General features: G+C 36.1%; 2 protein-coding genes and 1 non-coding gene across 5 annotated transcripts; all 3 read right to left on the reverse strand.

Annotated features, from left to right (window-relative positions):
* Positions 1 to 7580: 7580 nt before the first annotated feature.
* On the reverse strand, positions 7581 to 15599 carry LOC121252489 (3-oxoacyl-[acyl-carrier-protein] synthase II, chloroplastic-like). 3 transcript variants are annotated; one of them, XM_041152166.1, is made up of 14 exons: positions 14881 to 15599; positions 13000 to 13205; positions 12724 to 12927; positions 12453 to 12563; positions 12260 to 12355; positions 12044 to 12089; positions 11866 to 11945; positions 11503 to 11571; positions 11027 to 11111; positions 9735 to 9889; positions 9542 to 9622; positions 8328 to 8387; positions 8026 to 8187; positions 7581 to 7833 (listed from the first exon to the last, which is right to left on the reverse strand). In XM_041152166.1, the coding sequence occupies exons 1-13, from the start codon at positions 15245 to 15247 to the stop codon at positions 8071 to 8073; spliced, it is 1677 nt and encodes a 558-aa protein (XP_041008100.1). In that variant the 5' UTR covers positions 15248 to 15599; the 3' UTR covers positions 7581 to 7833; positions 8026 to 8070. The 3 variants fall into 3 exon arrangements, with proteins under 3 accessions (XP_041008100.1, XP_041008101.1, XP_041008099.1); XM_041152167.1 differs by having other exon boundaries at positions 7581 to 7761; positions 14881 to 15577; XM_041152165.1 differs by having other exon boundaries at positions 7581 to 8187; positions 14881 to 15577.
* A 22327-nt stretch (positions 15600 to 37926) lies between these two features.
* Positions 37927 to 38033, reverse strand: LOC121253748. Its single transcript, XR_005938469.1, has one exon. It is a non-coding gene; the product is annotated as a small nucleolar RNA R71 (small nucleolar RNA).
* A 25391-nt stretch (positions 38034 to 63424) lies between these two features.
* On the reverse strand, positions 63425 to 64681 carry LOC121253474. The gene is made up of 2 exons (XM_041153485.1): positions 64507 to 64681; positions 63425 to 64206 (listed from the first exon to the last, which is right to left on the reverse strand). Exons 1-2 carry the CDS (start codon positions 64679 to 64681, stop codon positions 63425 to 63427), a joined length of 957 nt encoding a protein of 318 aa, XP_041009419.1.
* Positions 64682 to 72089: the final 7408 nt, after the last annotated feature.

A 72089-nucleotide genomic window follows, 5' to 3' on the forward strand; every position in this document is an offset into this window, starting at 1 on the left:
ATGTCCAACCACTCATGAGTTGTCTCGCATACACCACGGATTACACGACCCATGTACGTCTGCAAACTGCATGCATGCGTGGAATGAGTGCTTCATATATCGAAGGGTGTCAAAACTTCATACGCAATGGTCTAATTAATTTTGAGCCAACACGTTTGGACATATTTAGCCTGCTTTGGTTTGATAAATGATATCATATCATGTCTCTGCCAAGGGTGCAATCGTGCTCAAGTGCGTCAAGGTCTGGAGGGAGGTCACAGGGGTCAAGGGCTCTTAAATGTGCCTTGAGGGCTCTTGAGTCTGCCTGAGGGTTTTCCAGAATGTGGTCAAGCATCCTCTTAAGGCCTTCGATGTATCCGTACAACCTAGATTGGTCGCAAAAGAACAAAGCTGAGCTCAATTGCCCCTCTAATCGGGGAACAACCTCCTGAACTTAAGACAAGTCACTCCGCAAATCTTCAATGACTACCCTCTGGGTGGCTAATCTTTTCTAACCTCCTTTTAACTCTTCAGATGTTTGGTCAGCCCTCCTCTTCTCTTGGTCGGCAGCAGCCTGGACAACCGCCAAATAATCTTCCCATCCTTTCAAAGCCTCATAAAGGGACTGACAATCTTTGTCCAACTGCTCGAGCCGCAAAGCCTTAGAGTCTCGATGGCCCCTCAAGTCAACATTCTCCCCTTGCAAATGGCTCAGTGACTCCTTAAGAGCTGCCACCTTTGTAGTCAATGTATCAACTGACCCCTCAGCCAAGCTCCTCGCCGCCAACTCAATCAAGGCATCATTGCGAGCCAACTCAGCCTGCACTTTCGCAGTGTCAAGCTCTGCTTTTAATGTCTTCGGCCGACAACGAAGCTACTTAACTTACTCCCGGCTCTTTTTGTGAGCAAGCTGGGCTTTAACTAGCACCACTTTTAGACGCTCCTCCTCCCTCTCCATCTCTCTCTCCCCTTCAACTGCTTCCTGGCCATCCACAATGAAAGCAGCCAGCAAAGATGCATCATGTCGCCAACAAAAACAAACATAGAAACAGTCAATATGGGATTCATTATCGATAAGATAGTAGAAAAGAATAAACCAGTGCGAGAGACCTCAGAGAAGAATTCCATCAAAGACTTGGTCACCCGTTTGAGAGACTCTGCTCGAGCTCCTCCAACCTCTGATCGAGCGGAGAGAGGAATGGTCTCCACTGGGCTCTCTTCGAGGGATGGTCAGGTAGCGGTCTCCACATCTTCAACTATACCCGCGACCCTTGCTACAGGGCTGATGGAGGCTCATCGATGGCCCTCGGTGGTAGAAGAAAGTTCATCGCCCAGACTTTGAGGCTCCTCTCTCTCACTGGGGCTCCTCGGACTCTCACCCTCGGTCCTCACCTCCACGGCCATCTCAATTTCAACAGCAGACGACCTTGCGACAAGCATGGGAGAGAGAGTAGTGGTCGTCTTCTCAGCAGCGAGGTCAGGAACCAAGGCCAACTTTGGCTCCACTCCTTGCCCTCTAGAAGTTCTCTCGACAGGCTTCTCAGCCGGGGCCACAGTGAGCTCGACAGCGACGATGACGATGGCAGAAGCAGGGCTCTCTTATGATGGCTAGGCGCCAAGGGATTTGGGAGAAGACATCCACTCCACACCTGGGTTGGACCCTCCTGTGCAATCCTCAGCAACACCCTCGAAGACTTGACCTTCAATGGCAGATTGCATTGTGGAAGGAGATGAGGGGATCATCTCCACGTTCAACTCAGGAGGAGGCTCTACCAGAGTTGACCGACGAGGAGCCAATTCTAGGAGGGCCCAATAGAAATGCATTGAGAGCATATTGGCCCCTGGGAAAATCTGCGTAGGCTGAAGACGCTGCGGGCACAGTAGGGACCGCGACCTTAACGAGCTCCGCAGTCAAAACTATTGTAGAAGAAGGAGCAGCCAGTGCCTCTAGGATGGCAGGACCATTTCCCCTGACTCCTTGGTGGATTCAACGGATGGATAGATGGGGCTAGTAGTGGGGCAGGCACAAATGGTGGAGGATGACGTATCTCAATCAGCGTCAAGAACTACCCCCAAAGGAAATCGAGGAGAGGACACTAGGTTGCTGTCAACCCTAGCAACCTCTGTGCGGAGTTTCTTCCCCTTGCCTGTGGGAGGAGGACTCGGGGAACTCTTCCAAGCTAATGTGGCTTTGGGCTGCATAGGAATGGCGTGGTCGTCAAAAACGGTGTGACTAAAAGGAGGTAAAAATGCCCTTATATTTTCCTCCCCAAAGAGAGCCTCCGAGAGGACATCAAATGGGTGATTCTTTACCCATTCTTTGACTAAAGCAATACGACATAACTCCTTAGGAAAGGACATTGACACAATCGCTTTGTCGTCAAGAACTACCCCCCATATGGCCCGAACAGGGAATTCACGACGATTCACCTGTCCGACCGAAAATCCCCACCCTCGACCAGACAAGAAGAAAAATTTAGAGGTCCAGTTTTTGACCTTGCGATAACGTTGGTCCAAATAGACGAGGGAGTGCATCGTCTTGAAACTACAAATGTTCCCCTCACGTTTTATAAGGTTGTGGGTCAGGAGAAACTCACAGCTAGTAAGGTCAGCATGCTCCATGTCTGATTTCAACAAAGCTCATTGCTAGAGAATGTAGAGAATGCAACAACACATCAAGATTCTCCAAGCAGTTGGGTGGAGTTGAGAGGGGGCCAATCCGAGACGATCTAGTAGGTCACAAACAAGACGAGGGAAGGGTAACCTCAGCTCATGTTAGGGAAGAGGGCAACCTTCGAGGCATAACCCTCATCGTCCAGGAGCCTCAAAAACCACCTTTTCCATGACATGAAAGGTGGAAACCAGTGACGACTAGAACTCAAGAGTAATGTTTGAACACTAGTTGTGACCAATATAGAATTGCTCCACAGTGAGAACCTCAGGCTGATCTAGTTCTCCGGAAATCTTAGGTTGAACAGCCTTGTTGGGAGCTATTAAGATTGAAGTTGAGAAAAGCGACGGAAAGAAAAATGAGTCGAGCAAAGAGAATGAGAAGATTAGAACAAAAAGAGACAAGGATGTGGTAAAGAGGGGAAAAGAGGGCAGAGTCATGTTTATATAAAGGGAAAGTGACAGTTGGCCTTCTATACCCATATGTCAGACAAGGGATGTGAAAAGTTTTGAATCTCGTGATACGCATGACATGACGCGACGTGGGGAACCAAATGGCGCATCAAGACAAGTCTGGGGAGTGTAGTCGTTAGGCTGAGAAGAGTAAAAACGCAAAAAAGGTAGGAGAATGGCAAAAAGAAGGGCTCCAAAGACGAAAGGGGGATTTTAAATAGACCCAAGCGACGGTCAGCATCCCAAAGGCATGGGAATGCACGCACCCCATGAAGCTATCAAGGAGTGCACGAATCCTGCAGCATGTACTGTACGATGTGACATGGAGAGAATGAGCTGCCTGATACCATCAAAGTTGAGGGAACTGGAAGGACACAATCAAGTGTAAAATCCAACCATCAGAAAACGTGTCAATAAAGTCAAGAGAAGAACCATCGCTTGTCATCATTAAAATGAAGAAAAAACCATATGGGCATAATCTAGAACCCATAACTTGACAAGTAGAAGAGACGGGAGAGTAATAACTGCTCATTTCTAGAGAAGAGGATCTCAACGGCAATGACTGTGGGAAACTTTATAGCATGAAGACGAAGGCAAAAAGGAATTCCCATCGAACTAGTCCGATAAGAATTGGCGGGAAAACTGTAAGGGGGTTTTCCCTCCGATCGGCTTGTATAGCAAACCCACGAGGGACCACTGGGGAAGTAAGTCAGAGAGCCCGACCAAGCAAGCCCAACTACCCTCCTCTGAAAGGATTCTATGGGCCTCTACAGAGTACTTGACCCATGAGCAAACCCACCCATGAAGCAACCCACGCAAGCCCAACGACCCTCCTCTGAAAGGATTCTATGGTGCTCACTGCCCTGACACCTCCCTAATAACACCCTACTCTCAGGAACCTAAGCAGGCAGGTGGGCAGGAAACATGGAGAACCCTTAATCTCCTGATAGCAGGCATGGAGGGGCTTAACAAGGAACATCCACAGGATAAAGTGAATCAGGGAGCCAAATGGCACTACTCCTGGACTCTACGTCGCATTAATGATGCCACCCCAAAAGCCACGCCGCATTAAAGAATTCTGACTAAGCAAACAATTGAAGTGACATGGTGATGTGAGAATTTATTTCACACATTTTCTTAGTCCTAATTGTTTTGATTTAGAGTGTTTTGTATGTTTTTTAGCTCGTTTGTCTAGAATTTTAGGTGTCTTTTAAATTTATTTAATTCTTGGAAATTCTTGATATTTCGTAGGTGTTTAATTATTGAATTATGTTGAAATTCCACTGATGTGAAGTGGTAGAATTTGGGCTAGGCCTAAAGAGCAAATCCTAGTTGGGCTGGTCTAGTCAACTAGACCTACAAACCTCAGTTTCAGGTGTTGTTTGGCTTGCTGGAAAACTAAGACTTAGGCCTAAAACTATCATGAAGAGTCCAAAACCCAATTCTGCAATTTTGAAGTTCAAAATTTAGAAGAAACGGAGAAGTCCGAATCTGTCCAGAAGTTTACTGCAACCTAGACCCTGTTTCGATTTTCAACCTGTATCTGGAGTTCTAGACGTCAGAATAAAGCAAGCCTAAGTGCGTTGGAAAGTAGAGAATGAGATCTAAAACTTTTGGGAAAGGCTCAACTCCAAAATATATTGTTTTGATGCTCTAAATCCAGCTAGAGGGCAAGTAATAAAATCAGCCAAGAATTTTGGATTTCAGTGGCAGATATGGGGAAAATATATATTTTTTTTTTAATTTGAAAGGATAATCAATTTTGAATTGATTGGATCGCCTGCAATTATTACTAGTCAAAGATAAGATGCTGAAATTGAAGAAAAAAAAAGAGACAAGTTGGCATTAAAAACCAAAGGAATTAATGAAAAAAAAAGGAAGGATTGAAGGAGGAGCTATAATTCAAAGAGGAAGATCGAAACTCATGATTTATGCAATTACAGATGTTTTTTTTTTCTTTCTTTAATTTTTAGTTGCTGAATTATTATTAAGGATGTTGAATTCAAATTTATGTTTGAGAAATAATTGAATTGTTATATTAGTTATGATTTGCTAGTTTTCTTATTTTAGGACTAGGATGTAGTCATTGAATTTTAGATATGATTTGAATATGGTTGTATTGGATACCCTTTGTTAATTGCAATGGGATGATTTTGGTTTTCATTCTTGCAATTTATTGACTGTGAATTGCATGCTTAAGATGTTGAATGAAGTAACGAAAGTTGAAGTTCAATATTAGTTCATGAATTCATCAAACCTTGGCAGTGTAGTTTAGAAATAAATACACACTCTTGTGAACTACATTCAAGAGTTCCACATACCATAATGAATTTATATTAATTTATATGATCAAGACAATAGAGATAGGATTAATATAGGTATAGGTGTTGTACCTAGAAAGAGGATATCACCAAAAAAAAAAAATCGGTTATTGTAATTAGCAAAATATTAATATAAGCAACCAATTTTAACCTCATTGAAGGAATTCAATTGATGAAATGAACCTTTCATATTCGATTTTTCAGGCTAAGAATTTGCAATCAATCACATCAATTTTGGGATTGCCTAAATAATATAGGAAATTTAATAGATTGATACTTGAATCTCCTCCTTGTGAAAACGATATTCTTTTTGTCATGTTCTACTTGTTACGACCCATGCACTTGTGGTAGAGTCTAGGGACCATCGCATGGATTCCCCAAAGCCAGGTGTGAGTTGTCCCCACCCAAAAACTTAGTATAAAAGCCAACCTTCAAGTACGAAGAACTATCTTTGATTCTTCTAAGCACACACAAGAACTACTAAGGAGATATGCTGATTTTAATATCGGAGACTCTCCGGCCTCTACCAAGACCCCCCCCCCCCCCCCCACTCTCCGTGTTTTCTCAAGTGTGCAGGTGAAAGACTCAAGACCTAAGTTGCTAAAACTCAACCCAAAGGCATATACAACAAGACGTTAACAATAATGTTACTAGATTCAGTTTTGAAATGTGCTTTAAAAAAACATGACGTTCACCGTTAAAAAATAAATTTTTCATATAAATACGGAAGGGTACAAGACTCAACAAAGTTTCTTGGGTGCCATAGTTTACCTGCCATGACTATTAAGATGCAGAAAATGAACAGAAGTTAGAGCGTGGGGAATCTTCAGCTGCGAACAGTAATCAAGAAGAAACTGTAATGAAATTGGTGGGAGGATGCAATACCAAGTACGAGTCAAAGTTCTACTTTTTATGCTGTAAACACGGGTTGCGGTTGGATAGCAGAATTTGAGATTTTAGTTTGAAATCTAATCCAAATTTAAATTGTAACATATGATCCAAGCATATCCTCTTCAGATGCAGCCATCCAAAAACAACACGTTTTTTATGCAAATTTAATCATTGTTTTCTTATGACAATACTTTACCTCAACATCGCTAGACCAAGTACAACTAGGTCCTATGAGTGTTTGGGTCGAGCTTCGGCTAGGTGTTAAATAGCCCCAATCTAGCTTGAGCCCCTAGTGCTACTGTTTGAAGATATTCTCATTGAGAAGAGCTACAGCTCGTCTATGGGAATGAGCTTTGTGTTTCAACTCGTTTAGAGATTGCCACGCAAAACAATTTGGCTCGATCTAACCCTTGAGGTGATTCACCATCCCCAAAAGAACTAACTTTTCTTTTAGTATGTTTAAATAATTTTGTTATAAATTATTTTTAGTTTTAGGTCAATGTGAGCATAAAAGCATATCAATAAAATGTGAGATTTCTCTTATCCATTTTTTTGGAGCCAGTCCTAAATATTTCTAAAGAGAGAAGCTTCTCTCTCAAGGGAGGGAGCTTCGGCTCCTCCCTCCCTCCTCCCAGATGTAGTTTTCTCTAGGTATTTAATTTTCCAGTCGGTGTTTTTGCTTTGTTTTTTCTTCCAATCAAAGCATGAAAAAGCGGCATTTGGTATTTTCCAGTGGCCAGCGACCACCACGCACCCCACCATAGAGTTCCTAAGCCGCTGATCTTTTAGACTACTAAAGGTTTCGCCAAAAGGAGTGGCGCATGATCCACACGCGCGGGTCAAAGTGTGCGTGTTGCCTCCACACGCTACCACACAAAGGGCACACTCCTAGCATGGCGAGTGTGCTTCACGCGCCATTACAACCTCCTTGCTCAGTGTTTTTTTGATTTTTAGTGTATTTCAAGTTTATGTTTTGTCGTATTTCTATTTTTTAGGTTTTTCCTATACTTTTATGTTGCTTGTGTTAAGTAAAAACAAAAAGAAATGGACTATTAGACTTGTTGTCCATAACAGGAGAACCCTCTCCTCTGGGAGGATGGGGGACGGTTTTTCCCACTCTTCCATGCAGGGTGGTTTTCCCTCTCCTTTGAGGATGTTGTCCATAGCAACAGCCAACTCAAAACTTCATTACAAATAATATATATATATATATATATATATATATATATATAGAGAGAGAGAGAGAGAGAGAGAGAGTTCACTTGAATTGCAATGGAAAGTTCATTCAAAGGCGTGATCAAACCCTACTTTGGGTATGTTTATGATAATAAAAGAAAAGCTTCTAACAACACGGAAGCAAGACCATTGCATGATAACACCGTGCGCCAACTGGATGTTCTCTCTATCTCCAACCTATTCATTTCTTGTGAGCCGCTGTCCAACCAGCCTGATTGCATGACGCCATGCAACCAATCAAATAGAAGATCAGATACAAGGGAGACTTCCTCGAATACTTGAACTGCACGTAAATTAAGAAAAAAGACAGGCATTTTTGTTCGATATCCTGATAGTTTTTATTGTTTTTGAACCTTTTGGTTTTTCAAGTTATCCTTTCCCAGTGGACTCAATCTGATTCTGGCTGTCTCTCTCACACACATCGAAATTTCCTTTGCTTACAGATACGAGATAACTTGGAACCAACAAAACATACCTTCAGCATTATACTGCAAGGTTGGAGTAGCCCACCAGATCAATTTCACTTGTAAGGGGCAAAAATGATTGATGAGTTGTGACCACCAAACCCAAATGAATTAGACAATGCCGCCTTGACGTCCAGTCTCTCTTTTTTTGGGCCCACCAGCACACTTGTGTTCTGAAGTGATATGTTGGCAGCATTAGATAATTCAATGCTTAAAGTTAAATCATCATGGTTTAAGGAACTCGAAAAAATGGAACAATGGCATGGAATATCATGGTATTAAAACAAATTGACAAGGATGCGAATGAACACACCACGCCTTCATCTGGATTTTCCAGGTTGACATTTGGATGTACCCACCCCGTCCGAATTGCCTATATGAAGAAACACAATAACATGTCAAAAAGCACAGGGCTGCAAAATGTTACACTTGCTTTCATGAACTGTAAGTATGCCTACAATAGGAATATGAAAAACAAGTCATATAGCTCCTTTCTTAATTTTATGTGACACTTAACAAGAATAAATTTAGGAGAAATTAAACTTTGCGGCCCTGAACCACCCATATTGCAATGTGTAACCTAAACTATGAAAAGTTGCAATGTGCACCTTATCTACCATTTGGTTTCGATATGCACTCTAAGTTAAGACCTTGTCATTAACATTATGTCACGTGAACTATTTACTATTAAGCATATATGATACACAACATATGATATAATCCAGACATTGTGTGCATATTATATATGAGTTTAAATGAGCTAAAATTAAATGGATTTAGTTTTAGAGAGTTTAGGTGATTCAATATTCAGATCAAAACTAGTTTTTAAACATGAACTAAGCAAGCTGCATTACCACTACTTAAGAACAACTTGGTTTATTTATAGTTTTACTCAAAGTATCTCCCTTTCCTTTTAACCTGAAGAGGACCCGGTGAAGAAAAGAAAGCGACTAGACTGACGAGTTTATCAGTTCAATTCTTTCGAAGGTTTTTCATTCAAAAGGAATCAAAAGCAGATATGGACATTCACAGATGCATTACAAATAACAAAATTCTTTAATTCCCATGTTTTCATTATTACTTGAAGCCCAATGATCACTTCGTCAGCAGGAGATTTTAGAACTCACATTCCCCTTCCAGAAGGCTGGACATGACACTCTCCTTTTCAATTTTCAATTTTGGGCATATAACAGGTGTCATCTCCCATTCTTCTTCTACAGATGACTAACCAAAGGACATGACCTTTACATTAATTATTACAATGTGGCACTGTCAGATAACGTACTTTTATCGATTTGTCACACTACTATTTTTTTTTTAAGATTACATCATGCGGCCTAGTTTCAATCATTTAGCGCAGGGGCATACCGAAGCCTAATGGTAGTTTAGGGTGAACATTGCAACTTTTGGTATATACACATTGAAATGGAGATAGTTCTACAGGTGCAATATGTAATTAGCCCATAAAGTTACCAAGAAAATGGTTTATGAATTAAAATCCCCACATTGAAGAGAAAAATTGTTTACCTGTACTGCTGCAACAGCTTCCACAGCACCAGATGCTCCTAATAGGTGACCAGTCATAGATTTTGTAGAATTCACTTTCAACTGTAAAAGGGAGAGGTTATTAATTAAAACAACGGTAATCTTGTCAAGAATTGCAATACCGTAATATTAGAGCCAGGTGACATAAAGGTCAAACTCTATGCGCCCAACTTACCTCAGTATTCTGGCCAAAACAATGAATAAGAGCATGGTATTCTTTCAAGTCTCCAGCTTGTGTGGAGGTAGCATGTGCATTTATGTAATTCACGTCTTCCCTAGACACCCCAGACTGAGCTAATGCCCTTTCTATGCAGAGGATAACACCAACCCCTGTTTTGGAGGGATACAAAGAAACATTAATTACAAATCTTAAAGGAAGAATACGAGGTAGAAAAGTGTTGATGAATTCGAGACTTGGCTATGGTTCCTTGTGTAACCAATCAAGAAGGTATTCTAATTCGATAAGAAAATATCACTGTTAACTTGTGTGAGAGGGAAATGAAAATGCATGCTCAAAGAAGTGCTTGCAGCATTTTTGGATGTGCTAAGCCAAAGATTTCATAAACATTTTGGATTTGAACTTTGCAAATGTTTTCAAAAAGCTAATAACAATTCCAGGAAGAACAAAGGTCAAAACTAATGTTCCAATACTCGGATCTGAAATTTTTGTCATCTATACAGAAAATTAGATGATGATAAACATGAGCACGTGTCATGTATGAAAATCAGCATAAGGGTTGGATGTGAAAACTCCTAACGAAGGCAACAACTGAAAGGTCAGCTGTGAATCTCTGTACGGAGAATGCCTCAAGTTCCAATATCACAGCTAATGAGAAAAATAATATATGACAGTATGTATATAGAAATGTTTACAGAAGATACTTTACCATCATCATCATCTAAGTACACTTAATCCAGTTTGATCCAACATCTTGGCACCTTGGCTGTTTCAACCAACTTAGCTGACAACTAATACATTCTTAACTCTCTTAGCGATCTATGACAACCCCCAGAGCAGGAAGTTTATTTCACTTTTGGACGGCCACTATCTTTGACAGTTCCTTCTAGCTTCCAAGTCAAGTTGTTTACAACCATGTTAGTTTTGCCTACATATTTCTCACCAAGAGCACTTTCTTAGTATAGATGTGGTCCGGATAGTTCAATTGCGTGGGTCTTGGCAATTACGAGATTAATTTTCAGGTTTTATCACCCTTTCTATGAATATCCACCTTGGGATCAACACGGGTACAAACTGCAATGCAATTTTCCATATATTTTAACTCAAATCTACAGGATAGTTGAGAGTGAATGACGCTATAATAAAGCAGCAGCAGCTTAAGAGTGAATTATTATGGCACGAAGGAACTCAAGGAGAGTAGGTGAAGTATATGCCATGATGCATACTCACTAACGAAAAAATATGAAAGAAATGTTGAATTTTTAAGTACCAAAGAGAAGACACAATACCATCAGGTCGTGGCTCAGTCATGTGATAAGCATCACAAGTGAAGCTTCCACCCAGGAATTCTGCATAGATATTTGCACCTCTTCCCTGCAAATCAGCTGATAAAATCATTTACCCAGATGAAACATCTTATCACAGGTAAATACAAGGAAATGATTGAGCTTTATTATTCCTTAGCAAGCGAGAACGTGTATAACTAAAAATTTCACTCCATGAAAAGTCAGAGGCAGTAGCAGTTAATGATAGCATGAAAAAATTCATGATTCACTTTTGTAAGATGAAAACTAATGGATATACATATGAATAATTGATCTGATATAACTGGTAGAAATTTGAGGAATAGAAGAAATGCAACTGAAAGGGGTCAAACCACATAATGGCCAATAATTTAAAAGAAAACAATGTCCTTAGAAGAGCTCACTACTAAAAGGGAACTGCCTACATACATTTCGGCCTTTTGGAGTCAGGGTGAGAATACCTTAGCATGCTCTAATTCTTCTAAGAGCAAAACCCCGGATCCTTCTCCCATAACAAATCCATCACGATTCTGTTCAATAACAAAAGTAACATATCATGGTAGGATTTCATGGTAAGTAATACAAGGGAAAAATACCCAGGAAATAAAAAAGACCAGGATTGAGGTCTTGAGTTCAGCAAACAACAATGACATAAATGGACAAAGAATAGAGCGTGATATGCTTGTTTGAGGAAATTGCTAGAAATTTATTCGGTAATGATAATAAGGGAGAGTTATGCATCTTTTCTTATTTTCATTTTCTCTATGTGCCAAACAATATTTTATATAAAAGACAAGGAAGCAAAAGGATTGTTGATAACATACAATATCCCAAGGGCGTGAAGCTTTTGCAGGATCACCATTCCTCTGGGAAAGTGCTCTGCATGCTACAAAACCTCCCAAGCCTGCACCAAGTGGAAAATATATTATGTACACTCCATGGGGTATCACAAGTTGGCACATTCTAAGGAAGTGCTGATGTGGGAAAGTAGAAAAGGGATACCAATAGGTATAATTGCCGCATCTGAGCCACCACAAAGCATCACATCCTGCAGTACAATTTCAGATAGCAACAAATGTTTGGATTCATTTTAGTATTAGCTTTTCTTTTCAATGTTAGAGCTCATAAAAATCATTCTACAAAAAATTGCAATTTTCTATAACAATTGAGATTCGCACACTTCCGTGGAAGAGTGAGTCCTGAATGCAAGAAACTTACAGCTTCACCTCTACTGATATGGTTTGCTGCATTCAATATACAAAAGTTGCTTGTGGCACAAGCCGTAGAGATAGAATAGTTTGGGCCCATCCATCCCTGCAATTTGTTGAGTAGATGAGCTGTTAAAAGGTCAATCCCAAAAATGCATCTTTCATCAGGTTTTATCACTAATTTGAAAGAATATTAAGTTAACCAGATCCATTGCAAGCATGGCAGAACCCATATTTGTAGTCGCAAAAGGTACGCAGAAAGGGTTCATCTTCCTGTATGAAACCCTTAAAGCTTCAATTGCATCGTTAAAAACCTGTGCAAAATACAAGATGTTACTATCACTTAAAGTTTTCAGAATGCACGTCTTAATCAAATTGTACGAGTCAGTTGTATATTCTTATTAGCTTAACATGTTCAACCTTGTTTATTCTAATGAGATATAGCATATCAAATTGCTGAGGATTTGATGTTACCTTCATGCCACCCATACCCGAGCCAATCAAAACTCCACATTTTCTTTTGTCTAAATCATTCATTACATCATCTGTAATTCCACCATCTGCCAATGCTTTTTTGCCCGCAGTAAGCATGTAAAGCATGAATTTGTCCATCCTCTTGGAAAGTTTTGGTGCAACCCATCCATCAGTAGAAAAAGACTTGATCTCTCCAGCAATTCTCTGGAGAAAAGAATACCATGAACAAGCAGAAGAGCAAGCAACAAAAGAAGAGAGACTTGAAATATGGTTTACCGTTGGAAATTGGGAACAATCAAAAGCCTCAATTTCACTTATGCCGCTGACACCCTCAAGCAAATTATTGTAGAAAACATCTGGATCATGACCGAGTGGGGTCACCACACCCATCCCTGTCACAACTACTCGCCTTTGCTTTGTGAGAGGTCTCTTTTTTATAGCGACTTCTCTAGCAGGTTCCACAGCTACAGCCATGGCTTCCCCTAATGATAAATATTGATAAATTCAGTCGAGGTGGCATGTTTATATAGTTAGCACATCAAAACAACTTTATTTTCCTACTTTATCACATAAGACTGACCCATCAAAACAATGAAATTCGAACACCCAGCTAAGAGAAGACTAAAACTATGTATACCATGAATACAGAATTGAGTTCGTAGCCAAAGAGTAAATATCGACATTGGGCTTTGAAACGACTCGACTGCTGCGAGCCAGCAAAATTAATCTCGCTGAACCAAGAAAGTAGGAAGGAAACAACAAGAAAGCATTTTTCAGTTCTCTTCAATTAGGATTGGGGCCCAGGTTACCCATTTACAACCTCCACTGATTGCAAAATGGAATGAGAACTCAATGCCAGAAAAAAGGGAAAGCGGATCGAGAGTATCAAACTCCAAAGATCTTTTTCCGAAGCTCCCCCCACATGGTCAGTGAAGGTGTTCCCACCCAAGTAAATGCACATCCCGCATGATAGGCAATTGAAAAAGAAAACAATGCAATGATGAATACAGCAGAGCATCAAACAAAGAATCACCATCAATGGCAATTTGAGTTTCAACAGAACATCAGTTCAAGCCATCTCAATGATACTCATCACTGTCACAATTCTCAAACGAGCAAGGTCCAAAATTATCAAATACTGTAATAATAAGGACTAGGGCACCAGACTCAAGTACCCAAGCCAGTCACTAGAGAGGAAGAGAGCAGCATTATGCTATGAAAAGGGAAATAAAGAGCCACAATGCTTTTGTGCTTTGCAAATCTAGAACTTCCATTCCATGCATATGTGTTCAGACAAGAAACCGCCTGATTTTACTTTTCTTCAGATTACCAGACAAAGAAGCTGAGGGATATACAATCGCAACATGCAAATAGCCACCTTGTGCAACTAGAAACCACTCAAGTTTTGCTGATTCTTTTTTAATAAGATAAAATTTTATTAATACGAAAGAGGCCATAACCCCAGCATATAGGAAGTATACAGGAAATCCACCTAACTAGCAGAAGGAACGAGTGCTAGGAACTCATGGAAGATAGAAAAAAGAAGAGGGTGCACAATTGTGGACCACAATCCAATAGGAATAAACAACCCAAGTTGTGGTGATTTACCAGAAATATCTCAAAATATATCCAGTCAACTGTTAAAAAGAGCAAATGAATGAATCTCGTTTGGTGCAATCAGTTCTCACCAGAGAAAGAGGGGGGAGGGAGGGAGAGGTCCCCTCTTAGTAATATTGAAGAACTCACTTTCCAATAAGCCAGAATGCTCCATAAACTTAACTGGAGTGGACTGCCGGTCCAAGAAAATAATTGATTTTAGACGGAATTATTAAAATTCCTCCCCTTGTGTATTCTTTTCATGGCTCTCTATGCAACCAGAGGAAGCATGAATAAAACCAAATACCCGCACTACGTAAGGAAAACAAATAGCACTAAATTAATCTTTAAGCCTCAAGAATATGGAAAAATCTGGATATTCAAAGCAAACCCAGTACAAATTATACACGAGCATGTACGAAATGTAACAAATCTTAAAAAAAAAAAAAAAAATCCTAGATTTCCAATGAATACATACATAGAAAGTAATCCCACAATAAAAGAGTCACCAGTCACCTATGACAGCGCAAACTTAGCATAGTACCACAGGAAGAAGATTACCGAAACGGGGTGCTCGATTCAAACGCCTCTGTCTACGATTCAGAGGAACGTTATTGGATCCGAACAGAGAGGAAAAACCCGTAGAAGAAAGGCCCTTGGAGCTATAGTACTCGTGGCATGGCTCAAAAGCGAGGCAGGAGCTCATGAGGCCTTGAATGCTCGATCCACACAGGGAGGAAATCAGGCCCCTCTGGAATTCAGAGCTGCATTTGGACAAGACCCTCGTCCTGCTGCGAGCCCATTTGCTCTGTCTCTTGCTGGAACTGAACATGGAAGGGCACGTTGAGTGGTCTGCGCCGCATGTGACCGACATGCAAGCAGCGACCAGCCACGTGCAGAGCGGAGATGTCATAGACGAAGCGGCCATGCGAGAAGAAGAAGAAGAAGAAAACGAAGAAGACCCAGAAACTAAAATCGAAAACCCAGACGGAAAGTCACGAACTTGGATTCGATTATGTTAATCTAGGCTAAGAAGAGGATGAAGATGTTCATGGATGGTGAAGATGAAAATGAGAGAGGCACAGAGATGGAAGTGTTAGCGCTGGTGAACAGAACGTGAGAAGGAAAAGAAAAGTTGCATTCGTATTTTTGAGTGTTCGGATTGGGAAAGCTTGGAGACGCCAAGTTTTGGGCAATCCGAGTCGTCCTCAGAAGAGAATGCCAAGTACTCTCTCTCTCTCTCTCTCTCTATCTCTCTGTACTACCGTCGTATTATGAGGGAGGAGTCCTCTTCTTTTTTCTTTTTCGTTTTTTTTTTTTTTTTTTTGAAAAATAAGGCTAACAAATTTAGAAAAGATCTACTACGAGAGTTTTCAAACTTTTTCAAACCTTTTATGTTAACCAATAGGTTTTTTTATAAATATTTTCAAAAGGCCATTGTAAATTCTTATTAATTCCAATCTTATCATTGAATAATATTTCATGGTTCTAAACTATTTTTTTATTAATAAAATTATTTAAAATATGTCATATTAATTAATGTGATTAAAAATATAAAATCATTAAAAGTATCGTTACTTTTTTTTATTTTTATCCCAATTTGGGTGCATTCCAATTGAGATAAATAAAACAGAAGTGCCTACATACATACATGCAGGCAACTCATGCCAACAAACTTGTAAAATAATGTGATTTGATACAATAATTTAGATGTACTTTGTAGTAAAAAAAATATTTTATAATTTGACTTACTATATTCATTTATAAGTTTATCTTTATAAAATAGTCATGTATACCAAATGAAATATTTCTCTAAATAAAAGTATTTTGAGTGTGAAATACAGTTTCGGCCATGAGTTTTGCTACAATCATCATACACACCACATTTATTTTTATTTTTATTTTTATTTTTATTTTTATTTTTATTTTTATTTTTATTTTTATTTTTATTTTATTTAAAAAAATTTATTTTATTTTTCTTAAATTAATTTAGTTCTTCTACTCATCATCTATACACCACACATTTGTTCAGGCATTAGCTACAGCTACTGGCTAGTCTTTGTGTCTTGCCGAGAGCAACCAATTAAGGGGTTGGTGGGACTTGGGAGAGCTGTAACTTTTTGTGTTGTAAGGTGGTATACCAAAGAGGAATGCTATGCATCAGTCACTATTTACTCTCACACCCCAACACCTATAACTTTTTCATAGGGTGTGGGGATGTTTTTATAAGGTATGGAAGTGTTTTGCACAGAGTATGGAGTGTGAAGTGATGAATAGTAATTAATGAAAAGAATTTTTCTATACCAAATACCAATCATGAGATCAAATTTTTCATCCCTATATAATTTGAGAATAAAGCTAATAAATTCATTAAAATTGATTGTTTTTCGAGGTCATAGAAAGAATTATACCCTCTAAATTCACCTGAAATAGATAGTATTTATTTAATATTATTTATAGCAATTGCTTATTTTTTAACTAAAATTTATTTTATAGTATCAATGAATATATCCAAACAGAAATGTAAATTTTCTTTTTCTATTTGATTATCAGTTGAGTGTATATTCTTTTGATCTATATATAAAAGAAAAGGGAATTTAGAAAATATTGAATAAATTGGAGAATTGGTCAATGAGTATACTTTCATCACCAAAGAGTATATGCTTAGATATTATTCAGCAGATTGAGAATTACTAGGGAAACCCGGCCTACTGCCATATATAGAAGATTTTGGTAATTTGGTGAAGAATCCAAACCCTTGTTGATTCTTTATGCCGTATGGGCGCCATGGCTGTGCGCCACTTCCTTCTTATAGTTTAATTTTATTTTATTTTATTTTTTGAGTAACACCATAGAATTGAATTTGAAGCATTGAGAAATTACTTTTATGTTTTAATTTCCCCTTTTTATTTTTCTTCCCGTGATATGTAAATATTGTGCATCAAAATGAGATGACCTATGAGGCTATGATCTAGATAAAAATTGCATGCAAGTCTATATATTAGTACATCACTTAATGCATATTAGATGTACTACTCGTACCTCCCACGTGTGCAGCCCCCGGCCCGATCCCCTACCCTAGCATGGGGGGGTGGGAAGTTAGGCCCCAATGTTAGGAGCTTCGGGTGGCAAGAGGAAATGGAACTTGAGCTTAACATAAGATAGAAAGAGTTAGGTCTGAACTGAAGTAAGAAGCTTGTTGAACGAGATCGTTTTGGCACAAGGAATAAAGGAAGTGAAATGCAATAGCACCATGAAACCATCTAGAGCGCACCGTTTAATGGAGCTTTTATTAGAACGAGTCGTTTTGATAAGTATTAGTAGGAATATGCGGTATATTTATTTTCCTGTTCATTTCCTGTTATTTGGGAACGCCACGTTAGTGTCTGTCAATAGAGTTTGTTAGTCACAGACAAAGGGAATATAGGGGAGAATGCAAGGAAGAAATGGGGGTCGAAAATCTTGTATGAATTTTGCCTGAACTCTAGAGGCTAGGGTTCCTCGAAAACCCTATCATTTACAATAATATTCAGTCATTTCCTTCTACATTTGATCATCATGTCCTTTCCATATTTCATTGTTGCAATTAGATTCATAACACCTAGGCTTGCACTCCATGAGTGGCATATGTCTGGATGATGGAGGCGGATTGGCCCCAAGGTCGTCTGCCCACTGCCCATGGAGAGAGAGAGAGAGAGAGAGAGAGAGAGATTTGGAGCCTAATGGAGTGAAGGTGAGAGGAAGAGAGTCCAAGAAATCGATGATGATGACATAGAGAGGAAACAAAGACTGACCGTTGGAGGCAGGTTTTAAAACAAAATTTTAGATAAAACGACGTCATTTTATTATAAAAATTTATTTTTTTAATATATATATATATGTGTTGGCTCGGGCAAGCTTGGTCCATCAACATCTCACTACAACAGAAGTGATTTTTTGGGATGAAAATTTTCGTCCCAGAAAATTATGACAAACTATTTCTTTGGACGAAAAAAAATCGTCCCAAAGTCATTCCACTACCAGTGTCTCAAAAGATATTTTAGGACGAAAATTATCAATTTCATCCCAAAAAAATATATTTTGGGACGAACTTGAGCAAAACTGTTCGATTGCGTTCAAACGGAATATTTTATTTGGACGATTGAATTTCATCCTAGAATCACGTTCGAATGGTACAAACTTGACACTCGAACGCCAAATATGTTCGAACGCATCCTCTGTGAGTGATCGATCAATACCAGTCCGTTCGACCAAATAGGCATGTGGAAACATTGGAACAAACAATTTGATGGTCAATCAAATATGTTTGAATGTATTGAGTAAAACATTCGATCGGACCATGATAGAATTGAACGATTTGTTACGAGATGATGTTCGAACGTTTATTTCATGTTCGATGATTTCATTCAAACGGTTTCAAGTATTATTCAAACATTTAATACCGATTATATTCAAATGTTCTATATCAATGTTCAAATGGTTTTACTTATTTTGTTCAAACTATTTTTTATCTTTCGAACGGTAACTATTTTATTTTACCCAATAATAAAAAATCAAATAGACATATATAATATTTTAAAAAATACTTACAATTTGTTCAATATCCATAAAAGTAGTTTAATAAGTGCGAACTAAATAAATAAAATAGTAGTACTAGTGTTCTTCGTACATAAATAGATCCTAAAATTTGTACGTATAATGTAAATCAGTTGTTTGGATGCCTAAACTGTTGCATAAGCATATGCATTTGGATTTGCACCTCTCTCCTGAACTCTTCTTTTTGTTGTTCTTGTTATTTCATGTGCATCTCCATTTCTGCTTCTTTCATCAATTGAGTCTCTAACTCATGTTGCATATAATCAATTCTTCGAACTTGGAATTCGCTTTCTCTAACGCTATAAAGGTGTTAGAGGCATACCCGAACGATGAAGAAGAGCTAGAAGGCTTTACACAGCAACTCAAACCCCTCAATTTCTTGAATGTTGACCCAAAAATCATGTAAAAATTTCAACATCACTTGTTTGAAAAATTTTGATCTAACGCAGATTCAGCACATAAGGCAACTATTTTATCCTACACACAAGAAAAATAATTAATATGTGATAGAGATTATAATACTTACATAATTTTCATGGGCATTAGGATGTGTCCACTCTCCATTACGATCAGCATGTGATGCAGCATATAATTTTGTCAGATCATAATTGATATCTAATTTTTGCTACAAGAGACATTTGTTGAGATATAACGTCATTAGAATACCTCCAAATAACAAATTATATACAATAAAAAATAAATAAAATAGCATTACCAATTTTTTAGAGAGGCAATGGAAAGATCTTGAGCCTACATAATGATGAATCTTCAACTTCGATCTATTGTTTTGTTTATAGAATTTTGCTCCTGCATAGAAATTGTAAATATTAGGAAGTGAAAATATAAATAATGTAAAAAAAAATTCATTTAATTTACCTTATATGATGGATCCTCAAACATGTTACAAAATGTTTCACAATCAGAAGGTTTGACATCCTGAAAAGGATGTTGATATGCATCTTCCTTATTCTCAAACTTATTATAATGTTCATGACACCTCCCCTTATATTTGAAGAATGCATTACACATAAACTTATCGACAGACATACGCTCCTCTCTCCAGTCAAAATTTAGTTCAAAATCATCTTTGAAAAAATATATAAACAAAGATATTATCACCTAGAATATTCTAAATTTTGCATACATATTAAATAATATTAGTACAAATCAATTATTCAAACAAAAGATGCTTCTTAATAAGCTCTTTCACATTTTGAGAGACATTCTGTCATGAACTCGTAGCTAAAGGTACATAAGTTCGTGTAAGAGCACCCACATGTGATGCAAGCTAAACTGTTGGTTTTGCTTCGCTTCCGATATGTTTTTCTGGGATGTTAATCTTAATTTTATCCAATTTACGATATTTCTTCAACGTCACATCTCTAGTAGTGCATCGACCATGACAAGATTATACTGTTAACTCTAACAAATATAATATTTGTTGTGAAACGAAATAAATGATGATTAGAAATGATGTAATATGTATGAATGACCTTAATTGAAACAAAAAAAACTATTAGATTTTTACTGTGTTATGTAGAGTCAATCTCTAGTGCTAAGTCATACGTAGAGCTAGGAACAAGTGGAGATGGGATGCGAACTTCCTTCCTCTTCGGTAGTATAATTTCGAAATGCTGATATATTCATTACATAAAAGATTTGTTATAAAGTATAATGTGAACACAAAATCGGTCAATCATCTGTATCAATCTCATTTGACCATTCGCCCTCATCATCTGTAGATACTTTAGATGACTCAGCATTTTGCTCAACTATCGCATCAACAATTTCAACCTCAATATCTTTCCTATATAATGGAATCATCTCATACTGGCTCAAATCTACAAACAAGTTAAAGATTGGTTGACTCTCTTAGTATGCTTCTTGAGTAAATGGATCACATTCTTCTTCATCTTGTCCCTCCACCTCAGGGTTAACATCATATATATTTCTTAGAGAAAACTCTTATACTACTCGCCATTGATTTCCTAACTCAAGATCATCTAAGTAGAATACTTGATATGCTTGGAAAGCCAAAATAAAAAAATCATCTTCATACCATTTTTTCGATGTATTAATACTAAAAAAATATTCTTTATTTCGCACTCTACTTCGAGGATTGCTTAAATCTCACCAATCACATTTAAACAGATATGTCACAAGCTCCCTCAAATATCTCATTCTAATTATATTGACAATAAGCCCACAGAAATCAATATTTTCTCCGTTATAACTTTGTTCGACTAGGCACTACTATTTTGTGTTTTCCTATAGCGTTCTTGATCAATTGTGTGATACCTATTTTTTCGAGAAATACATGCAGAATATCAAGCAGCGCGTCTCGAGGGGCCACGCGCCAATGCATATAGTTCGTCTGATATATCGTTTGGATTATTCACATGCATTTGTATAACCTACATATTGAATAAAATATAAATATACAAAAGTAAACAATCAATAAATTGTTTTGGTAATTCAAGCTCACATCTGTAATGCCATTACTCGTTATTCAAATCATTTTGGGAACTCTTCTTCATATTTCTGGTTATATAATTTACTCACAGTTCTTTGAACACGTTAATATGGTCACTAAAATTAAAAATTACCAAATAATTTACATTCTTATAATTGTTTTAAGTAAATTACAATATTAATTATCAAATAATTATAACTTACCTCAAGTGGCTCTCTATCTCAGGACAATTGTTTAGCACATACAACTTTAATTTTTCAAACTCTGTTTCACACAAATCATAACTACGTGCTACACCTAGTAGATGTACTTGTTGAAAAAATACAGAAAATTCATTTCATTATCTTGTTTGGTTAACATCAAAGTTTCTTTCTGGCCGATCAAACCTTGTGTCAACTCTGAAGAATTATTTAGAATAGAATGTATGCCACTCATCATCAATATATATTTCTGCAATTAATCATTCTAGGTGGGTCTTGTTTCACACTGTGCATTTCAACTTCTCAATGAACCGTTTAATAAGATACATCTATCTATACTGAATTGATTCTACAAGTCGAGCCTTACATGATAAATGAATGGTTAAGTTAGCCATGACGTCGAAGAATTACGGTGGGTAAATACTCTCCAGTTTACACAATATTATAGCAATTTCTCATTCTATACAATCCAAAACTTTTACATTCAACATTCTAGCACATAAGTCTTTAAAAAATTCACCCAACTCAGTCAAAGTCATGCACACATCTCTCGTCAAGTACCCACAGATACCAACAAGTAAGATACGTTGTAAAAATACATAGCAATCATGAATTTTTAATCCAATAATTTTTCAGTCATTTGTTCGCACACACCATGTTAGATTCGAGGTAAAACTGTTTGGTAGTTTAATTTTCATTAGTCACTCACAAAATGTAACCCCTTCATTTTTTGGCAATGTATCCCACCCAATCGATATGTAAACAGAAGAACCACTTTGTTGCAAGTGCATTTTCGATCTTATTTCTAACCGCTTCAGATCCTTCCGTGAGTTTAATATATTCTTCATTTTGCCTTCAATCGACATCAATGTTCCCAACACGAACTTGCATATATTTTTCTCAATATGCTTAACATCGAGATTATGCCATAATTTTAACGTCAAACAATATGGGAGTTCGAAAAATACAAATTTCTCTTCTGTTATTTTTTTACCAAATTCATTACAATCAACATCTACAAATTGTGTAAGTACATGTTTGTCAAACAAATATGGTGGAAGGTGCCTCCATTCAACAGTGTAATCAAACATTCTAAAATTTCTACGTCATCTATGGTCACCAGGTAAAAATTGACGATGATCCATGAAATATAGTTTCCTCACATACGTAAGTCATTCAAATTGAGTATATTTGTTACAATCTGGATATGCCATTTTCCCCTTAGTACTCCAACCTGACAAGTTTCCATAAGCGAGAAAATCATTTATTATCTATAACATGGTATCATGTATCTTACACAACTTTTCTGTTGATGAATCAAATGTTAGGACCCCATTCTTCAATAAATTTTTCAATTCTGCAATCAATGGCTATAAGTGTACGTCTATATCATTTCCCTGTAATCTCAGACCTAGAATGAGCAAACTCATCATGAAATATGGATCTTTTATACACCTTCACGATGGTAGATTATACGACATAAGTACAACTAGCCAAGTACTATAACTAGTACTCATATTTCCAAATAGATTAAATACATCTGTTGCCAACCCAAATCGTATATTACAAGATTCTTCAGCAAACTATGGGTGTTCCAAATCAAATTCCTTCAAAACTTGAGAGTGGGCAGGATGTGACAAGACAATCATTCCTGACTCTGGATGATAGTTGTCATGTCAGTCTACAGCTGTTGCACGTAACATAAATAACCTTTGTAACCTAAGTATCAATGGAAAGTTGCACACGACCTTTCGCGGCACATTTTGCTTCTCAAATGTCCATCTTGATTCATGGAAAATAGGCACTCGTTTAATTGCTCATTATCTCGCCAAAATAATACACAGTCATTTTTACATACATGTATTATGTTGTAATCAAGCCGAGTCATCATTTCAACCATTTCGCTTTATAGAAGTTGCGAGGTAATATATTGTCTAATAGAAGTGCCTATTTAAATAGCTCGAGTAACATATTGACAGCCTTAATAGATAATTATCATATGAATTTTACGTGAAGTAGTCTAATTGTAAAAGAAAACTTACTGTGCCTTCAACATTCTGAATATAACTGACGCTGTGAATCATTCTACAAGCGTGCAAAAGTGTTATGGTTCTCATAATTTGAATTTGATGTGTCCGTATCACATTCAAACAAAAGATAATTATATATTTCAGGTATTATTTCTTTGCTATATGATTTAATTGTGATATATGATTTTCTTAAATCTAATTAATTGTGCTATATGATTTTATTAAATCTAATCAATTATGTTATATGATTTTCTTAAATAGAATCAATTGTACTATATGATTTTCTTAAATCTAATCAATTGTATTATAAGATTTTCTTAAATCTAATATATTATACTATGTTATTCTTGAGAATATTTTAAATTTTAAATCATTAGATTTTGTATATGTCTATTTTATATTAATTATTTTGTTAAGTATTTGAATTAGAATTACTCTCATTATGTTAACTACTTTTGACCAAGTATTTTTTATTAGTATATTTATTCACTTGGGTGCATGGTTATAAGTCTTAATTATAGTTTATTATTATGTTGTTGTATTATGTTATTTAATCTCCTATTATTTATTACGTTTTTAAGTATTAATTATACTTTCATTATGTTTATTATTATGATTTTCTATTGTGTGATAATTTAAAATATATTTTTAGAATTTAATTAGTAATTTAATTAGATTACTATGTGCAATCTATAATGAAAATTCAAGTTCAAACGTATATAGTGTATGTTTGAATGCAAAATGACCGTTCGAATAGTAACATATACTGTTCGAATGGTTGCAACCCAATTTTCAGACAAGAACGCAAAACAACATTGATAAATACACTCCTCAAAATATAGTGATTATTCACAAATACAAACAAACAAATCATGGACAATACAAATAAACAAATGTAGATACATATTATAATGAGTAGAACGATAAACACCTTCCATTATTTATCTGAAACAAAATTTGAATTTCATCCCTACATCACATTTTTTGGGACAACTTTCATTTCGTTCCAAACAAAAATTATTTCAAAAATGAATTTTTGTTGTAGTATCTATATCTTGCGGACACCACACACTGATCTTATGCGAGTAGGTGCCCCTAGATTTGGGGGGGGGGGGAGGCAGGCGGGTTGGATGCTAGGGCACGTCGCCTGGCCCTAATGCGAATCCATTACAGTTTAAAAAAATAATCAAACACTAATCAATTTTTAAAATAGCTGTTATAGAAAGCTTTCACATCAATAGTGTGTTAACTATGTAAAAAATAAAGCTTACTAATAATTTTTTTTTTTTATGTTTTTGTCCTTTTTTATTAGTACTTGTCCAAAAAAAATTTTATTTCTTTTCTAAGGTAAAAAATGGAAAGATAAATGAATTATATTGGATTATATAGTATTTATTAAATATTTAATATCACTAAAAGAAATTATATATATATATATATTAATATATATATCTGTCTCTCGTATTACTGCCCGCGCATAGAGATAGGAGTCCTACAACCTAGTGGCTAATGCAAACCTACCCAAAATGAAAAAAGAAAAAGGAAATGAATAAGAACTGTCTTTGTTTTCAACTTCAATTTAAATATCTTTAAATTAAAACTTCTTGTTTAAATATTTAAATAAAATCCCAAAAATTAAATATTTTCCTAGATTTGTATAAAAATATTTCAATTTTATAAACAAATTTCAACTTCAATTTTAAAAAACTTCTTACTCAAATATTTGCCTAGATTTATGTAAAAGTTGAAAACACAAAAGCCCAAAACTAGTAGATATTATATTTAAACTTCTAATTTCAAACAATTTTTCAAATCCATATAACTACTTTCAGCTTCATATTTTACCAGCATAAGTACCAAGTCCGCCTACTTGATTGCTAACAATGCAACTAAAGGATCCTTCCCTTTTCGCGGCACATTCTGCTTCTCAAATGTTCATCTTGATTCATGAAAAATAAGTACTTGTTCAATTGCTCATTATCTCACCAAAATAATACACAGTCATTTTTACATGCTTGTATTATGTTGTAATCAAGCTGAGTTATCATTTCAACTATTTTGCTTTATAGAAGTTGCGAGATAAAATATTGTCTAATGGAAGTGCCTATTTAAATAGCTCGAGTAACATATTGACAGCCTTAATAGATAATTGTCATATAAATTTTACATGAAGTAGTCTAATTGTAAAAGAAAACTTACTGTGCCTTCAACATTCTGAATATAACTGACGATGTGAATCATTCCACAAGCGTGCAAAAATGTTATGGTTCGCGTAATTTGAATTTGATGTGTTCGTATCACATTCAAACAAAAGATAATTATATATTTCAGGTATTATTTCTTTGCTATATGATTTAATTGTGATATATAATTTTCTTAAATCTAATTAATTGTGCTATATGATTTTATTAAATCTAATCAATTATGTTATATGATTTTCTTAAATAGAATCAATTGTACTATATGATTTTCTTAAATCTAATCAATTGTATTATATGATTTTCTTAAATCTAATATATTATACTATGTTATTCTTGAGAATATTTTAAATTTTAAATCATTCGATTTTGTATATGTCTATTTTATATTAATTATTTTGTTAAGTATTTGAATTAGAATTACTCTCATTATGTTAACTACTTTTGATCAAGTATTTTTTATTAGTATATTTATTCACTTGGGTGCATGGTTATAAGTCTTAATTATAGTTTATTATTATGTTGTTGTATTATGTTATTTAATCTCCTATTATTTATTACGTTTTTAAGTATTAATTATACTTTCATTATGTTTATTATTATGATTTTCTATTGTGTGATAATTTAAAATATATTTTTAGAATTTAATTAGTAATTTAATTAGATTATTATGTGCAATCTATAATGAAAATTCAAGTTCAAAAGTATATAGTGTATGTTCGAATGCAAAATGACCGTTCGAATGGTAATATATACTGTTCGAATGGTTGCAACCCAATTTTCAGACAAGAACGCAAAATAACATTGATAAATACACTCTTCAAAATACAATGATTATTCACAAATACAAACAAACAAATCATGGACAATACAAACAAACAAATGTAGATATAGATTATAATGAGTAGAACGATAAACACCTTCCATTATTTATCTGAAACAAAATTTGAATTTCATCCATACATCACATTTTTTGGGACAACTTTCATTTCGTCCCAAACAAAAACAGTTTCAAAAATGAATTTTTGTTGTAGTGTCTATATCTTGCGCACACCACACACTGACCTTATGCGAGTGGGTGCCCCGGGGGGGGGGGGGACACCAATCAATTTTTAAAATAGCTGTTATAGAAAGCTTTCACATCAATAGTGTGTTAACTATGTAAAAAATAAAGCTTACTAATAATTGTTTTTTTTTTTATGTTTTTGTCCTTTTTTATTAGTACTTGTCCAAAAAAAAATTTATTTCTTTTCTAAGGTAAAAAAAATGGAAAGATAAATGAATTATATTGGATTATATAGTATTTATTAAATATTTAATATCACTAAAAGAAATTATATATATATATTAATCTATATATCTGTCTCTCGTATTACTGCCCGCGCATAGAGATAGGAGTCCTACAGCCTAGTGGCTAATGCAAACCTACCCAAAATGAAAAAAGAAAAAGGAAATGAATAAGAACTGTCTTTGTTTTCAACTTCAATTTAAATATCTTTAAATTAAAACTTCTTATTTAAATATTTAAATAAAATCCCAAAAATTAAATATTTTCCTAGATTTGTATAAAAATATTTCAATTTTATAAACAAATTTCAACTTCAATTTTAAAAAACTTCTTACTCAAATATTTGCCTAGATTTATGTAAAAGTTGAAAAACACAAAAGCCCAAAACTAGTAGATATTATATTTAAATTTCTAATTTCAAACAATTTTTCAAATCCATATAACTACTTTCAGCTTCATATTTTACCAGCATAAGTACTAAGTCCGCCTACTTGATCGCTAACAATGCAACTAAAGGATCCTTCCCTTTTCATCCTATACCATGCAAGTACGTCCCACGTACTTGATTGAGAGAAATTATGGATAGCGCGTACAAAAGTGTTATATGACATAATTTTATTTAGAAGATAAATTTTAAAATCAGAATCTTATAAATCAAATATTAAAATTTAAGTGATATAGATGATATGTTCTATACACCGACTTGAAAATCGAATAACTTCTTGATCAATGACAATGCAATTAAATATTCAATACGCTCTTCCTCGAGCAATAGTCTATATACGTACAATTCAATTAAAGATTCAATATATTGTCAAAAGATACTTTGGAAGTAAAGCATACGACTTTAATAATAAGGTGTTGGAAAATAAAACTGCACATTGAATGGAACCCTAGTCATATTGTCAACCAAGTAGCATGAGTTCTCATTTTCTCCATTAATTATTAGGTTCTATGCACTATTGGTGTGGTTTGGATGAACCATCCCCAAACCCTAGCTGTCGTTATCAAATTAAAGCATACAAAACTACACATTAAATTACAAACTCCAGGAGAGCATATATATATATATATATATATATATATTACTACTAATGGCTTGATCATATGCATATTCCGAACCAACCGCTCTTTTAGGTAGAGGCACTTTGAAATAGAGGAGTTGTAAACGTTTGCTTTCATGAATTGGTAGATAAGAAGATGGTACAGCGGAGAACAAAGGGAAAAAACCTCGTATAACCCTCGTACTATAATTTTATAATTTTTATTAGAAAGTGCTGCTAACGTGGACAATCTGTAGATAGATGGTTGTTCTGATCTTTCTCTTCACTTTTGTTTTCTTTAGTCGGACAGAGAGGTTTTCCTTTTAAAAAAGGGGTTGGTAATAGTAATTTTATTTAGAGCCCTAGTCAACTGTCGTGGAAGACTATCGTGATAACAATATAAACATTTTAGCTTGAATCACCCACTATAAATTTAAGCGTGCATGGGCTAGATTTATCTTCAATAAATGGGCCCAATATGAAATGTTTAATTAAATAGGAGTAGAGTATAGTCTATTCTGATACCATATTTATAATGTTCTAATAGAAGGCTCAAATCACATGATCTATGCTCTTAAAGGACTAGTCAATGATACAATTGGAACCCTGTTGGAATCTTATAAAGAGTAAAAGCTTTTTCTTTCCAAGTAATATAAGATCTCATACACTACATACTCTTATATTTATCCTATAGGGTGTCATGACTCACAATCTCCCTCCCTTAAATTCCTGATGTCCTCATCGGGCCAATTCATCGTAGGTGGCACAACTCAAATATCACATTTCTAGTTGTGATAGGCTCTGATACCATTTGTAATGCTCCAATAGAAGACCTAAACCACATAGTCTATAGTTTAAAAGGACTAATCAATGATATAATTGGAGTTTCATTAAAACTTTATAAAGAGTAAGAAGTTCTCATTCCCAAGTAATGTGAGATCTCATACAATACTTACTCTTTTCCAGGTGTCGCAATGTTAAATCATCTCAAAACTTAAATTGATGAGGTAAATGTCAAAACTTTTAAAAGAAACCACATAACCAATACATACATACATACATACATACATATATATATAGTAATATTATACTCCATACTCTCATTTTATTTTCATCCCATTATGTAAGCTGTAACATATTTATCATCATTAGATGATGAAAAATTATTCAATAAGTAATCATTCAATAGTGATAAATATATCACATCTTACATAATAGGGTAAGAGTGAGATGATAGTGTGGTGTATAAAATTTTCTATATATATATATTCATTAAGTTTCATAAAGAACACTTGTAATGAATTTTTCTATTACTATAGTAGGAAACTAGTAAAAAAACTAGTACTTTCTTCGTATGGTTGTAGATATTTAGGAAACTTAAATTCAACAAAAAGATGAAGTAACACGAAGAAGAAAGGAAAAAGGAGGATAGTAAAATTGGGAATTAAGTCAAAATTGGTGAGCAAAACCCCCCATCTTCTTAACCAAATTATTTCAAAATTGTCAGTATTCCATCCCATACTGCCAAAACTTGATGGGAATTGATAAAGATATATATCAACGATGAGGACATTTAACTACCGTTTCTTTTTCAACAGCGTAAGGTCTTTAAGTCTCGACCGTCCTTAAAATAATATTGTACTTTTTTGTTTGTTTGTTTTTCCGACTGATTATGTTATAAAAATGAAAAATGTTATCTATACTTCTAATTTTATGCAAATAACTATAAATGCGGACGTGTAAGCTTAAAGTGGTAAAAATTTTGAAATTCGGATTTCGAAATAAAAAATGAAACTAATAAAATGAAACAGATACACTATGCGTAAAATTGTACGTATATGTAGCGCTACTTTATAATAACTTACACGTTTTATATTCTATCCAAATTAGGTATTTGCGGGTTTTCATTTTTTTTTAATAATTCTGATTGATGAAAAAGCTCATGGAGGGATCCATTTTAATATACTCGTAATATCAATGATTATTTTTAAAATAAAAATTATATAGGAACTAAATTATAAATAGCTGATTGTAGATTTTGGGGTTAATTATAAAACTGGAGCTTGAAGAACACATAAGGTCTTCACAGAACCTAAGCAAAATCTTGAGTCTTGTTAAAGGCATAAAGGGGGAGGGGTGAAAAGGGAATTTAAAAATTTGTAAGAGGATTATGATCCTTATCTTCATTTTGCTCAACCACCCTAACTGTTACAAAATATAATCAAACACAAATCTTACAAAATAAAAGAAAGAAACTTTGTCGACAGAAATTATCAGTGGTATCATGTCCATTTTTATCAATGATGAGAAAAACACCTTAAAAAAATAAAAAAGCATCGATGGGCCTAATCATTTGTACGATAAAAACAGGCATCTATGCACAGCATTGCTTATGATTGGCCCATCTATTCTGGTTTGCGAGCAATCCTGTCAACTAACCTTTGGCGATTAATCGGGCTCTTGGTAAAGCTTGGCTAATTTATAGGATATCGGTTATTCACTCAAAATTTAAATTCTATATTAGATTACTCGTATTATTTTTTTATAATAATAAAATATTATTTGTTATTTATTTTTGTTTACTTTTTTAAATAATTTTTTATTCTTTTTCCATAATTTATATAAACTCACGTCATAAGAAGATTTTATGAACTACGCTGGTATCTCATTTATCTCATTATGATGAAGTGGTATTATCTATCAACTTTTATTTATTTATTTTTTAATATACATTTTAACTAGGTCTTAAACAAAATACATTGGTATAAACCAAATTCAATAGCTTATTTGTAATAAATACATTTCAACTTTTATATACACTATAAGAAAAATAAATATTTGTAACGGATTATTTACGATGATAATGATTATTTACGATTAAAATACACTCATTTTGACAAAAAATAGTAATTTTCACAGGATAGTTAGCCACAATTAAACAGTTTTTTTGTAGTGATATAATGTATTGCATTCTATATATCTATTTTTTTAAATCATTTTGGTTCTACTTTTATTTCGATCCACTTTTTTATATACATACGGATAAACGTCATATTTTATTGTCCATATATATATATATAGCATTATAGTCAGTACTGATGAATGTATAAATAACATATGCAATAAATGGAAGAGTTTTTCATTAATACAACAAGATAAAATAACAAAATATGAATATTGAAAATTTTAGTAAAAAAAATACAATTAGATAGAATGACATATGTAACCGTTAGATTCTAAAAAATAAGTCCGTTGAAAAAAAAAACTATGGAAAAAATATAGTAATTAAATAATGAATATGATTATAAGATAAAAGAACAAAATATCACCATTAGATCTGAAAAATAAAAGTATTGAAAAAGAAGATAAAAAAGAATAACTACATAATAAAAATAATAAAATTTTATTATTATAAAAAGTTAAATAACTAATTCAATGGTTAAGTTTTGAATGGGATACTCAAAATGCAAAAAAATGATATATTAGTTAAAAATTGCCTAAACTTTTGCTTAGATCAACGTGGATATTCTAAAATTGGCAAATTTTGGCCTTGATCTATTGCTCTTGCCAATGCCGCTGCAAATGTTCTGGCAAGAGCGTGATGACATTGTCATCAATGCATCACCCTCGTATAGAGTAATAATTTATATATGGATTTTATTATACATTAATCACTATTCATCCTACATCCCACACTTCACAATTTTATTTATTTTTTTTAATATCAGACCCATCACCTATCAGTCTAATTTCAATCTCTCTCTCCTCAAGCTCTCTCTCTCCCCTTAGACTCTCTCTTTTCGACCTCTGTGATGACCCGAGCTTGCCTAAGCATGGCCCATAGAAATTATTTTTAGTTGCCATAGCATTTTAAGAGTTTTAGTTATTTTTGGAAGGCCTTAGAGTCTTTGAATTAGCAACTTGAGCCCAAGAGGGGAGTAGCCCTAAAATGCCTTGTGATTTTTTATCTTATTTAGAAACCCAGGCCCAAAGGCTTTAGGTTCATGATCCAAACCTTAGTCACTAGTGCCATGTGTTATGCATGTGTTGCACTATGAATCTGGACTTGATAGTGGGATAAGGGAGAGAGAGAAGTGTAGGGAAACACCAAGAGGTGGCTTGCATGCCTATCCTAGAGGATTTGCCTCTTGTCAACATGCTAGAAACCTTCTAGAAGAATCAAGAGACAAAAGGAACTAAGGAAGACTAAAGGATTTTCGGCCAACCCATTTCCCACATGCCTAGACCATTGTTTTGGCCTTATTTTGAGTTTCAAGGTAGATTTTCTTGGAGAGGGAAGCTTAGGGAAGAGGAAGGAAGTTTTTCTAGAAAAGATGCATGAGAAACCGAAGGGGGCACATGAGATTTCAGATTTCTCAGACTTTTGCCAAGTGTCAAGCATGAATTAAGCTTCTAGAAGATTAGATGAATGGACTCTTATATCAAAGGACAAATATGCCCCGAGAATTTCGGCTACCACATTCCCAATGTACCACTTCACTTGCCTTGTCACTTAAGTTACCTTTAGACCAATGACACATGAGAAGTCACCTAGGGAAGTAGCACTAGAAGATGAAGCATCAACTTGGGAAGTGGAAGAGAGAGTGGACGGCTAGGGCATGGCACACACCTATGCCATGTGTCACTCATGCAAAGTTTATCTCATAGGAAAAGGAAGAGACTTGAAGTTGTTTTACCTATTTGCCCTAATGTACAATACACTTAGTTGACAATTGGAAGGGGCATAGATGGAAGATAAGGATTCGGCTAAGGGAAGACCCACACACCACCCACAAGTCACCCACAAGCCTTTTACCTTCCCAATGCAATTCAAAGGTGGGGAACACCAGGGTCATTTTTGGCTAAATAGAAGAAGGAAGAGGGAAATGCCACTTGTCTTACATGCAATGGACTTCAAGCAATCAATGACGGATCAAAGAAAGTTCTATAAAAAGGGAAGAGAGCCACATGCCCAAGACTTTCTTCTTGGTCATTTTTTGAGTTTTGCATGTGTTCTCATCTTCTCCACATTCTTCTCACACCTTCACTTGAAGATTCTCATACTTTCTTGCACTTTCTTTCCAACCAAACAAGGAGGATTCCTTTTCAAGAGAAGATTTCACCATTATCAAGAATAGACAAGGTAAGGATCGGTTTTCTCTAGTCTTATACACACAAGTCATCTTTTCAACTCAAAATGAGGTTCAAGTCTCATAAGGATTTCGAGAATGGTGAAAATACACACACACTTCTACCCATATTTATGGAAAAAAGGTTTTAGGATTTTCAAGAAATCCTTGAAGCCGAATGGTGGGGGATGTATATCCTCCATGTTTTCGATCACCACATGTGTGTTTATCTTATTTCAAGTTTTGTTTTACAACATGAGTGAAATGAATGGGTTTTTGACCTAAAAACCCTAAAGGCTGAATGGTTCAAGATCAAGTGATGCCCTAGAAATCCTCACACACTCAAGAACACGAAATAGGATTTTTTAGACACTTTCTAATGAAGCACATGTTGGATTTACAGCTTGCTAGTATTTCTTTATGTGAATTTTTGTAAGTATACACTCAACTTACTCTTGATTAATACTTGTATATATTTGTGTATATCCTTTCATCGATATATTTGCTTTGTTTCTATCTCTTGTTTGTTTGTTTGTTTGTTTGAATATGCTTATGTAATCTTAGAATATGAATATTACATGAATGGTATGACTCGGTTTAAGATGAAAATGGCAAGAATGTTCTTAGCATGTTTTGGTTCTAAGGAAAATATTATGGTTGATTTGTGATACTTGATGATTCGACTATACTATGTCTTAAAAGTTTAAGATCTTGCCAAGTACCATGATTTTATGTTTCATTTCGTTATGCTATGATTTCTAAGCAAATATGTTTGAAGAAGAAGCATGTTCAAGTGATGATTCTTCATGTTTTTGCACCTACATGTTTCAGCCAAGGCCATTTTTCATGGTTCTATGTATGTGTTTTGATATCTTATATGATTTATGTTATCATGCCATAAATTGAACATGTTATGCTTGGTTATTTCATGCACGGCATTTCATGTGTCATATGTCAAGTGTAAGTACATATGTCTTAAGTCTCATGTCATATGCATTTGGAGAAAAGTGTTTCCAAAAGTGTTTTCAAAGAAAAGAGTTTATAAGTTTTATCACGACTCCAAGTGCTAGGACGGGGGAATGTCCTAGTGGAACTCCTCTGTCCACTCTAAAGTGCTTAAAAATATAGTGGTAATCTTTAGGTTGACAAAGTATCGCCGACGAGTCTTGAATTGATTCTTTTCAAAGAATTCCGGAGTAAGGAAACGTATAACGCTAGTGGGTGCATAAGGCATGTAACCTGATGAAGTAAAGTTGAGTTAATATGATTCTCTATTTATGACGTATTCATCACGGTGCACGGATTGTTGATGGTGCAGTAATTAGCAGGAACACACGGTGCTAAGGGGAACCGTGTTGTGTCCACCCTCTAAAACAAGGATAAGAGCTCATATGATAAGGATCACTTGATAAAAATCTTGTAATAAGATAAGAATTACTTGATGAAAATCTTGTGATATGATAAGGATCACTCGATGCAAATCTTGTGATATATTATGATAAGGCAAGTTCTGATTAAAATCGCATGAATAAGAAAGTTAAGAAATTTTTCTGAAAATCTAAAGTCTCTGTTATAAGTATTTTAAAAATGGTCAAGTTATATGTCAAGTACATGTCCATGCATGCATTTCATGATATATCTCTTGTATGCTTGTGCTAATTATTGTATGTTGTGTGATTACTTGCTGAGATTTCTTGAAATCTCATTGTGGTAGTTTCTACTACTATTCCCCAATCGGAATGGTAGAAGTTGTTACTGGTGTAGAAAACAACACCCATGGCCAAGAGGAAGAGAACGGTGCCTCCTTCGGAGAGGATCGTGCCTGAGATGGTTACAAGTCAGTTGAGCCCTCCATACTAGAGCGACTCGAGGCCATTGATCGGGAGATCTTCGGAATACTTGAATTCATTGCGAAATTCAGACGGCATAACAATTGAGATAAGAATAGGACCTTAGAAAAGTGCGTGAAGCCCAAGCCTGAGCCCTCTTGAAGAAAACGGGAACCTTAAGTTATTTTCTGGAAAAAGAAAAAAGAAAAGAAAGAACCTATGGTTTAGATTTCAACTTTTGAGGAACAATGTTTTGAGGAAGTCCCTTGTTTTGAGAGATTTAAACTATACTCTATGCTTTTGGGATGTTATATCTTTATGATACATGTTTATAGTTTTGGACAATGTTGGAATATTTTGTTGGTACGGTGCCATGTGCTTTGTAATTTGATATGAACCTGCGGGAATGAAATCCCTTGAACCCACAATAAATTTGAAAACTCCTCAAGACAGCCAAATTCAAGTCAATAGATGGAAAAATCTAGACCCGATGAAAACTCGTTTCAAGAACATAAATTATATCAAAATCTAGACCCGTTGAAGAACCCATCTCAAGAACCTAGATTACAAAGGAGGAATGCCACAAAGGTTGTGATTTACCTTTGATAAGTTCAAGAGTTCAATCAAGAACAAAAGGAAAAATCTCAACTCACAAATAACATTCAATATTGTCTAACCTTCAAATGAGGCTACAAGGAGTATTTAAACTAAACCTAATTAAAACCCTAGCCAAAATAAAGCCCATTTTTAACCAAAAAATGCCCCTGATGAACAGTGTCGTGCTACAATATGTGCGGCTACAGTACAACTACAGTAATGCTACAGTACCTCTTGAAATCCTAATTCCTAAAAAGTAACTTTTCAAATAAGCCTTTGGCCAAAATACAAGGCCTTCTCGAAAATCCTAATTCATTAAAAATAAGACGTGTGGGGTAGGCATCTTCAAGCCCACTTATTCTAAACTAATAAAATAAATCACTTAACCAAATTGGAAGTCTCCAATAACAATAGGCCCTATCTCTAAGTCATGCCTTCTACAGCTTGAATCAAGTGGATTAAAGCTGATTCTCCTTCTTTCAAGCCCATCTTGAGTGTTGGGCTCTTGCTAGCTTCATCCCAAGTGGATTGCACCAATCCGTGCATTGCTTCCTTGATCTTCTTGGTTCTTGATCTTGTAATTGGTCCATCTGGAACTTGCAAATGATCTTTGAGAGTAGGCCCATCTTGGTTTCCATCATAATTGCTTAGAATACCTGACTTTTACTATTTTTCTGCTTCTATGTTATTGCATACTGCTAGTGTACTTAGGTGCATAGCATATTATCTATCCTGTACGAGGGGTGTGTAGCCTTGTGTTACATATTTCAGTTTCAGCCACCGTCCATCCCAAGCGGGGGTTGAGGGCTCCACAACCTCTCTCTCTCTCTCTCTCTCTCTCTCTCTCTCCTCTCATCGTGCTTCCTTCGGGCATGACTAAGATGGAGGGGTTGGGGTAAGAACCGGTTCACTTATTAGTAAATCCGGTTTACCACATAGGATATGAGGTGTCGAGCAGTGAATAGTAGTTAATGCAAAGATTTATTCTTTACATATAGTTGTTAATAACTTATTTTTAGCTAATGCTAAAAATACTTAAATAAATTCTCTCCTTTTATAATAAAATTGTGAAAAAAATTGTTTGCGTATCCTCACTCATAGATATAAGCATAAATGTAGAATGATTGATGTGATTTTTCTTAAAGTAAAGTGGTTGAATATCCTTTTTAATTGAAATTTTTACCCTCAGTTGTAATAAAAAGATCAAATTGATCCATCTTTTAGAATCTTGATAAGTGTTATTTTTATGTGATTTTTATCACTCTTTTATTTATGAAAAATATCATTTTCCCTTCAATACTATTAATTTTATTTAATTTCTAGATATATATTCTTTTATTTTCTTGGATTTGAAAAAAATGAGAAGGTTTAGTACAAAAGGAAAGCATTTTGGTACAAAAGAAAAGACTACGAATCCAAACCGATGAGAGGCAGTGAGATCTGAAGAGAGCCGATGAGATTTGGGCGAGGTGCCTTATTCCGTGGGTAGCAAAGAGATTTCTCTTGCCCAAAGGCGAAGAGTCTTTCCACTTGGTAGGTGAGAAGAGGACCATGTGGTCTTTGTGACCTCCAAATGTGGTCTTTGCTAGGCGAAAAGAGGGAATAGTTATTTGTTATTGATATTCATACCAGCTACATTTTTATTACTTTGGATTTTATTTTATTAAAAAGAAAAAGAAAAAAAAGAAAAAGATTTAATTTGATCTCAGTTTGTCTTTTCAAGAATCAGAAGTGCATGCACTGATCTAGATCGTTAGAGCATACGCTTTTCGATCCGGAGATTGAAAGGACCTTACATCAGATCAATAAAGAGAAAAAGAAAGAGGCTGCCACCTGTGAAGTTAATATGGCCAACTAGAAGCACAAGGCATTAAGAGATTATGCGATACTCTCAGTCAATGGGGCAACGTCCAGTATAAGGTTTCCAGCTGTACAAGCCAATAACTTCGAGATCAAGCCAGCCATCATTCAAATGATCCAATAAACTGTCCAGTTTGGTGGGTTGTCCCAAGAGGATCCTAATGTTTATATTGCAAATTTTCTAGAAATTTGTGATACTTTTAAACACAACAGAGTGACAGATGATGCAATTAGACTTTTTCCTTTTTTACTGAGGGATAAAGCAAAAGTTTGGCAGAATTATTTTCCTCCTGGCATCATCACCACTTGGGAGCAGTTTGCACAAAAATTGTTAGTGAAATATTTCCTTTTGGCCAAGACAACGAAGTTAAGGAATGATATCACTACCTTCACCCAATCTAAGGGTGAATCATTATATGAGGCATGAGAGAGATACAAAGATGTATTGCACAAGTGTCCACATCATGATCTCCCAGCTTGGCTCCAAGTACAGACGTTTTACAATGGTTTGGGATCCACAAATCGATCTATGGTTGATGTAGCTACAGGAGGAGCATTAATGAGTAAGACCCCTGAAGCCATATATGAACTTCTGGAAGAGTTGGCATCTAACAACTATCAGTGGGCCGCAGAGAGAGCAATGCCAAAGAAGGCGGCCAATGTTGTTGAGCATGACTCTATGTCCACAATTGTTGCTCAGTTGGCAAATCTATCCAAACAACTAGGTAAGATGAACGTTAATGTTATTCAAACTAATGTTGTTTGTAATCATTGCGCAAGAAATCATTCCAATATAGATTGCCAAGTGGGGAATCCTTTTGTCCAATTGAGTCAAGAACAAGCCCACTACATGTCAAATTTCTAATGTCAAAACAATCATTATTCAAACACGTTCAATCCCGGATGAAGAAATCATCCTAAATTTTCATGGAGCAATAACCGAGGGCTGGCTAGACCACCTCAACTATTTCCATAGCAAGAGAAGAAGCCGACACTTGAGGATATGTTCATGTAGTACATGCAAAAGACTGATATGGAGATGAAAAAAAACTTGGCATCCATCCGCAATCTTGAGGCGCAAATTGGTCAGCTCTCCAACATGCTTACCAAGAGGATAGCAGAGAATTTACCGAGAAACACTATGACCAATCCGAAGGAGCATGTCAAAGCCATAACATTGCGAAGTGGGCAGAGATATGACTAGCCACAAATAGTAAGTACCGAGTGAGATGCAGAAGCTGAAAATGTGGAGACCGAGGTGAAAGAAATTGATCGGGAGGTGACCGACCAACAAGCTAAGAAGACTAGAGAGAATAAAGGAGTTGAAAAATCTACAAAATCCAGGGAGTTTCCTTCTGAAACTTATTCTCCTTTAATTTATGATCCACCAATTCCTTTCTGCAAAGATTAAAGAAAAATAAAATTGTAATCAGTTCTCTAAATTTCTGAGTATATTTAAGCATTTGCATATTAATATTCCTCTCATTGAAGCCTTAGAGCAAATGCCTAAATATGTAAAATTTTTGAAGGATATATTATCAAAAAAGCAGTAGTTGGAGGAGTATAAGACTGTGATGTTGACCGAGGAGAGTAGTGTAATTTTACAAAAAAAACTGCCTTCTAAGTTGAAAGATCTAGGGAGTTTCACAATCCCTTGCACTATAGGAAATTTGTATTTTGATAAAGTTTTATGGGACTTAGGGGCAAGTATTAATTTAATGCCTCTCTTTGTTTTTAGGAAACTGGGTCTTGGAGAAGTAAAGCCGACCACAATCTCTCTATAGTTAGTGGACAAATCTATCAAATACCCGAAAGGACTCAATGAGGACATACTAGTGAAAGTTGATAAGTTCATATTCCCTGCCAACTTCATTGTACTTGATATGGAGGAGGACGAGGAGATCCCGTTGATACTGGCCGACCTTTTCTAGCAACGGGGAGAACTTTAATTAATGTCTAGAAAGGGAAACTCGTTTTGAGGGTAGGTGAAGAGCAAATCATGTTTGACGTGTTTAAATCTATGAAATTCCAGTCCGAGTTACATTCCTGTTTTCAAATAAGCGACTGAGACATGGTCAAGGTCGACGAGACTTATGAAGTAAAATTTCCAAAGCTACCACTTGAGGTATGTCTTACTCACTCTACGTCTATTAAATCTGAAGATGAAAAAGTTTAGGAGTGTGAGAGATATTTGGAATCTACCCCTTCCTTTTCTCATTCAATAAAACCGAAAGTGGAAGAGCTAAACTCATCTCAGTTGGCATCACCCAAGCCTGAACTAAAGCCACTTCCTTCAAATTTAAGGTACGCTTTCTTGGGACAGAACTCTATTTTTTCAGTTATTATTAACAGTTCATTGAGTGATGTAGAGGAAGAGAAGTTGCTGAGAGTCTTGCGGGAGCATAAAATGGCTTTGGGTTGTCTCAGACATCAAAGGAATTAGTCCCTCAATTTGCATGCACAAGATTTTAATGGAGGATAACTTTAAACCGATCGTCCAACCCCAGAGGTGATTGAATCCATCAATGCAAGAAGTGGTGCATAAAGCGGTATTGAAACTTTTAGATATCGGGATCATTTAGCCAATCTAAGATAGTGCATGGGTAAGTCCAGTGCAAGACGTCCCAAAGAAAGAAGGGATAATAGTGATCAGGAATGACAACAATGAACTCATACTGACCAGGACGATCAAGGGATTACGAGTATGCATAGACTATCAAAGGCTGAATGATGCAACTCGAAAAGACCATTTTCCCTTACTGTTTATTTATCAAATGCTAGAAAGACTTGCCGGCCACGCCTACTACTGTTTTCTAGATGGATATTTTGGTTACAATCAAATAGCCATTGCACCCGAGAATCAAGAGAAGATTACTTTCACCTATCCTTACAGCACTTTTGCATATAGGCGCATGCCTTTTGGTCTTTGCGATGCGCCAGCAACTTTTCAAAGATGCATGATGTCCATCTTCTCAAACATGGTGGAAATTTTTTTAGAAGTCTTCATGAATGACTTCTCGGTTTTTGGTCATTCTTTTGATACTTGCTTATCTAATTTATCTTTGAATTTGCAGAGATGCAAGGAGACAAATCTTGTTTTAAATTGGAAAAAATGCCATTTCATGGTCAAGGAGGGAATAGTGCTCGACCACCACATCTCCTTCAAAGGAATTGAGGTCGATCGAGCAAAGATAGAAGTTATTGACAAACTCCCAACACCGACCAATGTGAAGGGTGTGAGGAGCTTCTTGGGTCATGCCAGGTTCTATCGTCGGTTTATAAAGGATTTTTCCTAAATTACTAAACCTCTCTACACTCTGTTGATTAGAGATACTCGGTTTGAATTTTCTGCTGAATGCTTGCATGCTTTTGAAACATTGAAAAAGAAATTAATTTATCACCTATTATTGTATCACTAGATTGGAATTTACCTTTCGAATTAATGAGTGATACTAGTGATTATGCTATAGGAGTTGTTTTGGGGCAGAGAAAAGAATTTTTTTTTTCATATTATTTATTATGCAAGTCGAACCTTAACATGAGTTCAACTCAATTAGGCTACTACTGAAAAAGAATTGTTAGTAGTTGTATTTGCCTTTGAAAAATTTTGTTCTTATTTGATAGGTTCGTAGGTGGTCGTCTACACCAATCATTCAGCTCTTAAATATTTGTTGGCGAAGAGGGATGCCAAACCAAGATTGTTACGCTACTACAAGAGTTTGATTTGGAAATAAGAGATAAGAAATGTACGGAGAATGTAGTGGCCGGCCACTTATCTCGCCTTGTGCTTACAGAGGCGGCTGGCAAGGAGAATTTTCCAATTAATGAGACCTTCCTAGACGAGTAATTAATGGCTATACAATTTGTCCCATGGTATGCCGATATGGTCAATTACTTGGTGTCCAAAATTCTCCTGATCGAGATGACATATCAGCAAAAGAAAAAGTTCTTCTCTGACTTGAAATACTATTTTTGGGAGGAACATTTTCTATATCGGCACTGCATGGATCAGATAATTAGAAGATGTGTGCTCGATGAAGAGATGAAGAGCATACTCAGACATTGCCACTCTTTGGAAGCAGGCGGCTACTTTGGTGGAGTAAAAACAGCAGCAAAAATTTTACAATGCAGCTTTTGGCCGACTATTTTCAAAAACTCTTTTAATTTTGTTAATTTATGTAATCATTGTTAAGGGGTTGGCAACATTTATAGGAAATAAGAAATGCCTTTAAACAATATTTTAGTGATTGAATTATTTAATATTTGGGGTATAGATTTCATGAGTCCTTTTTCATCCTCATATTCTAACAAATTTATTCTGGTGGCTGTAGATTATGTCTCCAAATGGGTGAAAGCAGTTGCATTGCAAACTAGTGATGCTAGGGTCGTAGTGAATTTCCTACAGAAGAACATTTTTTTCCGATTTGGCACTCCTCGGGCCATAATCAATGATTGCGGGAAGCATTTTTACAATTGTCAATTTGAAGCGCTACTGACTAAATATGGCATTACCCTTCATGTGGTGGCACCATACCATCCTCAAATGAGCGGCCAGGTCGAGGTAGCTAATCGGGAGCTAAAGCGCATACTGGAGAAAATTGTGGGTGTTTCTTGGATTTGAAGGAATGAGAAGATTTAGTGCAAAATGAGAGCATTTTGATAAAAAAAAAAGAGATTACAGATCCAGACTGATGTGAGGCAATGAGATATGAAGAGAGCCGATGAAATTTTGGCGAGGAGCCTTGTTCCATGGGCAATAAAGAAATTTCTCTTACCCAAAGGCGAGGAGTCTTTCCACTCGGTAGGCAAGAAGAGGACCATGTGGTCTTTGTGACCTCCACACCCATCAGTTTTATTCAGCACATATAGCATCTATCCAATGGGATCTTCTCGAGTTCCGTAATCAATTTATTGACTACCAAATCCTCTCGATCTCTGCAATTGAAGTTGCATATCACTGAATCTTCTATTTTAGATAATTTCAATATTATTGGGATAATTTCATTTTATGTTAACATCTATCTTTAGAAACTATTTTCTAGATTTTTAGGCTAGATTGTAGCCACTTTTATTTTGTTTTTGGGTTTGAGTTTTGACATCTATTTAATCCCGTCTTATGGGATGAATAGGGGTCTTGGTTCTTAATCTTAGTTTTAGTTTTGAGTTTTAGAGAGTCTTAGTTTAGGTTTCGATAGTTCAGAGTTTATTATTTGAGTTTCTTTCAATAAGGCAGATCTGAGGAAGCAGATGCAAGAGCCGCATGTTTCATCAACTGACTCCAACGAAGAACACCAACTTTATTCTTTTCCTTTTTAATTTCATTATGAACTAATTTTATTTTCTAGAGTTTTGATGTATCCTAGCATTGAACACATAGTTTATATTCCAAGTCATTTTATTTTCAATATTTCCATAATTGATTGTTTATTCCTTGTTCTTAATGCTTACAATTTTGTAACTAACTATTGTTCGATCTCTTGGATTGCAATGAGACCGAGATGTGATTTGTGATTAAGGCTCTACGATTAAACACCATTAGTTGACTGAAAGCAGAGATGCTTTACTACAACTAGTGTGATTTTCAAGAAAAATCCAAAGAATTTAATGAGTCTCAAATTAATTAAATTCACATAGAGATATGGAGTTATTCGTTGGAGATATTTTTGACATTGTTCGAGAGAAAATATTGAATAGTTAAGGGATTTTTATCATCAACTCGGAATAATTGAGATTCTACAACAAGGAAGCATAAATTGTGTGGGATTTGCTAGGTGAAGTCAAATGCTCTAGATCTATTTTTATTATTTTTTTCAAAATCTTAATTTTAATGTTCTTTTCTTTAATTTAATTTAGATAAACTATTATCCAAGTTTCAGTTTTCCAAATAGTAATTGATTTAGTCAATTTCAATACTCAATAACATAATTATTCCCTGTGATAATTGTTTTCTTTAAAATACTTTATTACTTGTTACGATTCTGTATACTTGCTAATTATATTTTTATGCGAACAAATCTAGTTAGTAAACACTTAAATTGATCCATCTTTTTTTTAAGAAAAATAAAAGCGCTACATAAAATATTAATGATCATTTAACACATGTCATATGATAGGCCAATTAGTATGTGCCCCATGTATAAAACATTAAAAAACCTAATGTAGTCTAGAAAAGTAAGAAATCAATGAAAAAGTTAAAACAAATAAAATAAAAGGAAACAATTAAAAATGAAAATATGGACAACTGAAAAATAAGGCACGTACAAAACTATGAGGGCTACTCAGCCCAATTATTTTGTTCTCTTAAAGTTATCACTAGTTCAATTGTATTTTTTTCCTTTTTTTTGAAACATTTTTTAAGCATCTTTAAACATTTTAAAAAATAAAAAATAAACAAATTTACTAGTAGTCACTTCTTTAAGCATTAAGAAAAAAATACATGAATGGTTAAAATTAGCGGACAAAATTAGGGGGCTAAATAGTATTATCTAAAATATAAAATGAAAACTAAAACATTAAAATATTAAAATGTAAAATTAAAGAACCTAATATGTGGCAAAGAATTAAATCAATAAACTACTTAATATGAAGAACAAAATACATTATTCTTAAAAAAATGAAAAGGCATGAAATTGAAAACAACTGTGCTGTAGTAGCATATTGTCACACAACGTTTCGATCCTAGGACCTGTAAGGTACCAAACCAAGGAACAATGGAACACAAAAGAATTATACAGTAACCTTACTCACTCACGCAAATCAGAACGTAAATCAAGAACCACTCTTATTGATTCTTGCCAAGGGTTTTCGAGGAACCCTAAACCTCCTTACCAGAACTGAAGAATTTCTACAAGATAGTTCGATACCTACTCTGCTTATTACAATGCTATTTATAGAATTAAGAAGAAGATTGAGACGTCGTCGTAATGAGCCTAATCTGCACTTCTAGGTAGTTATTTCTGTTACAATCAATACGCACCGTTCACTTAAGTACTGTTTATTTCTGCTACAAGATGCTACGCACCGTTTCCTTCACTTATTTCCTTTCGATGCCAACTTCCCTTATCTATACCAGCTTTCATGACAGTCCATTCCCCTGCACCTTACATCTGAGGTGAAGAAGTATACGGGGGAAGATGGAAGTAGGAACTGGGGAGTTAGGCGAGAAGGAAGTTTAGTTCATAAGCTTGTAGGGTTAAGTGGTCATATGGGCCTTGGGCCAAGAAGTAATAAAAGGGCCTTTTGAATGTTAGCTAGTAGTTAAACATTAAGAGGTTTATGGGTCAGTCTCATGGGCCTGCAAGTCCATCACTAGTATTGTCTTTCATTTAGTCTTTAGTAACAGTCATGTTGCTTTTGGTGTTTTTCCCTGTTTGTTGGTGCCTATTTCACTGTGGCTTGCTACGAGTTTGTTATGCCAGATTTTATGAGATTCCTAATTTCTCTGTCTACTATTCTCTCCCCTCTTTCTCCCTTTAATTTCTAGAGGAGCCTACCCTCGAAGCAAGGCAACCCATTCTTTCCCTGTATTCACCTGCATCATCATCCATTATAGAATCAAAGTGTTACAAGTGGTATGTAGAGACCCATTCCTAAGTGACCTGTAAGCAAAGGAAGTAGAAAAAATGTCAAAAGGTACTTGCCTAAATCAATTACAAGAAGGTCTTTCATCATTCAAACAATCCACAGATTCACAATTAAAAAATTTGGAGACTGAAATGTTGGCACTCAAAAGGCAATCAGACTCTGTCATGCAGCAGTTAGCCTCCCTGACTGTGGAGTTGCAGTGGAGGAATAGTGGCTGAACTCAAGGAGAATCATGTTCAGAGGCCAGAACCAATAGATGGTACGTGTTGAACAAGGAGGTGAGCCTCTTCCACGTTCAGTAAGACTTGATTTTCCAGCTTTTAATAGTGATGACCTGAATGGATGGATATATCAAACAAACCATTTCTTTCATACTATAATACCCTACCCCAACATAAACTGAGGCTAGCCTCTTTTCATATGGAGGGCCAAGCCCTGGTTTGGTTCTAGGATCTTGAAGAGTCAGGGGGTTTGAAGGATTGAGAGGGTTTCACAAAGGCTTTACTGGTAAGGTTTGGGCCATCTTCATACAATGACCCCATGGAAGCCTTAACAAGGCTGGAATAGACTAGATCTATAGAAGAATATAAGTCTAATTTTGAGTCACTGCCAAATAGACTCATGGGGTTGTAGGAAGGGTATAAACCGAGCTATTTTCTTAATGAGCTCAAGGATGAGATAAGGTTAATTGTGAGGATGTTCCATCTTAATGATTTGCTAACATCATATAGTCTTGCCAAAATTTAAGAGGAAAATGTGGGCATTAATAGAAAATCTCATAACAACCGTGACACTGGGATTCTGAAACTACCCCCTGCAGCAACAAACAACAATGTTAGATTCGGGTTTAAGGCTATTGTCCCTGTGCAGAAGATCAACCATAGCAAATGAAAGAGAGGCATGAGAAGGGCCTCCATTATTACTGCGATTTCAATTGAAATCTAGGACACAAGTGCCAACAGGCTAAACTATTTTTGATAGAGGGAGGTAGAGGAGGGAGGAGCCAGTTGAGGTTCCCTCGTCAGTGGAGGAAAATGAAAATGATGAGATATTAGATTTGACCACCAATCTAACCCAGCCCGAAATTTCCCTTAATGCACTAATTGGATCCCTAAGTTCCAAAACCATGAGAATTAAGGGGTGGTTGGGAAGTCAAGAGATAGTGGTGTTGGTTGACACTGACAGCACTCACAATTTTTTGGATCCCTCAGTAGCAAAAAATGGAGTTTTGAATGTGAATCATGGGGAGAAGGTGAGTGTTAGGGTGGCCAATGATGAACTTGTGGGTTGTGAAGGGAAATGTGTTGCTATGAAGATTAAAATGCAGGGTCATATTTTCATCACAGATTCTTATGTACTAGTGCTAGTGGGATGTGATATGGTGTTAGGGGTACAGTGGTTGCGTGAGTTGGGACCTATATTGTGGAACTTCAATGAATTGTCGATGAAGTTCCATCATAAAGGGCAGGAAGTTTGTTTACAAGACTTATGTCTTTCCAAGTTAATTGAAGAGGCGATGGGAACCAAGGTGAGCTTAGTCTTAAAGATCATTTGCAAGTTCCAGATGGACCAATTACAAGATCAATAGCTAAGAAGATCATGGAAGCAATGTAAGGATTGGTGCAATCCACTTGGGATGAGTCTAGCAAAAGCTGAATATTCAAGATGGGCTTGAGAGAAGGAGATCCAGTGATCATCCTCATGATGCAAGCTAGAAAATAGTGTAACATAAATTTGGGTCTATTATTATGATTATGTGATTGAAGGCCTTGGACTTGTTTATTTTATTTAAGGGGTTTATTTTATTAGTTATAGAAATTAGTCTGGAATAATTGGGTTTGAGGATGCTTGGCCCACATATGTCTTATTTCTTATGAACTAGGGTTTTTGAGAAGGCCTTGTATTTTGGCCAAGGGCTTATTTGGAAAGTTATATTTTAGGAACTAGAGTTTTAAGAGGTAACTGTAACGTTACTGTAGCTGTGACACTTCATCTAGAGCATTTTGGGTAAAAATGGCTTTATTTTGATTAGGGTTTTAATTAGGTTATGGTTTAAATACTCTTTGTAGCCTTATGTTAAGAAGTTTATGAAATTTGCTAAATTTATTCATTGTGAGTTGAGTTTATCTCCTCTTGTTCTTGATTAAACTTTTGAACTTATCAAAGGTAAATCACAACATTTGTGGTGTTCCTCCTTGTAATATGGGTTCTTGAGACAGGTTCTTCAACGGGTCTAGATTTTTATATAATCTAGGTTCTTGAAACAAGTTCTCATCGGGTCTAGATTCTCCATCCATTGACTTGATTTTAGCTTTCTTGGGTGAGTTTTCGAATTAATTGTGGGTTCAAGGGATTTCATTCCCACGGGTTCATATCAAGAGGTGAATTTAAATAAGAATCATAAGCTAGAAAAAAGAGGGGTGTTATTACAACTGGTTGAAACTAAAGAAAAAAGGTTGTTTGGAAGTATTCCTACAGTTGTACAGTTGTTACTTGATCAATATAAAGAAGTTTGTGGTGAACAAAAAGGGTTACCCCCCATCTAGAATGCAAGACCATGCTATTCCCCTTTACCCAAACACCAAGCCTATTTCAGTGAGGCCTTATAGTTACCCTTACTTCCAAAAAGATGAGATTCAAAAAATTGTAAAAGAATTACTAAGTTCAGGGGTAATAAGACCCAGTACCAGCCTCTATTCATCCCCGATGTTACTTATGAGGAAGGCAAATAGGACATGGAGAATGTGTGTGGATTATCAAGCCTTGAATAATGTGACAGCTAATGATAAATTTCCAATTCCAGTTGTGGTGGAGTTGCTGGATGAACTCAGTGGGTCAACGTTCTTTATTAAGCTAGACCTACTCTCGGATTATTGATAAGTATTATTTTTATGTGGTTTTTATTACTATTTTATTTATGAAAAGTGTCAGTTTTCCTTTAATTCTATTGATTTTATTTTGTTTATATATATTTTTCTTTATTTTCTTAGATTTGAAGGAATGATAAGATTTAGTGCAAAAGGAGAGCATTTTGGTACAAGAGAAGAGACTGTGGATTTAGACCGACGAGAAGCGATGAGATTTGAAGAGAGCCGAGGAGATTTGGGTGAGAAGACTTTCCACTTGGTAGGCGAGGAGACCTAAGGGTGACCAAGATGGGGCGATTAGTTTGGGTGACGAAAGTTGAACCTAAATGACTATGACCAGTTTAAACGACCAACTTAAGCAACCAACCTAAACAACATTGTGAGCAACAACTAGCAAAGGCAAATAGCTTTACCGTTCGGTAGGTTGGAGAGAGGAGTATTTCATCTCAATCAGGAACATTACATCTTAACCATTGGGCAAGGAGACCAGTTATATTCAACGTACACAACATCTACCTGGTGGGACCCTTCCAAGTTCCGCAATCAATTTGCTGGCTACCAAATCCTCTCAAACTACACAAATCAAGCCGCTTATTATTGAATCTTCCATTTTAGATAATTTCATTATTCTTGGGATAATTTTCTTTTATGTTAATATTTATCTTTAGAAACTATTTTCCAGATCTTTAGGCTAGATTGTAGCCGCATTTATCTTGTTTCTGGATTTAAATTTTGACATCTATTTAATCCTAGCTAGTGGGATGAATAAGGAGTCAGTCTGGATGGTAGAAGCGGAAGCCACATGCTTCATCAACAGACTCTAACGTAGAACACTAGTTTTATTTTTTTTTCTTTTCAATTTCATAATGAGCTAATTTTATTTTCTAGAGCTTTGATGTAGTCTATCATTGAACACACAATTTATATTCTGAGTTATTTTATTTTCAATATTTCCATGATTGAGTGTTTATTCATTGTTCTTAATGCTTGCAATTTTCTAACTAATTATTGTTCAATCTATTGAATCGCAATGAGACCGAGAGGTGATTTATAAGAAAAATTCAAAGATCTTAATGAATCTCTAATTAAATTGACATAGAGATATAAAGTTATTTATTGGAGATATTTTTAGTATTGTTCGAGAGAAAATATTGAATAGTTAAGGAATTTTTATCATCAACTTGGGATAATTGGAATTCTATAACAAGGAAGAATAAATTGTGTTGGATTCTCTAGATCTATTCTGATTATCTTTGAAATCTTAATTTTAATGTTCTTTTCTTCAGTTTAATTTAGATCATCTATTTTTTAAATTTTGCTTTTCTAAATAGTAATTAATTTAGTAAATTTCAATACTCAATAGCATAATAAATCTCTATGGGTTTAACATCCATTTTCTTTAAAATACTTTACTGCTTGTTATGATTCTGTATACTTGTAGATATTTTCAGCACAACAAGTTTTTGGAGAAATTACCGGGGATTAATTATTTGTTATTGATATTTCTACTAGCTAGATTGTTACTAATTTAGATTTTAATTTATTTATTTTTAAAATTTGTTTAAATAGACCTCAGTTTTGCTTTTCTTCTATTTTTATTTTAGGATTTAGAAGTGTATGCCCCGATCTATTCTGATTATCTCTGAAATCTTAATTTTAATGCTCTTTTCTTCAGTTTAATTTAGATAATCTATTCTTTAAATTTCACTTTTCCAAATAGTAATACTAAACCTCTCTGCAATCTGTTGATTAGAGTTACTCAGTTTGAGTTTTCTGATGAATGCTTGCATGCTTTTGAAACATTGAAAAAGAAATTAATTTCAGCACCTATCATTGTATCACTAGATTGGAATTTACCTTTTGCATTAATGTGTGATTCTAGCAATTATGCTATAGGGGCTGTTTTGGGGCAGAGAAAGATAAAATTTTCATTTTATTTATTATGCAAGTCGAACCTTAACAAAAGCTCAAGTTAATTATGCTAATACTGAAAAAGAATTGTTAGCAGTTGTGTTTGCCTTTGACAAATTTCGTTCTTATTTGATAGTTTCAAAGGTGGTCATCTACATAGATCACTCTGCTCTTAAATACCTGTTGTTGAAGAGGGATGCCAAACTAAGATTGTTAAGATAGATTTTGCTCTTACAAGAGTTCAATTTGGAAATAAAAGATAAGAAAGGTAACGAGAATGTAGTGGCCGACCACTTATCTCATTTGAAACTTAAAGATGTGGTTGGCAAGAAGAAATTTCCAATTAATGAGACCTTCCTAGACGAGCAATTAATGGCTATACAAGTCGTTCCATGGCATGCCGACATGGTGAATTATTTGGTATGCAGAATTCTACCCGCCGAGATGACATATCAACAAAAGAAAAAGTTCTTCTCCAACTTGAAATATTATTTTTGGGAGGAACCTTTTCTATACCAACACTGCATGAACTAGATAATCAGGAGATGTGTGCCCGAGGAGGAGATGAAGAGCATACTCAGACACTGCCACTCATTGGAAGAGGGCGACCACTTTGGTGGAGCAAGAACGACAACAAAAGTTTTACAATGCGGCTTTTATTGGCCATCCATTTTTAAAAACACTTTTAATTTTGTTAATTTATGTGATCATTGTCAAAGGGTTGGTAACATTTTTAGGAGACATGAGATGCCTTTAAACAAAATTTTAGTGGCTGAATTGTTTGATGTTTGGGGTATAGATTTCATGGGTCCTTTTCCATCCTCATATTCTGATAAATTTATTTTGGTGGCTGTAGATTATGTCTCCAAATGGGTGGAAGCGGTCAACTTGCCAACCAATGATGCAAGGGTCGTAGTGATTTTCTTGGGGAATAACATCTTTTCACGATTTGGCACTTCAAGGGTCATAATCAGTGATGACGGGAAGCATTTTTACAATTGCCAATTTGAAGCACTACTAACTAAGTTTGGAGTTCCCATCACGTGGCGACCCCATACCATCCTCAAATAGTAGCCAGGGTGAGGTGTCTAATAGAGAGTTGAAGTGCATACTGGAGAAGACCGTGAGTATCTCTTGGACAGGCTGGGTGAGAATGTTAGATGATGCGCTATGCACCTATCGAACAGCATTCAAAACACCGATCGGGATGTCGCCTTTTTGGCTCGTTTATGGAAAAGCATGTCATCTACCTGTGGAGCTAGAACACAGAGCCTATTGGGCGACGAGAATATTGAACTTTGATTAACAAGTGGTTGGTGAGAATAAAATATTGCAAATCAACGAGATGGATGAGTTTTGCAATAATGCTTATGAGAATACTTAGATTTACAAAGATAAAACTAAAAGGTGACATGATAAGCATATTCTGATAAGGGAATTCAAAGTTGGGCAGAAAGTTGTATTATTTAACTCAAGACTTCGACTATTCCTGGGAAAGTTGCGCTCTTGGTGGTTGGGACTGTTTGTGGTGACCCGTGTCTTTCCCTATGGGGCGATTGAAGTCCAACACGAGAAAAAAGATACCTTTAAAGTAAATAGTCAGAGATTAAAACCCTATGTAGATGGAGACTTTAACTAACTCGGAAAAGTGTTCCATCGGTCTCGCTAGTGATAAATGATGAGAGGGTAATGTCTAGCTATAAAATTTAAATAAAGCGCTTTTTGGGAGGCAACCCAAGTTTTTATTTCTTTTAAGCTTTATTTTTTTTTTAATTCTATTCTTTTGCCTTCATCTTTCAGGAACGAAGAGACCAGAAAGATCTCCAAGGGGTACACGGCTACACCTTTAAGGAAAATATTCAATTGGAAGAACAAAAAAAGAAAACAGGGGAGCATCTCTTACCTTCTCTCATTCTCTTCTTTAGTTTTTCTTCCTTTTTCCCATTGAGGACAATGTGATATTTAAGTTTAGGGGAAAGGAAATTATTTTATTTATTTCAATAATAATAATAATAATAATAACAGTATAGTTTGATGAATAAAAAACTTATGATAAGAATATGATTGAAATTAATTATAGTTTTTAGGGAAAATTCTTATTGCTTAAGTCTAGTTGTTAATTCTTTACTTGATCCTGTTTAATTTGATATTTTCTATGTTCAATGAATGCTTATAGTGATCATTAATCGTTTTGCATACCTAGAGAAATTTTATATGAATTTTGTGAAATTGTATGGTCTTAACTTACTCTAGAACTTGTTTGATTACACTTAAGGTGAAATTCTAGACACTTAAGGCATTATTTGGACCAATTGAACCTTTCAATCTTACCTATTTATTATCTTTATCCCTAGTCACCCTTTGAGATTTATTGAATTATATTTATTTTGACCTTATATTTTTTTCTTTCTTATAAACCTCATATTCCTTACCCTATTTTTGCTTAAACACTGATTTCCTTACCTTTCAAGAGAACTAAGTTTACACATAGTCACAGACTCACAAGAGCATGAAAGGCAAGAGAGGTAGAAGGTCTACAAGTAAAGTTAATTATAACCATAGTATCAAAATCAAAAGTTTAGAGGTGTGAAAAGTCAACTCGTCTACTGTGTAGCCAAAAAAAAAGGTTGACGAGAGTCATCCACTAAGGCAGTAAAAAATGTATGGTTTATTCAAAAAAAAAAAGAGAAAGAAAAGAAAGTCTGACCTGCCGAATAGAGGGATAAAGAGAGAGATACTTGAAAGTACAATAAAGAGAGATATGTTGAGAGATTCACAATGATTGAAAAAGGATGTTTGTGTTAGAAGTGAGAATACTCTATTTGTTCTGTTTGTGTTCAAACTTAAGTTCTCTTGCGTTGTTTGAATCCTACCTTTTCTTTGTAACCCTCACCCTAGCCTTACATTACAAGCTTAATAAAGACCTATTGATCCCTGATGATAGTTTTTGTTCTACACTAGTGGAGAGTGATTTGAAGAGCAAGCTTATGGAGTTTTTAGAGATCCATTATTTATTTATTTATTTGTATTAAACCATATGAGGAGCTAATGATGAAGTGAGAATGATAGGTATGCATGAATGTGAGGATGGATAATGCGGTGGAATTGAGTTTTGAATTAACTTTTGGACATTAATCTTGAGTGATTCCTTTGAATTATAAAATTTAGGCAATCTTTGAGGCAATAAATTTTATGATTCTTTTCTTAATTGTTTTCTCTTTTTCTTTGCTCAAGGGCGAGCAAAGCTTAAGTTTGGGGGTATTTGATATGTGCTATTTTTATGTGGTTTTTATTACTATTTTATTTATGAAAAATGTCAATTTTTCTTTAATTGTATTTATTTTATTTTATTTCTATATATCCTTTTTTATTTTCTTGAATTTGAAGGAATGGAAAGATTTAGTGCCAAAAAAGAGCATTTTGGTACAAAAGAAATGACTGTGGATCCAGATCGACGAGAGGTGATGAAATCTGAAGAGAGTCGAGGAGATTTGGGCAAGAAGACTTTCCTCTCGGTAGGCGAGGAGACCCAAGGGCGACCAGGATTGGGTGATGAAAGTTGAGCCTAAACGACCGCGACCAGTCTAAACGACCAACTTAAACAACCAACCTAAACGACATTGTGGACAACAACTAGCAAAGACAAACAGTGTTACTGCTCGGTAGGTTGGCAGGAGGAGTTTTTCATCTCGGTCAGGAACCTTACATCTCAGCCATTGATGAGTGTACGAAAGTGCACTCTAAATACCCTATTATTGGACTAAAATGCTAAAATGTTAATAGAAATCATTGGAATTAATGTGTATGCTTGAATTGAGTTTCTATTTACTTTGGAATACTCCTGAGCAGATTTTTATATTTAATTTAAGAGTCTATAAAAGAGCAAGTCCGAACCCATTCAAATTCAAAGGACTTTCAAGTGGGCAAGACGTTGGAACAACCTAAGAATTTTTAACGAGCGTAGGACTCTTCAAATAAGAATAATGATGGGGTTTGAGAGTAATTCGGATAAGAGTCCAAAATGCGCTAGGAGACAGAATAGACATACTTTAGTACTTTAACCATAATTTTCCGCTCAAATATCAGATTGATACAATTCTTCATGCGTTGGAAATCTATCTTAAAGGGCTACAAAGTTGTCACTAATAAGGATTTCTGAATTCGAACTAATAAAGTACATAAGTGGCTGCCAAGCTAAGTCCTAAAATTTAGGCGATTTTGTGTGCGGGAATATGAAGACGTTATGGTTTCTTTCCTACTCTATTTAAGCATATCATTAGCACGAAATTGGGGAGTTTTTCAAAGGGGAGACGACTCAGTTTGAAGAAGGAAGATCTAGAATTAATTTCCATAACCGCCGTTTGCCCTATTTTTCTCTGGAGATTTTTGTTGTCCATTATATTTATGGGTAACTAAATTCTCAAGTAGGGCTAGGGATGAACTTGCACAGTAGATGGAATTTTTAATTTATGCATTTGATTTTTAATTACTAAAACTCTTTTATTTTATCATTCTCAATTCATTGTTGATGTTTCATTCTCCGAACAATCATAGAATTTGTTCTGTTTATAGATTCAGTTATGCTTTTTCTATTGAATGGATTAGTTCTTTGATTATGTTTGGATCAATTATTTATCTATATTGATTTAATTCTTTGCTGCAATATCGCTTCCTGAGTATATTGTCGTTGTTGAATTTTCTCAATAATGAAAATAATTTACGTATTTTAAAAGTGGTGAATGATTTTTCAAAGAGTTACATTTGGTTTAATCTTGGTTGATAAATTTATACCTTCCGATTGGGAATTGAGTTCCCAATTGAGTTATTCAATGAATTAAGAATAATTAAAATACCAGATTTGTGCAAGAGATTCCCGACGCTTTACTGTTTGTCAAATTTAAGTATTTTTTCCGTTAGTCACTTTGCTTCACTTCAATTTGAATTTAAAATTAATCTTTGTCCTCCATTAATCATTTAATATTTTTCTTTTGTTCTTTATTCTTTCTACTATTATTTTAATTTGTCTCTCTGTGGAATCGACACCCCAAAGCTATGCTACAACTACCGCGTTATTCTTTGGGCGTATTCAGCCATTAGGTGAGGTGACCTATTATATTCAGTGCACATGATATCTACCTAGTGGGACCCTACCGAGTTCTGCAATCAATCTGTTGAACATCAAATCCTCTCGAACTCCACAAATCAAGCCACTTATTACTGAATCTTCTATTTTAGACAATTTTGTTATTCTTCGGATAATTTTATTTTATGTTAATATTTATCTTTAGAAACGATTTTCTAAATCTTTAGGCTAGATCGTAACCGCATTTATCTTGTTTCCGGATTTGAATTTTGACATCTATTTAATCTCGGCTTGTGGGATGAATAGGGAGTCAGTCTGAGTTTTAGGGTCCAATAGTCCAGAGATTATTTTTTAAGTTTCTTTCGAGGAAGCGGATTTGGAGGGTAGAGGCGAGAGCCGCATGCTTCATCAACCGACTCCAACAAAGAACACTAGTTTTATTCTTTTTCTTTCCAATTTCCTGATGAGCTAATTTTATTTTATAGAGTTTTGATGTAGTCTAGCATTGAATACACAATTTAGATTTTGAGTTATTTTATTTTCAATATTTTCATGATTGAGTGTTTATTCCTTATTCTTAATGCTTGCAATTTTCTAGCTAATTATTGTTCAATCTATTGAATCGCAACGAGACCGAGAGGTGATTTCAGATTAGAGCTTTAGGATTAAGCACCATTAGTTGAGCAAAAGTAAAGATACTTTACTGCGTTTAGTGTATTTTTAAGAAAAATCCAAAAACTTTAATAAATCTCCAATTAATTAAATTTCCATAGAGATATGAAGTTATTTATTGGAGATATTTTTAGTATTGTTCGAGAGAAAATATTGAATAGTTAAGGGATTTTTATCATCAACTTGGGATAATTGGAATTCTATAACAAGGAAGAATAATATATGTGGGATTCACTAGGTGAAATCAAACGCTCTAGATCTATTCTGATTATCTTTGAAATCTTAATTTTAATGCTCTTTTCTTCAGTTTAATTTAGGTGATCTATTCTCTAAATTTCACTTTTCCAAATATTAATTGATTTAGTAAATTTCAATACTCATTAGCATAATAAATCTCATGGGTTCGATATCCGTTTTCTTTAAAATACTTTACTACTTGTCACAATTCTGTGCACTTGCAGATATTTTTAGCACATGAGTTATCACCAAATTCGGGTTAAGGCTGAAGATATCTATAAGACAACATTTTGGACTCGTGGAGGACACTATGAGTTCCTTAGGACTCATGGAAGACACTATGGATTCCTTGTTATACCTTTTGGGTTAACAAATGCACCTTCTACTTTTCAAAGTTTAATGAATGACATTTTTAAACTTTACTTGAGTTTCTGTTGGTGTTTTTTGATGATATTCTAGTGTACAGTAGCTCACTGCAGGAGCACATAGAGCATCTAAGGGTGACTCTTGAGGTGTTGAGACAACATGGTTTGTTGGCCAAAATGTCAAAGTGTAGATTTGCCACTCTAGAAGTAGCTTACTTGAGGCATGTGATCTCAGCTAATGGAGTTAAGGCTGACCCAGACAAGCTGCGAGCAGTGGAAGAATGGCCATTTCCTACCTCATTGAAGTCTCTAAGACGGTTCCTTGGGCTTACAGGATATTATCAAAGGTTTATTAAGGGTTCCATAAGACAGCATTTAGGACTCCATTATTAAAAAAACATCAGTTTGTGTGGAGTGAGGAAGCTAAAGAGGCATTCCCGACCCTCAGTGTTAATTCTTTCAGACTTTTCTCTACCCTTCATAATAGAGTGTGATGCTTCAAGAAGTGCTATAGGGGCTGTTCTTACGCAAAAAAAATACCAATAGCATTCTACAATAAGGCCTTGAAGGGGAGGTTGTTAGCTTTATCAACTTATGAAAAGGAATTATATGTATTGGTGATGGCAGAGTAGAAGTGGAGACTGTAACTACTAGGGCAGCCTTTTGTTGTGAAAATAGATCATCAAAGTCTTAAATATTTACTGGAGTAGAAGATAGGCACTCCTAGGCAACATAAGTGGGTGTCTAAATTGTTGGGTTATGATTTATTAGTTGAATACAAAAAGGGGAAGGACAATACAATGGTTGATGCATTATCTAGGAGGTCAGAAGGGGAGTCTGCTAAAGAAGAAATTGTTCTAACTACTATTTCTTTACCAACTTTGGAGTGGTTAGAGGAGATTAAACAAGGATATTGTGTAGACCCGAAGGTGCAAGAATTATTGATGAGGTTCAAGATGGGAGATTTACCTCCCACTTATGTAGTGAGGAATGAGCTACTGTTCTATAAAAACAGGTTGGTGATTGCAGAAGATCAAGCATTCAGGCAAAGGCTTCTACATCTACTGCACACTAGTCCTATTGGGGGTCCCTCAGGCTATGATAAAACCCTGCATAGGGTCAGGAGGGATTCTCATTGGCAAGGTATGAAATCAGATGTTAAACAGTTGATAAGAAATTGTGACATTTGTCAGTGTAAAGGTAGATCAATCCAAACCTAGTGGGTTGTTGTAGCCACTACCTACACCCTTACAACCATGGTCACAAATTACTATGGACTTTATCGAGGGCTTACCTTCTTCACATGGGCTAAATTGTGTGTGGATTGTAGTGGACAGATTCACAAAGTATACACATTTCACACCCTTAGCTGATCCCTTCACTGCAAAAATAGTAGCACAGTTGTTCACTCAAAACATTTTGAAGTTACGCGGAATGCCCCAGTCAAGCTTTTCTGATAGGGACAACACATTTACCAACCTTTTCTGGTAGTAATTGTTTAAGATTCAAGGGGTTGAGCTAGCCTTTAGTACTGCTTATCATCCTTAGACGGATGGGAAATTAGAGGCAGTAAATAAAACACTCGAGAACTATTTAAGGTATTTTGCTAAGGATCAGCCTATGGATTGGGTCCATTGGGTTCCCTTAGCTGAGTATTGGTACAATACATGTCAACATTTCGTAACCCATGTAACCCCATTCGAAGCCCTTTATTTCTATTCCCCACCTAGACTGTTGAACTACACCCTTGGGCTAGCTAAAACTGAAACTGTGGAGGAAAACCTAAGAACTAGGGATTAGATGTTGCACTTGTTGAAACAAAATTTACAAAGATCACAAGACTGTATGAAAAAAATATGCGGATCTAAAAAGGAAAGAGCAGTTTTCAAGTGGGAGATTGGGTGTACTTACGCCTCCAGCCATATCGATAGACCTTCGTGGCTCGCCGTCATGGACTCAAGCTAGCACCATGGTTTTACAGGCCGTTCCAAGTGACCCGCCTAGTAGAGGAGGTGGCTTAGAAACTCCAGCTGCCAGATACAGCCACCATTCACCCCGTTTTTCACGTCTCACAATTGAAAAAAAGCTTGGAAGACAGATTGTGGCCATTCCAACCATCCCTCCAGTAGATTCTAGCAGATTACTCAAGCCTGAGCCTGAAAAGTTGCTAGATTGAAGGGTTCAAAAGGTAAAGAATCGTCCGCAAACCAAGATCTTGGTGTAGTGGCAGGGTATGTCGGCAGATGATGCAACTTGGGAACCGTATGAAGCCATCAAGCTCTTATTCCCGCACCTTATGGGCAATGTGCTCTAAAGAGGGCGTGTAACACCTGGACCCAGCCAAGCCCGATTTTTATATATTTTTGGGCTTATGCGTAAGAAAAAGCCCAAGACCCAAGCCCACACCCGTGTCTTTTAAACCATTAAAACCAACTGAGTTTATGATTTTCTTTTCGCCGCACCACATGATTGCACTCTCATGCACGTACGCCTCTATATTCTCCTCAGCTTTAGGGTTTGTTTTTGTTTTGTTTCAAACACCTATTTATTCACCTACAACTTCACAGTTCATCACACAGCCCCACAGATTTCTCGTCATGCACGGCTTCATCTAGTGCGTTTTCCTCATCTGTTTCTCCATGGCATGAATGTCTCTATCCCCGCAACATTCACGGCAACAGTTGTGTAATAGATATACATATATATACTCATGCTTAGCAGTTCATCAATTTGATAAACTAGGGTTGCCGCTTACACTTTTCTTTCCCCAACAAGTCACGGCCTATCTCTCCTGCTTCACACTCCTTGCCACCATAGAAACAACCCCTAACAGGAAGCCTCTTCCTTCCTACACCGCGAAATGTGCAGTGTGTTGCATGCCATGTGAAGCCATCGTAGCCGCCTTCCCAACGAACCTAGTCTGCACCTCCATAAGCCATCGTGACCCACTCAACCATCAGCCGCTTAAACCTCCGCCCTTCACCTCTATGCCCAGCCCACCCGAGATGGGCAGCCACCTGCATAGAGAACCGAAGATCCCTGTTTTTGGTCATCAAAATAGAGCACTTCGTTTCGGCCACCGTGAGCTGCAGCTTTACCACCCAGCCGCTGACGTTGCCATTGTCCATCTCCCAGCTCTTTGCACAAATCCTTCCCTCACGTACGACGCTGCCTGGACAGCCATCCTCTTCTCCACACCACACTCAGCTCCTCCATTCACTGTGAGTTTTCGTTCTCTCTTTCTCTGTCTCTCCCTCACTCTCTGTCTCCCTCACCGTGTTGCTCTCTCTCTCTCTCTCAGTGCTCCGTCATGATCACCACCCACCACCGCCCAGCTCTTCGTCGATCGCAACTAGTTCTCTACCGGTGAGTGTTTGTAGCACGACTTTGGTGAAAGGCTAGTATGTAAGACTGCTACTAGAAGAAGGAAAAAAAAGAGTTCCAATATTACAAGTTTGCCATTAAGGCCCATGGGCTTAACTTGTGTTGGACTTATTTCAGATGGTTTTGTGTTTTAAAAATACTCTGGGTTAGATTTTGCTTTTACATATATTATTCTAGTTATGTTGGGTTTGGTTTAAATGGGTTATGTTTTTAATAAATAGTCTTGGTTTAATTTTACTTAAGAAAATACATGATTTTATAATGATAATAAGAAAGATTTGTAATATGGTATTAGTATTATTATATTCTTTTAATATATTTTTAGAAGTACAATGTAGTGCAAGAATTTTATTTTGAACTCTTTAAAGAGAGACTAATTAAGTCTATTTTAATTAAATGGTATTTTTGCTTTGTCTACTTTAATAGTTTTTGATATAATTATGTTATACAATTTTATTATTTTATAATTTGATCTCATTAGTAAATAAGTTAGATATTGTGTTTTGTTCGGACTGATTATTGGGGCATTGATAAATTTAGAAAATGTGACGATATTTTAGGATTACGTAAAGTTAGGTTTTTGAAGAAATAAAATAGGTCATTTTAGCATCTTAGGCTTAAATATTGAAATATGTATTCGATTGGAAATTTATGAAAATTGCGTTATTATGTTATAGGTGGCGATTAATTATTGTTTGATATTTTTGAGGAAAATTCTGAAAAAGTTAAGAAGTATAGGTAAGCGGGATTCCTATACTAGACTTTGCATTAAATTAAAATGAGCTGAGGTTGATTTTTGGAAAATATACATATTTGGTTATAAAAATAAATTTGAACTACCTCAGTTATTTGTTCTGCATTACTCATGAGATTCTGTTTAAGAAGAAAGTATTTTCTGTCATGATCGATATAGACATGAGCGTATTTTTGACATTCTGTTTCTAAACTTTGAAAAAGAGAGCGAATATGAAATTTTGTGCATAAATTATATTTTCTGATACGATTTTGTTCTATTCTAAAAATTTTCTGTGCTCTAATATGATTTGATGTGATTTCTGAAATCCTCTGGCATAACATTCTGTTTCTGTTTCTGTTCCGTTCTGACCTTACCCCGGGTGTAAAACTGTGGCCTCTGTTCGGGTTGGTACCAACTTTTCTGTTTCTAGTGCACCCACTTTGGAAATAAAGTGGTTTTCTGCGTGGTCTTTCCTATGTGCATACTCGGGAATCCAAGAATGAATAAGGGGAAGATTCACATTTTGTTTCTGCTCGGTTAGCTACCAGGGTTTGTACAACCCTACTACGGAGGTTAAACATGGTATTTGCTCTGATATGATGAGATAAGATATGATGTTTCAGTTTATGCTATGCCAAATGGATTTTGATTATGAATATTTTTGAACTTTCGCTCTGATATTTTTGATAACATGTTCTGATGCTGCATTTTGAAAACAATATTATGATTCTGCATTTTGAAAGAAAATATTTTGTTCTACATTCTGAACTTTGTAAATGCTCATGTTTACACACTAGTATATGTCCTCTCCTTACTGATTTGTTGATAACTCACCCTTTATCTCCATATTTTTTTCCAGATAATTTTGATGGTTTAACTGGAGAATAAGGGTACGAAGTTTTAGCAATGTATTATGATCGTAGTAGAATAAGTGCCTGAGGGTATAAGTGCATATTCGAGAGTCGTAGTTAGTAAATTGATTTACTTTCAGTTATTTTGATTTGATGATTTAAGAGTATTTTCAAGTCTTTGGAGAGTTTTTAATTTATGTTATTGAGAACTTCTTTGTTTTCCCTATGAAGGAACATAGATTTTTGGGTTGAGTAAATGAATTAATATTTTATGGAATTTTCTAGATTTTATAGTTGTGTTATTTAAGTTGATATTAGGTATTAAGAGCTAACTCTCTGGACCTTCGAGATCGGGGCGTTACAGGGCAGCTTTGTCACACGATATTTCTGAGGTGAAGAAGTATACGGGGGAAGATGGAAGTGGGAATTGGGAATTGGGGAGTTAGGCGAGAAGGAAGTTTAGTTCATAAGCTTGTAGGGTTAAGTGGTCGTATGGGCCTTCGGCCAAGAAGTAATAAAAGGGCCTTTTGAATGTTAGTATGTAGTTAAACATTAAGTGGTTTATGGGTTAGTCTCTTGGGCCTGCAAGCCCATCACTAGTATTGTCTTTCATTTAGTCTTTCGTAACAGTCAGGTTGTTTTTGGTTTATGTCCCTTTCCATTGGTGCCTAGTTCAGTGTAGCCTGCTACGGGTTTGTTATGCCAGATTTTATAAGATTCCTAATTTCTCTCTCTATTGTTCTCTCCTCTCTTTCTCTCTCTAATTTTTGGAGGAGCCTACCCTCGAAGCAAGGCAACCCATTCTTTCCATGTATTCATCTACATCATCATCCATTACAGAATCAAAGTGCTACACATATATAGTTGAGAAATGATATTTACAGTCATAGAATACGCTAATACGCACACTCCTTTTGAAAAAAAAGGAGTAAATATGGGATTTACATAAAAAATTAATTTTTTAATTATGGACCTCACTCTTTTTTAAAAGGAGTGCTACGCTTGTACAACCCATAATTGTATATAGCATTACTCATCATATTTATATTCTGAACATTATTACACGTACGTGTGACCTTGTTATATTCATTACACTAACAGAGTATGAAATTGTTGTATTTTTCTTGATGATTTATTTTTAAGAACGTTTAAAAAATATTTACAAAAAATATGAAAACTGAAAAATACAGGGGTGACTACATGGTCGACTGTGCTGATCGTTGGGTGGTAGGCTTGACCACCAGAATAGAACCAATAGGGTGGCTACGTTGGCCACCACTGGATCTGATGAGAGTAGCTACATAGAGTAATTATATGATTGTAAATATCATTTTTCAAATATAATATTAAAATGAAAGCGAGTTTGTAATAATAATGAATAAATCACTTTCATGGTACAGTTCTCCCATTCCCTTTCTCAAAGGTATTTGACTTGAGAGTTTTGTTCTCTTCACCTTGATCACAAAAGTTATTCTTCTAAAGCAAAATTATGATTCTATTTCTATGGTTTCTATTGGCTTTTGGTTTGTATGGTAATCGTTCACGTGATGAAAACCTTGAAAAATGAAGGTCTAATATTCTTATTGAGTTGAGATTCTTAAAACAATTAACACAACCTCATAACTTGCAATTTATCACTTTTGGGTTTTGATTCACAAGCAATATTATTCTATCTAACTAAGGTAAAAACTATACATGAAGTTAAATAACTTGTACATGTGATAAGTTTGAAAATATATACCATTGCAGCACTCATATTCATAACAAAGTAGAAACGTCCTTGGTTCATTTTTTTTTTCTTTTTAGTTTTCTTTTCTTGAACTAGCAAGATCTCTCATGATCTTTGTTGGAGTGTGTCCACAATACATCTAGCTATGATCGCTCTAAAAATAGGCTTGTGAGGCTTAGTGTTGAATGCCATAAAAGACTTGAGAATGCCTTGTAACACCTATCTAGAGTTAAAAAGAATAATCTCATTTTACAAAACTAAGGGGACTTGAAATGCTATTATCCTTATAAACGTTAACTAATTAGAAGTCCAATATAAAAGACTATACATCTTTTTTTTTTGTTGAAAATAATACCTCATTCTTTCATTCATTCATAGAACAGTGTCTCCAAAGCCTTCCTTGTCTTTCTGTAAACAGGAAGAAATAAAAGTCGGTGCCTCTTCTATCCATACACTCTCTCTACATTTGAATGTATAGATGCCTTGGCCAAAATGTGTGCTACCGTGTTTGTATTTCTGCATGTATATTGAACTGTCCACTTGGACCAAGTGAATAAAAATGACTTTGAGTTTTCAATGATGCTTCCATAGCAACACAAATCTTCATCTAGATTATATATGGCTTTAACAATGTTCTGAGCATCCCCTTCAAATGTCACTCTATTGAGTCCCAAGTCACTGCATGGTTCTATGGCTTTTCTGAGTGCAAGTCCCTCTGCTATTACTGGTTGATCCACATAACCTCTTGCTCCACAATAAGCTACTATGACTTCCCCCTTTTCATCTCTGATGAAGACTTCTATCCCCAGTTGCCTATGCTTGATATCACAAGCTACATCCCAATTAGTTTTGAAACTATTTTCTCCTGGTGGTAACCATTTCTGGAAATTTTTAGTTGAACTTCGATTGTTAGGCATACTTGAATCTTTTGTCCCCTCCTTTACTGAATGGAATTCTTCCCGTAATTCTTTGGCAGTTCTGATGACACTACTTGGACTAGAGAATTTATTTTCAAAAATGAATATGTTCCTTTGCAACCATACATCCCTCATGATGACTGCAACTTCCTCTAACTCATTCTTATTAAACTTCCCTGACAAATCCTCCCATAGCTTTAGCAGATCAACTTCATTAACACTCCACTTCTGAATTGCTCTATGAGACTCAACCCACACATCTCTAGTAGCAGGGCAATGCCAAAGAACATGCATAGCTGTCTCATCACCTATCAAACAAATGGGGCATAGAGGATTTTCAATAACTTTTTTTGCAAAAAGGTTACCCCTCGTAGCAAGAAGATTATTCCCTACCTTCCACATAAAAATTTTAATCTTACCGGGAATTTTCATATCCCATATGGTCTTCCACCTGCTATCTATCTCAACCTCCCTTGAAGACTCTCCACCACTGCCTTCTTTCTAGTTTCTTCCAAATAGTATGCACTCTTAATTGAAAAAGAAAAAGAACTTTCTAAAGGGACCCCAAATCAATTTGTCCTCCACACCCCTTGTGCTAATTGGAATACTGCATATATGATCAACTTCTTGTTTGTTGAATACTGACCTGATTAGCCCTTCATTCCATTCATTTGAATCATCATCAATTAGGTCTTTGCTTCCAGTTCGAGATAGGGGATTGAACACAAAAGGCTGAGGGGGTTTGCAACCATTTTTGTCCCTAAATGCTGATTTTTGCTCCATTCCCAACTTTCCATCTTAACCCCTTCTTTAGTAACCCCAAAGAACTCCATACACTCCTCCATATCAGAGAGGGAGCATTCCCCAAACTTGCTTCTGTGATAGAGGTGTTCCTGAAATATTTCTCTTGTAGATCTTGGCAACCATTGAATGAGGACTTTGTAACAATCTCCAAGACAATTTAGCAAGAAGGGCTAAGTTGAAACTTGCCAGGTCTCTAAACCCCAACCCTCCATTTCCCTTGGCTTTCCCCATTTTTTGCCAACTCCTCCATTGAATCCCATTGCTTTTCTATTGGTTTCTCCACCAAAATTTAGAAAGCATAACATTGATCTCCTTGCAGTGTTTTTTTGGCAACTTGAAAACACTCATTGTGTAAGAGGGAATGGCTTGTAATACAACCTTGATCATAATCTCCTTGCCTACCCCTGAAAGGAAGCAATTCTTCCAATTGTTAATTTTCTACCATACTCTCTCCTTGAGACCTCTAAAAGTATGATACTTAGATTTACCAACCATGGTGGGTAATCCGAGGTATTTTTCATAACTACCTTGTACCAGGGACCCCTCTTCACTTAGTATCGAATTCCTGACTGCTAGAGGTGTGTTTGAACTAAAGAAAACTGCTATCTTTTCTTTATTCAGAAATTGCCGTGATCCTCTTTCATACCTTAGCAAAAAATCTTGCAGTCTCCTCCATTCCTCCATACAAGCTCTCACAAATAAAATGCAATCATATGCAAATAGTAAATGATTGACTCTATCCCTCCTCTCACAACTGTAACCCCTCTAATGTTCCCTACCAAATCTGAATTATTAAGCATTGAGCTTAGTCCTTTAGCACACAAAATGAATAAGTAAGGGGATAAGGGATCTCTTTGTCTGAAGCCCCTCGAAGGAAGTATTTTTGCTCGTAGCTTGCCATTGACTAACACAGAATAAGAAACTGAGGTGATGCAACTCATAACTAATTCTGTCCATTCATCATAGAAACCAAGCTTCTTCATAATTGCCTCTAGCGTGAGAATACATCTCCGAGACGTAGGGATTAAGAGATTGGGAATCCTCCAATGGAAGGGGGATAGGCCATAGTTGAAGCTATTCGCCAGATGACTGACGTGGTGCATACTCAGGTGGAACAAGGACATAATGCTAGACAAGTACTGCCTATAGGAGAACAAGGATGTACCTACGAGAAGTTCATGGTGTATGGATACTCGAATTTCATTAGAACAGAAGGACCTTTGAAGGCCAACAAGTGGCTTATGGATTTAGAAAGGACTTTCGAAATTAGTGGCTGTACTGAGGAACAGAAGGTCAAGTACGCGGGACATATGCTTCAGGGAGAAGCTGGAATTTGGTGGCAAACTAAATGGCAACTTTTGGCCCAAAAATTGGGAAGTCTGACCGCACTCACTTGGAAACGATTCAGGAGGCTTTGGAATTTGCAAGTTTAACTCAAGGGAATATGATGGTCGATCAGTACGCCGCTTGTTTTATGGAAATTGGGAGGTTTGTACCTCATCTGATTAGTACCGAGATGATGCAAGCAAGGAAGTTCCAGGATGGCTTGTAACCTCGCATCTGAAACCAAGTAGCATGTCTACAGATAGGAAATTTCCAAGAATTAGTTAATGTGGCTTTGATAGCATAGGCAGAGCAACGAAGACTAATCACACAGGCCCAAGTGGATAGGAAAAGGCGATTTCCTTACTCGTCAGGAAGTAATACGGGGAAGCGAAAGGCCTCAGTAACCCCAAGCAAAGGAAAGGGCGTGGTAGTTGGGAAGGCAACACCCTTTACTCCAACACCTTGTCGCCAATGCAAGAAGAGGCATACTGGAGAATGTCGAAGGGCCAGCCTCAGGAGCGTGTTTTAGATGTAGTCAAACCGGCCATATGATCCGAGATTGTCCGCAGATTACATCTGGAGGAGTGTCGACGCCAAACGCTAAACCCAAGATTGGTAACATTTCCAACTTTGCCTTAATTGTAGATAGCTTGTGTTTGGGAAATCTTGAGTAATCGTAGTTATCTCTTTAGGTAAAGTTAGATTGAAGCAGTACGTGGTATGTGCTTTGTTTAATTCCGGAGTGTCGAGGTCTTTTATCTCTAATAGATGTGTACGACGATGTGAGCTCAAGGCTGAGCCAATGTCTCAAAAGGTTTTAGTGGCTATTCCCGACAGGAAGGTAATCGGTTGTACTAGTATAGTTGCGAATTGTCCATTGGAAATTGTGAACTTGGTCTTGACTGCAGATTTGATTATTTTTCACATGATGGAATTTGATCTAATCTTAGGAATGGATAGGTTGTCTAGGCATTATGCCCAGATAGACTATCGGAGGCGGGAGGTAGTGTTTAACTTACTTGCACGCGAAAAGATTTGCTATATGGGTGAATTTGTTTGGCTTGATCTGTTTACGGTAATGGCTGAACAAGTTAAGAAGAGTTTAGTGAACGTGGATGAAGTCTATCTAGTAATGATAAGGGACGTAAAGGAATGACATGAAGGAATCCAAGGAATCCTTGTGATTGAGGATTTTCCTAAGGTTTTCGTCGATGAACTACCTGGATTACCTCCAGAACAAGAGATGGAATTTGTAATTGAGCTCGAACCGGCCGTAGCTCTAGTGCATAAGGCACCCTATAGGATGGCCCTAGTAGAATTAGAAGAGCTTAAAGTGTAGATTGATGAATCAGATTTTCTGGCAATATTTAGATAGCTTTGTAGTGGTATTCTTAGATGACATATTGATTTACTCTCATGATAGGAAGAGCATAAGAAGCACTTGAGGATTGTACTGGAAAAATTGCATGAACATTAGTTGTATGCCAAACTTAGTAAGTGCGAGTTCTGGCTTCGTGAAGTGAAATTTTTGGGACATGTGATTTCTAGCAAAGGAGTGGCAGTGGATCCTGCTAAGATTGATGCTGTAACAGAATGGCAAAGGCCCACTAATGCTCATGAAGTACGTAGTTTCCTCAGTTTGGCAGGATATTATCGAAGGTTTGTAGAAGGATTTTCCAAACTTTCTAGTCCTTTAACAGCATTGACAAGAAAGAATGCTAGATATGTATGAGCTAACCAGTGCGAGAGGAGTTTCCAGGAACTGAAGAAGTGGTTGACTTCGGCCCTAGTTTTGGCATTACCAGAACCTCATAATCCCTACGTAGTCTACAGTGACGCCTTTAAGATGGGATTGGGATGCGTTCTAATGCAGGAAGAAAGGGTCGTTGCATATCCCTCGCGACAGCTCAAGGACCATGAACGAAATTATCCTACCCATGACTTGGAATTAGCAGCGATAGCTTTTTTACTAAAAATTTGGAGGCACTATTTGTATGGAGAGAAATGCGAAGTGTACACGAATCACAAAAGTTTAAAGTATCTGTTTAGTCATAAGAACCTAAATATGAGGCAACGAAGATGGGTGGAGACCATTAGTGATTATCAATGCGAGATTAAGGGCCGCAAGATTAAGGAACCTAATGATTGGAGATTCGCCACGAGATGTCATGTATGCAATAGTGCAAGAGTTCATATATGTGATTGAAGAAGAAATCCTGGAAGTACACCTCAAAGATAAGAAACAAAAGATTTTGAAATCATAAGGGCCGCAACATTTCTCTATTGGAAGGAATGAGATGCTCTTTTATAAGGAGAGGAAAGTAATTCATAACCTCGCTGAACTTAAGGAAAAGTTACTAAGGGAGGCTCATTGCACCCTTTACATAGCGCATCTCGGCAGTACTAAGATGTATTGAGATTTAAAAGGACAGTTTTGGTGGGATAGAATCAAGAAGGACGTAGCAGAGTTTGTGGCAAAATGCTCCATTTGCCAAATGGTGAAAGCCGAACATCAGAGACCAGTAGGTGAATTACAGTCATTACCTATCCCAGAGTGGAAATGGGATGATGTGTCTAAGGACTTTGTAATTGGTCTACCAAGGACCTCTTCAAGAAAGAACTCGATATGGGGTTATAGTTGATCGGTTGACTAAGAGCGCACATTTTCTACCCATAGCTAACACAAATTCTATGGAGAAACTATCTCGACTTTATATTAAGGAAATTTTTTGGTTGCACGGAGTACCTAAGACTATAGTGTCAGACCGAGATACCCGTTTTACCTCACGATTTTGGCAGAGTTTGCAAAAGATGTTAGGCACTCACCTGAACCTTAGTAGTGCTTATCATCCTCAGACGGATGGACAGATGGAATGTACAATTCAGACCCTGGAAGATATGTTGCGAGCATGTGTTATGAAGCTAATTGGTGATTAGGAAAGTCACCTACCTTTGGTGGAATTCGCCTACAACAATAGTTTCCAAGCTACCATTCAGATGGCACCCTATGACGCTTTGATGGGAACCAAGGTGGGCCTACTCTTAAAGATCCTTTGCAAGTTCCAGATGGGCCAATTACAAGTTCAAGGGCCAAGAAGATCAAGGAAGCAATATACGGATTGGTACAATCCACTTGGGATGAAGCTAGTAAGAGCCTAACACTCAAGATGGGCTTGAAAGAAGGAGAACCAGTTTTGATCAACTTGATTCAAGCAGTGGAAGACATGACTTAGAGATAGGGCCTATTGTTATTGAAGGCTTCCAATTTGGTTAAATGATTTATTTTATTAGTTTAGAATAAGCGGGCTTAAATATGCTTGGTCCACACGTCTTATTATTAATGAACTAGGATTTTCGGGAAGGCCTTGTATTTTGGCCAAGGTCTTATTTGAAAAGTTACTTTTTAGGAACTAGGGTTTCAAGAGGTTACTGTAGTGTTACTGTAGCTGCGACACTGTTCATCCAGGGGCTTTTGGGTAAAAAGGGCTTCATTTTGGCTAGAGTTTTGATTAGGTTGGTTTAAATACTCTTTGTAGCCTCATTTGAAGCCTTAGACAATATTGAATTTTACGTTTGAGTTGAGTTTACTCCTCTTGTTTTTTATTGAACTCTTGAACTTATCAAAGGTAAATCACAACCTTTGTGGCGTTTCTCCTTGTAATCTGGGTTCTTGAGATTTGTTCTTCAACGGATCTATATTTTAATATAATCTAGGTTCTTGAGACTCATCGGGTCTAGATTCTCCATCCATTGACTTGATTTTGGCTTTCTTGGAGAGTTTTTCAAATTGATTTTGGGTTCAATGGATTCTATTTCCTATGGGTTTATATCAGGCTTTGTATGGAAGAAAATGCAGATCCCCGTTGTATTGGGATGAAGTGGGTGAAAGGAAAATGCTATGACTCGAATATCTACAAGAAGTACAAAGACAAGTAACTGTGATCCAGAAAAGAATGAAAGCAGCTCAGAATAGACAGAAAATGTCGATAACTGATGTAGGAATTTGGAGTTTGTAGAAAGAGATTGCGTATACCTCAAAGTAGCGCCCATGAAAAGAGTCGTACGTTTCGACAAGAAGGGAAAGTTAAAGCCCTGATATGTAGGACCCTACGAGACAATCGAAAGAGTTGGTCCAGTAGCTTACAGATTGGATTTGCCAACAGAGATGTAGGGAATACACAATGTGTTTCATGTATCTACTTTGACAAAGAGTTGAAAAACGGCCAGTTGTTATGAAGTCCGATGAGATTCAACTTCAACCCAATTTGTCTTATTCAGAATGGCTAGTACATATCATGGATCTTAAAGAACATGAGTTAAGGAATTGGAAGATACCTCTAGTGAAAGTACTCTGGAACAACCCAAAATCTGAAGAAGCAACTTGGGAATGAGAGGATATAATGAGAAACGAATACCCTCATTTGTTTGTAGATTAAAAACCTTTGACGTATGTATGAATTGTATGATATGGATGTATTGGATGTATATGTATGCCGTGAATGTTTTGTTCTATGAGAAATTGTCTGTTTCGTGCTTGCTAGTTTAAGTATGGTAATCATGTGTACACCTATCAAACCCTTGAAACAAGGAATGGCATGAACTAGAAGGACCCCACGTATGTCGGTTTCTTCAATGGCTCAGTTGAGGGAACAAAGAGAACGTCGTAGAGAGCGCCTTAGAAGAAAACAACAAGCGTTAGCAGAGCAAGCAAGACATACGTAGATATTTGAGCATCATCGCACTCATGTGATGGATGCAGACGGTTGAGGAAGACTTCGCTTTCGACCAGCATTACCGTACGAGGAATGATAGCCGTGGAGTAGCTCGAAGGAAGCGGAAAGAAGAAATCTAGGTAATTTTGATCCAGAAGCATAATCAAGTCGCACAGCGGAAGAATGTGCAAGTCGGTTTGTACCTTTTGAGACTTAGGATACGTCTGCAAATCATATTTGTTTTTGTGAAGAAGGTCAACCAATTGAGGACACCGAGCTTGAGATAGAACATAGGTTGAATGAAATGCGGGTAAATATGTATTTTGATTATGATTTGGAAGCTATATTCTATTTTTCTGAGGATTCTATGACCATGGAGGTGGATGATATGCCCTCATCCTGAACGTCGTCTGAAAAATCTACAGTCGCTTGTGGAAGAGGTTGTAGTCTAGTATCTCTTCTTATAAGTGTTTTGATTAATGATTGCGGTGTCGATTTCAAGGACAAAATCTTTTTTTAGGAGGGGAGGATGTGATGGCCCAAGTTTCATGTAGGCTTAGCCCTTAGAATTGTTCTAGGTTGCCATGGTATTTTAGGAGTCCTAGAAGCCTTTGATGCAGAGATTTAAGCCCAAGAGAAGAGTGACTTTAGTTACCTTAGAATTTCGGCCTTACTTGGGAATTCAGATCTAATGGTTTAGGCCCATGATCAAATTCTAGATTTGTTAAGTGCTATGTGACCCAAAAATGTTTTTGCTTTGAACCTAATCTTGAAAGTGGGCTAAGGGGGAAAAGAGGTGTAGGAAAGCACCAAAATGGACATAGGCGCCTAGCCCATTGCTTTCGGTCCAGAAATCAAGTTGAAAGGTAGGTTTCTTGGAAATGGGAGCCTAGGGAAGTGAAATGGTCCCTTTCTAGAAGCTTTGCATAGGAAATTGGAAGGAGGCCTTTGGGATTTCGAATCTTGCTAAGTCTTTGCCATGTGTCAAACATGCACAAGGTTCTAGAAGACTTTTGGTATGAGACTTTTATCAAGGACAGGTCTGCCCCTAGGGTTTTTGGCTAGCATGCCCCAAACATTCCTTTTGCTTGCCATTTGTCACTTAGTGTGTTGTGGACCAACGAAATGTGAAGGGTCACTTAGGGAATAAGCATGGGGAAGATGAAGCAACACCTTGAGAATGGAAAGAGGAGGGGACGACTAAGGCTAGGGCTCATGCCCATGCCACTTGTCCTCCATGCCAAGAGGCTTTTTGTTGGGAGTAGGAAAGGTGATGCACGGTTTTACCAAGTTACCCCTTGAAAAGATGTTGACTTGTTAAAAGAAAGGATGGGCATAAGAGGGAAATG

Source organism: Juglans microcarpa x Juglans regia, chromosome 2S (assembly GCF_004785595.1).
Source record: "Juglans microcarpa x Juglans regia isolate MS1-56 chromosome 2S, Jm3101_v1.0, whole genome shotgun sequence".
Lineage (NCBI taxonomy): Eukaryota > Viridiplantae > Streptophyta > Magnoliopsida > Fagales > Juglandaceae > Juglans > Juglans microcarpa x Juglans regia.

Bases quoted from the DNA above. Each gene is read 5' to 3' on its own strand.
- LOC121252489 (XM_041152166.1), bottom strand. From the start codon at position 15,247: ATGGCCGCTTCGTCTATGACATCTCCGCTCTGCACGTGGCTGGTCGCT. The intron at 12,928-12,999 runs GTAAACCATATT...TCTTTTCTCCAG, and splicing joins ATTGTTCCCAATTTCCAACG to AGAATTGCTGGAGAGATCAA. The intron at 12,564-12,723 runs GTAACATCAAAT...TATTTTGCACAG, and splicing joins CGGGTATGGGTGGCATGAAG to GTTTTTAACGATGCAATTGA.
- LOC121253474 (XM_041153485.1), bottom strand. From the start codon at position 64,681: ATGGAGCAAAAATCAGCATTTAGGGACAAAAATGGTTGCAAACCCCCT. The intron at 64,207-64,506 runs GTATTCCAATTA...TTTGTTTGATAG, and splicing joins AGAAGTTGATCATATATGCA to GTGATGAGACAGCTATGCAT.